At 42.6% G+C, this 72,089-nt stretch overlaps 1 protein-coding gene across 1 annotated transcript; it reads left to right on the forward strand.

The window, feature by feature from the left end:
• The first annotated feature begins 6,702 nt into the window (after positions 1-6,702).
• Positions 6,703-54,734, forward strand: ASHH1 (SET domain group 26). Its single transcript, XM_086497430.1, has 11 exons — positions 6,703-6,930; positions 27,734-27,795; positions 29,208-29,272; positions 29,378-29,534; positions 29,618-29,704; positions 30,065-30,149; positions 30,250-30,343; positions 30,584-30,782; positions 52,785-52,819; positions 53,000-53,549; positions 54,115-54,734. The coding sequence occupies exons 1-11, from the start codon at positions 6,855-6,857 to the stop codon at positions 54,331-54,333; spliced, it is 1,629 nt and encodes a 542-aa protein (XP_086353556.1). The 5' UTR covers positions 6,703-6,854; the 3' UTR covers positions 54,334-54,734.
• Positions 54,735-72,089: the final 17,355 nt, after the last annotated feature.

Here is a 72,089-nt window from a genome sequence, read left to right on the forward strand (position 1 = left end):
CTCTTCTTGTTGCAAATGAATGCTTCTTTTGCTCGATAGAATTTCCTCTTTTTGAAGTCTCTTTATGAGACTTCACAAGAGAACCCTCTTTAAGAGTAGGAACAATAAGATTCCTTGTCTACAGCTGTCTTTGGACTACAGCCTACAAAGTAGGATTTTTCCATAGCTTCTTGTAACCTGCAAGCAAGAAATGCAACTGCCCAAATTCAATCAGGGCTTGCAGCGTCATTGTGAAAATCCCAAGTGGTGAAGCTGATTGATCACTCTCTCCTCTTCTTGACCGTGTTCAAACATAGTGATGGTGCTTTGTGAATCAAAAGTTCCTTGTGAGATATAACTATTTTATGTGAACAATCACAACTATTCCCCTTTGTGAATCAAGAGAAAGCTCTTTGGATCTTACACACCCTTGCTTTAAATTCTTTTAATTAATTAAGATAGAGAGCAAGGTCATAACATTGCTCGCTTTGAAGCTAATGAAATCCTTCTGAGCTTTCTATACGCTCAATGGTGGTAAAACCAACGGTAACCCCCATAAGGGTCCACTATTAGTACGAAAACTCTCGGGTGTTTGGGTTGCAAAATACAAAAGTTCATAGATCTAAGTACTCACTTACAATGGTTAATTAAAAGGTAGAACCACCTTTCTTCAAAAGGAAACGAGGATTGCATGGATCTTCAAGAGCCACAAACATATTCCTCTGCCATTGCACATAATTGATCCTTCTACCATTTTTATTTTCTCACTAGGATGGCCAATTCTAGAGAGAGCAAATTCATTTAAGTAGATCAGAAATGAAATTTGGTGACAATACCCCACCCTTGAAATCATAGTTTTCCTTGATTGCTTCTATTCAAGAGAGGTATCTTTGGTCCTTCACACTTTCGAAGGCTTTCAGGATCCATTTTGGACTCTTTAAAACTCATTAATATCCCGTCTTCGCCCCATAAAATCCCAATTAAATCCTTATTGAATTGCGTTGGCACTTTTGAAGAATGCATTCAAATTTTGGAGTTCACGAACACATTCCTCTACCATTGCACATAATTGGCCCTTTTATGATTTTTATTTTCTCTCACTAGAATGACCAATTCTAGAGAGAGAAAATTCATTTAAGTAGACCAAAGATAAAATTCGGTGACACAATAACTAGTGGGATCACATTGGGCTTTCACTTGAGATGCGTAAACTTTAACACCCTCTGTGCATCTCATAGTGGACATATGTAAGAAGACCAAGTCAATGTAAAAGCTACCATAGACACCCCAAAAGCAGCCAACTATTGCATACTCCTTAGATTTAAGAATCCCCATTTTGTGAGTTTTGCACATCATGTCCAAGGTTCACAAGATAATGAACTTTAGAACATACCCTAATCTAGCCAACAAAAATTAATTGTGTGCACATCCATAGTGTTTTGTATACATCATGTTGGCTCCTTGCCAGATGCAATGTGTCCTGAACTCCAACGCATGAGTTCAAACACCAATGACTTGAACTCCAACATATGTGTCCAAATCAAGTATTGGACGCTCCAAGTGCCCCTCTCTACCACTCTCATTCCTCTCTCTAGCTAAATCATGTTGCGGCAAACACCATTGGGCTGGAAATCTAGGATCAAGGAGGTCACTATGTCCACTGCCATGTGTGCCATGCTAGTCACTATCTTTGTCTTCCTCTCTAAGCTTGCCTCTTCCTCAGTCCTTTTCCATGATCTTGCATTTGCCTTTGGCTTCACAAAAGCTAAACGGAGCCTCTTCTCTCTTGAGGACTTCGAGAGTGCCGAGCCCCTAAACGAGTACATGACTAGTCGGTTTCCATATCCAAGAGTTTGTTTTACTAGGGCGGGGATTGCTTTGGTTGAGTGGTTAAGGGGCGTGCTTGTAAGTACATGGGGTAACCACAAGAGATGGAATCTCGTTGATAGATTTTGCCTCTATTGTGGCCAAAGATACCTCAAGCTTCAAGACTCTACACAATGCAAGGCATCCCTCTTGTACCAACAACATTAGTCCAAAAAATTCTAGAGGCCACCTTTGTCTAGCCGCTAGAGATCTCTCTCGATCAATTATGCAATGGTAATGGGCACCTGAAGGTAACTTGGAAGGTGGCAATTGGTGAAGCATGGAGAGAGAGAAGAGAGAGAATCATAACTACTTGGAGTTGTTTCCACGTACCTAGAAATGATAAAAGCTTACCCTTTATGCAGGAAAAACTGCAAAGTAGGAGCTTCATTTAAGGTGACCCCTTGCATAGTTGTGCAACTATACCAATTTTGGAATAATTGCAAACTCAATTGAATAGTTATCAAGCATGACTCAATCATAGTTATCTACCAGAGTTACAGATAACTATGCATTGTGTGACCACCACCTTACCTTCAATATTGACACAATAGCTTCAGTGTCCAGCTCTTTGAAAAGCCTTTGCATATGCTTCCATTAAACATGTAGTGTGCTGACAAAGGGGCCACTATATCTCGAGCATGGTAGAAATGATCAATAACTACATCATCACGATTACTTTGATTTGCCTGTGTGTATAACATATTAGTGGCATCACATATGAAACTAACTTGAAAAAAGTGCAAGTTTGAGGTCACAACTTGGTGGCAATGGTGCGAGAGGTTAAGAGGAGTTTTGCACATAGGCAGGCAAGGTTTTTGCTTGCATCAACAATTTTGTCTGTTTGTTGTTTACTCGCTGCGTGAATGCTCAATTGGGCGGGGGTAGAGAGGACTTAGTCCATTACTAGAATTAAAACACTAGCTGGGAGGGTAGGCTGACGTTACAAGGCGGGGGTAAACTCTGCCTTGTGCGAACTGCCTCTAAGTTGGCACTCTACATAGACTACTCACATACTATCCCCATTTGTGTGATGGATGTAGGTGTTCTATACTCTTATAAGAGTCTCCATGCCTCTCTATGTGATAACAAACTCACTAAATTGATCTAACATACATAGATATTGACATAACATGATTTGAAATAGCTCCTTATTAGCATTAAAGCCAGCCATTGACACCTCAATACAATAATCATGATTAGAAATGCTTTAATTTTTCACGAGGCTAGCCGCCTTGTACTTGATAGTCCTGCCACCTGCAAGAAACAAGGAGGACATCTTAAGGAAATCTATGCCTCGAAATGTAAAGGCCACCTTGCTATGTTGGCACTTTTATATTTAGTACAAGCTTCTTTGTCTAATATGCCTGTTTAGGGTAAATTTACTAGTTTAAAAGGTATACCTAATGGCTTCAAAATAAATATATTCACTACTTACATAGAGTGAAAGGACACTCTAAAGAGAAAATGCTATAAGGAAATTAAGCAAAGAAAAACACAAATGTAATAATGTGCAGTCAATCATCTCTCTTTATATAAACAAAAAAAGTCTTTTGACTTTCCACTTGCATGGGTCTTTTCATTCCTAAACTCACCATTCACTTATGTCCTTGTGATGTTTCGAAAGGCGTTTTAGTTTTCCAAGATTGTAGACCTAATCTCTTCCAACATACTGATAAGTTTTTATTTTTATTAGGTCAATTCTGGATAGATGCAGTCTCACAGCACCCTTCTTCCACGTTCTAGCCTTGCTCTTCTATTGCAAAATGTTGCACAAACTCGAACTTTGCACCTTGCTGATAGATCGAGTCATTCTTAGTAACCACTGTGCCAAGAAGGCTTTGGTGCTTGCTACACGTCCATGAATTTTTAAAAAGAAAGAGTTCATGAACTTTGCACTTGCTGCTTTGCGCACACTCCACCAAGTAGGTGTCCGTCCTTGTGTCCTATTGTTGCCTTGCGACGATTGCCTCCTTGTGACTCTGTGTCAGGTCTCCAAGTGGCTTGTTGTCCGCACCTCTTCAACTCCTCCACGCTCACTCCCTAACATTTCCTCTTTTCCACAACGGAGATACTCATGTACCACGATTTTTTGAGAATCCTGGGCAAATACTTGAAAAATCGTGGGCACATACCGGTTGAAAATAAAAATCTCTCATAAAATTCCCTCATTACTAATTTCATTGGACAAAGGTCATACATACCCAAACACGACCTTAATAGGCTAGATAACTACCAAGCATGACTAGTAGACGGGCGACCCTACTAATTACTTGGTGAGTCCAAGGCTCTTTTTGCAATATCTCAACACAGAAGCCACCACGTGGCATTAGATTTAAATTTAAAAAAATAAAATAAAGCATCGCTGCCATGAAAAGCTTTAAAAAAAACTGCGTCGTGAAAAGCTACCAAGTGAATAAAATAAGAAAAACACTCTGCACGATCTTTTGTTCCCAGATCATCAAGTTGGAGGGTACATTGGATGCTTGTCGATGTGATGAGCAATCTCAATAAAAAAAATCAGATATTTCATGCGATCAACCCATGGCAGAGGTCTGTTCTAGTGTTACTGAAATCAGAAGATATCAGATTTCAATCGATGATTAGTTGGCCTGATCTGGAGTCGAATCACGAAACTCGTTCCTTTCACAGGCCCGCTCATCACATTTTTCTGCTGATGCTATCAGGCTCTTGGCAATGTAGATAGTAGAGGGCAAAGAAATGGAACGAGGGCAGAAAAGCTTAGGATCGATCACACCGAAGCTTATGATGGTTATCCTCAAGTAATTAAGCCAGCAACTTCACTACAACTAGCTGCTTGCGCTTTTAGCAGAGTGTGTGAGGGGATTAGTGGCATGTCGAGGGAAAGACATTGGGCAATATTGCCACTAGTGCAAGTCATGGTCTATTGAGTCATTGGCTCAGTCGTACTCCTCGTCCAACTCTGTTGATAGCCTATCTAAAAATTTGATGAGGCAAGCATTTTGAAATGATCTGTAGACAAACAGAAACATCTCTCATGACCAATTCAACGTAGAATATGATGTCTGTGGTAGTTGCTTAATGTGTAGCTCCAAGGAAATGCAACAACATTGCAACGATAGAGGATGGCGTCAAGACGAGGGTGACCAAGAGGTGTTGCGCGACCACCAAAGACCAAGCAGCATGAGTAGGAGGCGCGTGAGTAGCTCCAAAAGTTGACAGGACAGTTGGTTGAGTTGTAGAAGGGTAGCATTGGCTTTTGGAGGTAGCAGAGTAGTGATTGGAGGATCCCCGATGAGCAGTCCACGAGCTGTTAATAAGGGAGAAGCCGTTAAGAAAAATAAATGGCAAGCACTGTGCAAGGAAAATTAGTGTGCAATTGCACATATCTGGGGAGGAAAAGAGGTTGATGAGCTGCACAATCATATTGGGGATAGCGACCAAAAAAGGGGATTTGAAAGAGTGCCATCTACAGAGGATCCACAATGTGCATGTAATAGAGGAGGGCAGCGTAAAACAGTATCCGACACACGAACGTTATGGCAAAGGCGTAGATAAGGAAGGAGATCGATAACTGAGGCAACTAGTCATCCAAGAGAGAGAGAGGCCCATCAAGAGCGAAAATCCCATTTTGACAATGAGGGGACTGTTGTTGCAGAGCATGAGAATAGGGTTGAGTCGCAACCAAAAGATAGTTGTCTAGTTGAATTGAAGAAGGGCGTCAATACCAGATCGAAAGTATTGATTGAAAAATCTATCGAAAAGCACCCATAACTCTTTATGTAGCGAACCTTCGACATAGAATATAAAATTAGATCTGCTTCTCTTTAAGTTTAATCAATATACCACATCTCTTGTATTTGTCTATTGCGTGTTTTGTGTCTGGCAGGGAGGACATATATTCACAACACTGGATGTTTCAACTGCACAAGCGCGACTCCACCTCGACATCATTACAAGGTTTGTTATCTGTATCCAGCACCCCATGACTATGTGTTTGCTTGGTGCAACACATAAACGCTACGAGGCAGGGCACGACTTCCATTTTTATGATTTTTGGAGTGACCACAATGCCAGCTCTCCACCATACTTTTGTATGGCACCTCTGCATGACGTGCACTGTATACTTTGTAGTTTTAGTCTGTGGCGTTTCATTTCAAGATGATATGTTTAACTTTTCACATTGCTTTTTGTAGCTTTACTCAAACATTGTTCTCCGGCTTGCACGATTGGATGAAATTTGTAACGATTACCAGGTTGGTAGTGTAGTTAAATATTTATAGTCTGTTTATGGTTTCTGTATTTTTAAGTAAAGCTTCCTTAAGTTTAATTTAGCCATATGTTTTCCTCACCAGTATTGCATGCTCAATGTTCAATTTCGATCATCGTATCTATGTATCAAATAGACATGCATTTCTTTTCTCACAGTTTGGCAATTCAACCTATATATTGAAATAAAGAAAAATTGACTACACTTGATTGAGCATAAGATGGGTGTCTCAAAGATGCTTCCACGGTTTAGAGACTAAATGGTCGATATAACTAGGTTGAATGGTACAATCTGCAAACAACTACCAAGGTAGGTTAAGTTACAACCCTTTTGCTCAATTCAATTACTCTCTTTAGTAGCCATTTGTCATATATGGAGCACTATGGGACACAACTTGCTTCGTCCCAATGCTCATCAAGCTCCAAGCTGAGCTATTATTGCTGCTTATCAATTGGTTCTACTCATTTTCTCATGTCACCACAACAAAATCCAAGCCGATAGCAACAATCACAAGTTTCACAACCAACCAGCCAGCTGCACTCCAAAATCTATCAAATTATGTACGGCAAAGGCCCACCAAGCAAGACTAGTTGAAATTCAATCGTCCTTGAAATTCAAACGTCGACGGTCGAACGAAGAAAAAGCGCAGACCCCGCAGAGAACCGCAGCACATAGGCGATCCGAGCTAGGTGCGATGGAGTCGAAGCACGCGCAGCTGGACCAAGCAAGGTGAGTCCACTGTAAGCAACTCATCAACATGAAGAGGAAATCTGCGCGTGAGGTGCGATCCATTCGAAGACACGCTACGCGCACGAGGAGCTGGACCAAGAAAGGTGAGCACCCGAGAGAGAGAGAGAGAGAGAGAGAGAGAGAGAGAGAGAGAGAGAGAGAGCAGTCCTAGTAATCCCCGTGTCTCCATTTGAAATGGCTGCTGTATCTCCCTCTCTTTCTCTCATGCAGAGAAACAGAGCTGGAATTCTATCCATGTAAACACATGAGGATGGCCTGTCCCCAGGCAGTTAAAAACTGTATACAAGGAGCAGCCAGCCTAGTAAATATTGACACAGCCAAGCCACATGGGCATAAAATCAATTTTGGAAATTGACACAACTGAAGTCACAAGGCTATAAACTGGAAGACTTGAAACCCAGTGTGGATGGCTACTATCTGATGCAGCCATCACCCCCTTCGCCAACCGCTAGCTTCTCTAACATTCCTTTCTTGGAAGTGTTTGCTCAGAGGATTTGAGGTGCTGGAATCTCTCACTTCTCCTTTGTACTTCAGGAGAGACTTTTGCCCATGGCTCTGAACCAAGAGCCTCCAACTAGCATCAATGTTACTCAAAAACAGAGAAATAAACGGCCATTCGAAGATGAGGATAAGCGTGAAGAGGCCATTAGAGAGAATGAGTGGCATTGAAGGTTACTGAGGTGGAGCACACCCTGGAAGAAAGCCCCATAATGAACTTGTACAACTGCTAAAGGTGGCTGCTGAGGAACCACCCAAGGAGAAGCATCACACGGGAGCATAGCAAGAACCAATGAAACTCATGCCAGTGAAGAGGCTACAACAAGGTAGAGGTGAACCACCCCAAAAGAAAAAGAAAAATAGAAGCACAAAAAGAAAAAAGAGTAAGTAAAAAACATATCACGCTACCACACAATAGATCGTAGAGCAGTGACTTCTATTGTGAGGCGTGGCAAATGATAAATGTAACAAAGAGTCAAATATCACACTGATCCAAATACCACTTCTTTGCTAGCTGTGCTACAACTTAGTTCTTTAAGTCTTGGCTTTTTTTGTGGGTGGAGAGAGAGAGAGAGAGAGAGAGAGAGAGAGAGAGAGAGAGAGAGAGAGAGAGAGAGAGAGAGAGAGAGAGAGAGAGAGAGAGAGAGAGAGATGATGAAATGAAATTATTTAATAACGTCTTCAAAAGGCCAAAATAACCTATGAGACCAATTCATTATAAACTGGTGAATCTGATATCATGTTTGGGTACAAAAAGATACTAAAATGAATCTAGAAGTGCTACTAGCCGGAACTGTGTGGGGTATGTGTGATCATTGATACAATGGGTGCCCTATACAAGAGGGTGATATAGTGGGTGATGAATCCATCCTCATCTGTACTCTGGATGTCACAAACGGGTGACGTGGCTGCAGATACACACTCTCTTTCTCTCTCTCTCTCTCTCTCTCTCTCTCTCTCTCTCTTTGGCAGGCAGTCCCAGAAAATGCGCTGAAATTGCTGACGTGGTGCACTGTACGGAAATCCGAGAATTGCGAAGAAGGTGCTGACGTGGCAGGCCTTACGGACCCCGCTTTTTGCACTGAATGTTGTACGGAAATAAAGCAGCAAAATCCTACGCAAGCTGAAAATAAAAGCTTTTTGGGCATTCCTTTATTTTAAGAACTTTTTAAGAGAAGCTTTTGATTTTGAATCTTTTGGGGGCTTTGCTTTTAGCATCCCATGTAACCTTTATAAGAAACCCAAGAGGGCTCCCTCTGTAGAGCATCTGGATGCAGAGTCTGAGAGTGAGCACCCGCGGGAGTTTTACTTTGCTCAAAGATTAATATAAAAAGAAATATCGAAAGGGGCGCCAGTCTTTGGGGCCAATACCTCTTGGCACGGAACTCCGCCGGGCCGTTTTGCATCAATTGTAAATTTGTGAACTGTTTTGAAGTGAATGTCTGCTGTGTTGTGGTAGAATCTTGACTTGGAGTGTCCAAGTTTGTTACACTGGATGTCTAGATAGTACGGCTTGAATCCTCTGTTCTAGTCTCTATCGATGTTGTGAAGCTCCTTTCCTCAGTTGTGGGTGTCTTGATGTTCCTAACTTCCTAGCTCCAATGCTCGGTCAATGAGAGTACCGTGGGTGTGAATATGAGCTGAGCTTTGCACTGGTGGCTGCTCCTATGTCTGTCCAGCGTGTTGTGAGCCAGTATGTGTTCAGAAACAAGTATCTCCTCGCTCTCTTCTACTTCAGGTTGCTCGTCAAGCTCCCTGCGGACTGGCACCTCACCCCTAAAAGGTTTCAAGAGACTCACATGAAAAGCATTGTGAATCTTCCCAAGTATCTGGCAACTTCAGTATGAAGGATACATCGGTCATCTTCTCTTGAATCTAGAAAGGGCCATAGTATCTCATAATTAGCTTTGGAAAAAGCTGCTCCTTTCCCTTTCTTTTCCTGAGGCGTGCCTTCTCAAATTGTAAGAGCACCAATCATCTTCCTTCAACTGCAAGTCACGTCGATGTTTATCAGCTACCTTCTTATGCAAGCTATGCCGTGCTTGAGACTTCTCAAGAGCCTCGTGAACCTTGGCAAAAGCAGTATCCAAATCTCTTGTGTACTAATCCGCTTAAAAAATCTTATCTTTGTTGCTTAGAAATGGAGGAACCTTCTTAGCATCCTCGATTACTTCAAATGGTGCCTTCTTCTTGTTCTTACCGTGTCTTTGAGTCTTTCTTTGTTTCTTGCTCTTCTGTTCCTTATCACTTGAATCAGAGGAGCTATTTGAACTGTCAGAAGAGGATGAGGATGAATTAGAAACACCCTCAAAACGTACGCGCTTGTTTGGCTTTCGTGCATTTGCAAAAGAAGACTGACGACCCAAATAACCAGGGTAGTCTGCTCCTCGGTTGCGTCTCTTTGAATGCTTCGTGGTCCTTAATTTTTGGTTGACTGATCGTTCTATCACATCATCAAGTTCATCTTCAGTGTTCACCGCGGGGCAAGTGGTTTCTTTAATGTCGATTTTAAAGGTGAGTTGATGGTTGTACACCACCGAGTATGCATTTCGTTGATCAGATGCTTGGTCAAAGATTTTGCATACTGGGATCCTTCGAATATTGGAGCATCTGCTTAGCACAAGCATCAACTTGCTGTTGACGCTGCATCTCCATTTGTTCATACTTCGTGGGCCATGGTGGCCCGTACTCTTCTTCTGAATCGTCAGGATCCGGTTGTCGTCCATTAGAAATTTTCGTACTTTCTCCCGATCCGGAGTTGTCGGGTGGGTTCGTCTGATTCTTGCGGGATTCGTCACCTGAATCCATGTGTCGTCGTAAAATGGATCGGATTTTCCCGATGGAATACCATTGTAACAGACTTGGACACCCCAAGTCGGAAATCTGGCACAACACACGAGAGTATCACTTAAAAAAACTTCACAAACTTTATCACAATTCGATAGAGTGTTGGCCCCAAAGTCTGGTGCCCCTTTCGGTATTTATTAATGCTTGAGCAAATTACTAATTTTGCGGGCCCTCTTTGCTTAGTGCTCGTCAACAAAACTGAGTGGAAGAGTGGCCTTAGGTACATTTAAAGGCCCATGGCCTTTCAAAAGCAGTACATGAAAAAGCCTCAAACTCAAAAGCTTTAGGTCCCAAGAGCTGGCATCACAAATCGTGAAAATCCGTACGTTGTGCCACGTTAGCATTCGGTGCGTTTTGCAGCGTCCGAACAGCCTGCCATGTGAGCCGGTCAGCACGATTTGCGGAGGTCGTGCCACGTTAGCAGGTGCGCTTTATTTCTTTAATTTCCTTTGTGTCCCCATGGGCCCCATCGGACGGGACTCCCATAAGACAGGACAACTGTCACAAATGGGTGACATGGCAGCAGACCCCGGACACTGTAGTGACACATAGCATTAGACCCGGACACACTGAAAAGCGCTGATGTGGCAACTAGCGGAAAATTCGCCGCAAAATGCGCTGACATGTGGACGTGGCCGGCGTACGGACAACTGTACGGATTTTCCGCTTTTCAGGCTAGCTGTCGTACGGATTTCTGGAAAGTGTGCTGAGATGCTTTTGGGGCTTGAATGCTTTATTTTCTAAAAGCTTTTGGGCCCAATGCTTTTGAGTAAGAAGCTATTGAGTTAATGCTTTTGGGGCTCTGCTTTTGGGCATCCCTTGTATCAATAAATAAGTGGGTTAGGCCTCACTTCTCTGAGCATCTGGACGCAGAGTTTGAGAGTGAGCACCTACCCACTCTCTTGTACTTTGAACACAGATTAATACAAAATGAAATACCGAAAGGGGCGAGGCATGGAACTACGCCGGGCCGTGTCGACTCAAGTGGGAATTGTGAACTGTTTTGAAGTGAATCTCTGCTGAGTTGCGGTAGAATCTTGACTTGGAGTGTCCAAGTTTGTTACAGTGGTATCAGAGCGCGGCCGATTTCTCTTCTACCGGGAAATCCGATCCTTTTCACGCGGCACTTATGGATTCCAACAACGAACAATCGACTCTCTCTGCATCTGGGGATGCGGGAAGAGATCACGAAGAGGATTCTCACAAAGAGTACGGCTTGCCTCAGCCTACTCAGGCAGAGATATGGAACGTCGACAATTGGTTGACGATACGACAAAGATGATGATCAAACTTGTGAAGGATTCAAAATTTGCAAATTTTTTGACTCAGACATCCTTCGACGAAGTGCACTCCCAGTGGTAGAAGGCCACAGAACCACCCCTCAAAACAGCACTCAAGAAACCTCTCCGAGGATGTTTACAGAGCAAGAATTAAAAAGAGGTGGTTGATACACGAATTACCCAGCTTTTTGACGCGAACAACAAAGCCAAAAAGCACGACAAAAAGCAGAAGAAAGGAACTAACTTCCCAGGTTATTTGGGTCGTCAATCTACTTTTGCCTCGGCAAGAAAGCAGAAGAAGCATGTGAGATTTGAAGGAGTATCCAGTTCTTCTTCTTCTTCTTCTTCTGACAGTTCTTCTAGCTCTTCTGACTCGAGCGAAGAAGACAGGAAAGGGAAAAAGAGAAGCAAAAAGCAAAGCTTTGGAAAGGGCAAGAAAAAGGCAAAGAAGCCTAAGTTTCACCCAATTTCTGACAGTTCTATAGAGGACTCGTCTCTAAATAGTTCGGACTCCGATTATCACAGATTTTACAAAGAAGAAGCAATTTTATAAAGCCAACCAATATGACTTTCTCGAGGATAAAAGCTAGAAAGTTCGAGAGTTTAAAGAAGGTGGACAATCAATTAAATTTGACACTTTTTCTTGAGGGAAATGCTCGAACATGGTGGTCCACTCTTCTATTGAATAAGAAAGCGCCAATTAAATGGCTGAAATTTAAAAGTCTTTTTATTTCTTCTTGGCTGACTTAGGAGTATGAACGAGACATACGAACTGCTTGGAATTATCTTCGGATGACCAAGAAAGATACTTTGGACGCATATTGCGAGAGATTTTGGAGCTCTTTTCTACCCGCTTCTTCATTTAAGAAGATCTTGTTTAAAGAACAGATCGAGCGGTTTAGCTGCGGACTTCCTATAGAGATCCGAGATCACTTCTTAGAACAAAAGTCAGATTCTATTCAAGAACTGATGAGTCATGCGAAACGGGGTTTTGCCATACATTCAGGCAGTCTGACTTACCCCACAGATGAGATCATGACGCAGAGAACCGAACAGACTTCTAACAATGAAAGTAGAAAGAAGAAGAGCCCCCAAGAAAAGAAAGATAAGGATGCACAACCCCGGCTCACTCTTTGAGAGAGAGAGCCAACTACATCAAAGAGGGGAAGTGTTTTGGACGCGGGGAACTTGGGCACATCTCCGTGAAGTGCCCTAAGAAGGCACATAAAGAACAAGGTGAAGAAAGGCAAGAGAGTTCGAAAGAAGCTGAGGAACGTGGACGAAAAGGCAAGATGAAAGCAGGACTGGTTCCAGATTGCATGGGTACTGACCCAAGCACGATCGATGAAAGTACAGAACTTTGCCGAGCTTGGGGCAAAGTGAAAGATCAAGAAGCCCTGATTTTCTCTGATGGAGGAGCCAAGGGCAACTTCATTTCACCTGAATTGGCGGCGCGGCTCTAGATTACACCCGATCGGATGGGACCACAAGCAGAGGCAGTTCTAGCGGCACCCGGCAAGGACGTGGCCATTACACTTGTCATTGGCAAACTTTGGTTGCATTGTCAGGGGTATTTGGAGCACGAGGACTTCTACATAATGCCCTTGGAAGGTTGTGATGTTCTCCTGGGAGTCCCTTGGTACCATAAGAACAATGCCATGGTCGGTTATTGGGCGAAGAAAGCGACAGACTACTGAAAAGGGCCGAACCATTGTACTTGATGTGAAACTTAAGGGCGACTCTGTCCTTACTGTATCGGCTTAGGCCGTTTCGAAATTAATGACCAATCTGTTTGTTTACTCGATCTTTTTCAAAGAGTTGAATGATGAACATAGGACAAATATGTCCGACCTTGATAAAGAACGCCAAGATTTTCTCCACACTCATGCCGGTTGCTTTTCAGAGGGCCTGCTAGGCAAGCTACCATCAGCTCGTCGTGAGGATCATACCATTGATCTGATACCTGGAAGCACACTACCGAAGCGGCCACCTTACCGTGTGAGCCGAGCCCAGAATGAAAAAATTATGAACCAAGTGAAAGACCTCCTGGAAAAGTGTCTTGTCCAGCCGAGTACTTCACCTTACTGTTCTCAGGTGTTGTTCGTTTTGAAGAAAGACGGATCTTGGAGAATGTGCATTGACTATAGAGCTCTCAACAAAATCACCATCAAGAACAGATTCTCGATTCCTTAAATCGATGATATTCTTGACCGACTACAGGGATTCTCTTGTTTCAGCAGGATCGATTTGAAGAGCGGATATCATCAAATCCGAATCACGATGGGAGATGTCTACAAGACAGCTTTTCGGGTGACCTTCAATTTATTCAAGTTTTTGGTGATGCCTTTTGGCCTTAGCAATGCTCCAACGACCTTTAACCGAATGATGGACAAGATTTTCAGAGAGTACAGATCTTTTGTTGGCACTTGCTTTGATGACATTATTGTCTTCCTTAAGGATGAGGCAGAACATAGAGAACATCTGCTACAGGTCTTTCAAGCATTGCAGGATCACAAGTTGGTGATCAATGCAAAGAAGAGTTAATTTTTCCCACCAGAGATACACTTTTTGGGACACATCATCTCAGCAGCAGGAGTGCAGATGGACCCGGTCAAGATTGAGACTATTCGTGCCGGCTAACTGTAATTGGTTCCTAGTCCGAAAAGGACCACTATCCACCTGTATGAAATAACTTGCCGGACTAAGGATAAGGGAAGTAGGTGTGTCTTGTATGGTACAGTCTCCACGGATCAATCTGGAAGACGATGCATATGAACTACTGCTCGGATGCACTGGGAAGAGCAACCGTCACACCGCAAATCAGAAAGACGAGGCAACCACTGAAATGGCTAAAGGAAAACATCCGCCAAGATACTAACTGCATTGTGGGCTAAAGCACACCATCCAAAGCCACAAGGAATGGGCAAGGAAACCAAGAACTGGAAGACACCATGCGTGAATGGAGCACTAGTAGTCGACTGAAAATAATAACATGACTACTGAAAATAATAACATGGAAGCCCCCTCTGAAAGAGAAGTATCCTCAAAAGTATGCCCTGAGGTAGCGAGTAATATATACCTTCATAAGTTTAGAATAGTCTGAACTCACGAATTATAAGAGGGAATAAAGCACTCATAAAACTATAAAAGCAAGGGACACGAGAAGAAAAAAATAAAAATAAAAAAAAACCCTAAATCACTTTATTTGCTATGAAACAAAACTAGATAAAACACAACATTATTAACATAAAAATGTTTTTAGAAAGGGATACGCAAAATAAGTTGATGCAGCTTACTTGGCTAAAACTTAAACAAGTACTCAACTTTAAACAAAAAAGGAAAAGACATCTTAAAACCTTTATCTTGGAAATCAAACTACACACAACTTCTAAAGGAACAAATTCTTTAAGTCCTAACGTAAGCTAAATATGAAATCGGAAAATGTATACTACTACAAACCTACGAAGAAGAGGTTGCAAATAACCAAAGGAGTACAAAGATCCAAACTTGACAATATATGACTCAACCCGAGCAAACATTGTCACTGAAAGCTCAAGGGCTGAAGTTGAGAACTCCCCAAGATAGGAAGTCCTTGCTCAATCCTGGGAAAAGAGAAATCAATGTTGAGGATACCGTGTACTGCAGGAGTTACTGAGAGACCGCACGTACCACCCCGGATGGTGTCCTGGCAGGAGGTAACTTTATTCTTTGTTTGAAAAACACAAGCCATGTGGCTGCTGTCCACCCAAAAACGCAAATGCGAGGTGATGAAAACGCTGTTGTCCAGCGATTTTCAGCGTGCTCGTACACTCTCAGTATGGGTTCGGAGCGGTGCAAAGGGTGTAGGGAAGGTTATTCTCTGTGTGCACAGCCGTCGGAGGGCTGAAAACAGAGAAAACAGCAGGGGGTAATGGCTGAAATCTGATGAAGACGGAGAGGATACTCGCAAGCAATGCACCAGATGCAAAGCCGGGTAGGTGGTGGCGAGATCCGGGACCCAGAAGCTGAGCTCTGCCCTCCTGCTGCATCGCCCACTTTTGCTGCACTTTTTGGCACCAAAAACCTTCTGTTTACTGAAAAAACAAAGGCTTGATATCAAGGGTACCCTAGGTGCCGAGCAACTTGTGCAAGGTGTCAACGACACAAAGTGACCAATAAAACTATCGAAAATGGGTTGAAAACCCAAAAACGCAGGTCTGGCTGAAAAACGCAGATTGAGCAGAGGAGGTTTTCGGCGATGAATTGATCCCATAAATGAAGTGCTAGCATCTTGATGCAAAACGCAGGTAGAGGGGGATCCTCTGCGACGAAAAAGGCAGATCTCATCGTGCGCTTGGTTGTTTGCAAAACGCTGGCAGAATTTGCATGAAAACGCTGGTCTTGCTGATCTTGGGAGGAGAACCTGATGAGGAATGCGCTGTCCCAGGCCATGGAAAGCCTAAGCTGCTGATACCATTTGAGAGTGCGCGTGTGTGTATATATATATATATATATATATATATAGAGAGAGAGAGAGAGAGAGAGAGAGAGAGAGAGAGAGAGAGAGAGAGAGAGGATATGGTGAAGAGGGGGCAATCAGTTCCCCATGACTACCATGAGCAGAAGACCCAAATAATCACATGTGTATGGAAGTGGGTACCCCTGTGGCCCCATAAATAGGTACCCAAGGGGAGGTAGGGCAAGGCCTGATAAAAATCCCCACGATTCAACAGAAAAATGATATATGGAAATATATGTGGGCGCCCGGATAAAAGTGGGCGGCCGGCCCCAAACTCGAACGGTCGGACCAGGTACAACCTAGACTATGGGTGGCCAGCCCGGAGACATACTAGCCGTGCAAGTATGTCCTATGTGACGATTAGTGGTGCTAATCCTATAATTAAGACTTAAAACTTCATACTTAAGATCAAACTGAGACTCAAGAGACTGATTGTGTGTTTGATTGTTTGAATGATTGCTTGAAAACTGAGTACAATAGGCTCCTTATATAGGAGACGAAGAGACACAAATGAAAACACACATCTCATGGTGAAAAGACGCGACTTTAGACGTAAAGAGACATCCTTTCAGCGAAGAGTTGCAACCATTGGACGAAGAGTTGCAACCGTAGAGCGAAGGGGTGTGACCTGTCGTCGAAGGAGTGTGGCTTTTGGCGAAGAGGCACATCTCTTGAGCGCAGGGTCGTGACCATCCAAGCGTAGGGGTTCTTGGCATGGCACTTTGCCTATCTGCAGCTGGGAGTAGGTGTAATACTGTAACATAGTCACAATCGTGACATTCCCTCCCATTTAAAATGAGAGCCTCGGTCAAAGAAATGACTTTTGATGTTGATAGAATTATGGAAAAGCATTGAATCGCCGAAAATCTTCAGTTTTTGAGGTATCGGAAACCTTTGTCTTGAAGCTTTGCTTCTTTCAAAATCTTTTCGCTTTGACTGCTAAATCCCTGTTCATTGCATTATGCAAAGACTTTTTTGAGGAATTTGGCATAATCAGGTTGACTGCAACAAGAGATTGATCTTTAAATTCCTTCATGTGATATAAGAATTCTGGTTCAAAATCTTCCAATAATGTGAAATATTTGGTGAAGAGGAAATCTTCTTAAGGCACTCTTCATATGAGGTAACTTCAACTTTGTGAATCAATGAAGAGGATTTTGGATTGAGACTGTAATCATCTTCCAATAACGAATCTCAAAATTCTTCGGAATCGTCTTTAGAAACTGCCACTTCATGACTTGCAATTGGCATATCATCATCCAGCAAAGAATCAAAGAAAGCATAATCATCTCTTGACTCAGAATCTGCAACCAGTGTCCTATCTTTGTATGGTAATGAAGTATCACTTGGAAAAACTTCTTGCTTGAAATCACCTTTTTCTTCCTCAATTGATTCAAGAGAAGTTAATGAATTCAAAAATTCATCAATTATAATTTTTGCATCCGCATTGGAGATCATATTTTCTTCATAATACACTGTATCATGTTGTTTGACTTGTACACGTGAGGCTTGAATCACTCGTTCCGCATGATAAAGCCTATGTAAAATCAGTTCACGTCCATCTTTGAACAAGTTGATAGTACGTCCTCGAAAGTTAATTGTTGGATCATATCGGAATAACCAATGCTGACCAAGAATCATGTCGTAATAAGATAGAGGCATGACTTCAAAATCCAGTTGATCTGTATAATTTTGAATACCGAACTGCAACTGTCAAACTGTCTCATCACAAGTTAAAATTGATCCATTTGCTAATTCCACATCATATAAATGAGATGTCTTATGAGTTGGCAAACCAAGCTGTCGGACTATCTGAGTGTTGGCGAAATTATTCGTGCATCCGCCGTCTACCAAAATATTGATAGAGCGACCATTGAGAGTTCCAAGAAGGCTTAATTGCTTTGAAAGAGGCTTCAAAACTAAAGAATTGCACTGAGCATGCTTCATAAGAATAGCCGTATCTTCTGAGACATGAATTGTATTGACCATAGATTTTCCTTTATCTTTAGCAGAATCTGGTTGTTCACAATTCGATGATGTTTCCGCGTTGGAATTTCTTTTCAAATTAGACGGATTTGGTCTCTTTGGACATTGATACCATCTATGGTCACCACCGCAAATTATACATAATCCTTCCTTCCTTTGAATTTGAAGAAGCATTTGACGAAGAGCCTTGCTGAGTATTGGAATGCCGTCTTGAGAAAAATGACGTCCTTTACCACGATCAAGTGGAGGAACATTTGAGGAAGGTCTGCTTTGAGATTGTCGATCTTGAGAATAGAACCTTGAAGTTGAATAAGGCGCTGTGGCTTGCTGTTTGAACTGAGATTGTGGCTGTGACTTTGGCTATAGCTTTCTCTATGATTGCGCTGTGAAAAGTGAGTGTTGTTTGAAGATCTGTCACCAGGGAGAAAATTCAGTGTAGGGCGCCGATTATCGCCAAGACGCTCCACATAGGCAATTGCAACATCCAAGGTGGTAGGGTTGTATTTGTGCACATCGTACTTTAGGTTGGGTTCGAGTCCATCAATAAAGTTGTGAAGTTTATTAGAGGGACTAAGGGTCTCTATCTCCAGAGTTAGCCTTTGGAACTATGTGATGTAGGTGGCCAAGGAACCTGTCTGGCTCAGGCAGCCAAGAGAGGACCGGGCATGAAAATCTGCATTGGCAGGTTCAAACGCCTCGCGAATAGCACGCTGGAATTTATCCCAAGAAGGTGTGTGTTTACCATCAGCAACCCGTCGTTGCCGCCAAAGAAAGCTGTGTCCTTGAGTAGAGAACTAGCAAGTGCAACTTTTTTACTCTCGACCAAATCTGTGTTTGATAAGTAAACCTCCGGTTTGAACAGCCATTGGTCCAGCACGCGCTTGTCCCGGCAACCTTTATAGGGCTCATGCAGTTTAACATCGAGTTTCTTCTTCTGTGCAACATTAAAATTTTTATAAAGTAATTGAAGTTTGCGATTGTCTACCTCATCGGTTGGATCTGGTTCGTTTGGTTCGTCCACTGAAGCTTTGGAAGAAGGTGGTGGAGAAACAACATTAATTGTCTGAGACCCAGTAGGACGACTTCGAGAAGTGTTTTGCGTGTGCATATGATTCAAGCGAGTGTGAAGTGATGCGAGGCTTGTGGAAAGTGTGGCCATCTACTCCTTGATAAGAGTAAGGGCATCATTAGATTGACCACCTCCGTCCTGAGAATTCGGCATGGTTACTCCTCAAAGGGAACTCTCGAATAGGTGCAGGAGCAGGTTCTGGGACAGGTACTCCAGGAGCGGAGACTATGTTCGGAAACGGGTTCCAGCTTTGAAGTTCGGGAATTAGGAATACTTATCACTTCGAGTGCAAGGGAGGTTTTCCGGGAGAGCACCTTCGGGAATCTTGTCTACGGACAAGAGAAATGGGACCGGAATATGAAAGTCGCCGCCGGCTATGATGGCAAAAGTCTCGCGCACGCAAAGTGAACACAAGGCCAGGGCAGGAGAGTGGGACAAAGGTGACGCTGGCCGTAAACGAATGCTTGAATTCATTTTGATTTGGTGGGCTCTTTTTAAATTATAAAGTTAGTTTAATTTTTGGGGTTTTAATCGATCAAGTGAGTGAGTTCACATGGGATTTAAAATAAGGGGTTCTGTGCCCGGTCAATAGCATTATAGCGGCATACAAAGTGGGTTCAATATGTAATTCAGTGCTGCTGAGATTTAACGTAAAATAAAGGCCAGCGAAGGGGAACCCAGCCAACGTGAAACTGAATGCGTTAAAAAAAAAAAGGGCCAGCGAAGGGGAATCCAGCCAGCGAAATGTTAGCAAGGCTGCTATTTCAGCCCACAAAGGGGTGCGCAAAGGGGCACGTCTCCTTGGGGAAAGGATGCGAGCATGGGAGAAGGTGTGGCTGCCTGCCGGGTCCGTGCCCTTTCACATGCTTGGGTGGGAGTGTGGGTTCAAGAGGTATCACCCGAGGGAAGGGACACGCGAAGAGTCACAACCAGACATTCACCGGGTACGCCATACAAACATATTTGTGTTCTGTTCTTTTATATATAGAATTGGAGTGATAAAATTCAAGTTACCTCATATGGTCGTATGTACCATCTTTCTTCTGCTTCCATGCAACTCAAGGAAGGGGATAGAGTGTAGCAGTGAGGGTGAGAGGCTCACAACCTTCGGGTCCTAGAAAAATTTTGCTCTGATACCACTGTGAGGATTAGTGGTGCTAATCCTATAATTAAGACTCAAAACTTCATACTTAAGATCAAAGTGAGACTCAAGAGATTGATTGTGTGTTTGATTGTTTGAATGATTGCTTGAAAACTAAGTACAATAGGCTCCTTATATAAGAGACGGAGAGACACAAATGAAAAGACACATCTCATGGTGAAGAGACGCGACTTTAGACGTAAAGACCCATCCTTTCGGCGAAAGATGCAACCATTGGATGAAGAGTCCCAACTGTAGAGCGAAGCGGTGTGACCATCGTCGAAGGAGTGTGGCTTTTGGCGAAGAGGCACGTCTCTTGAGCGAAGGGTCATGACCATCCAAGCGTAGGGGTTCTCCTTGGCATGGCACTTTGCGTATCTGCAACTAAGAGTAGACGTAATACTGTAACATAGTCACAATTGTGACACCCTAGACCTGTGAAGCAGCAGAGTGGTATAAGTCTTACAATTTTAGAAACTCGAAAGAGTTTATAAATCCACGTGGCCTCGAGAGTTGTTTTGGATGAGAACTTTGCATACCTTTTTCCCTAGAGGTTTCAACTCGGAAGGAAAGTCATGTAGAATAAGACAATTTACCACAAGAAACCTATGCCTTGGAGAAGGCATCCCAAACCTGAGTTAGTTCTTCCTTCAAGTCAATCTAAAAGAAGTGGATTTCTAAAGGTTCTTGTTCAGATTCACCTTCTATCCCTCGAATCAATTCGTTTGTCTTGCACAACACTTATTCTTATGGAGTACAAGGTCTCCCTAGGTCTTCAATCTCTAGAATTGAGAGTGATGGCCCTTCTAACCATAGAGTTTTTGCATATAGGGATTACAAACGGAGATCGATTTACCTATCTAGATGCATGGAGCCGGGTGTTCTTTTTCTTATAAAATTATTTGAGAGGTATAATATACGGATCCTTTTTTTTTTTCGTTTTCTTGTGTCCCTTGCTTTTGTAGTTTTATGAGTGTTTTATCTCCTCTTATAATTCGTGAGTTCATACTATTCTGAACTTATGAAGGTTTATATTGTTTCATGGACGAGGATATCTGCTACAGACTCCGAGCTCGAACAATACATGGCCGTTATACCATCCAATCACTACCCCCGAAAAGACGTCCGAGAAGTAAAATGCTGTCCGCTGAAAGTAAATCCAACTCTAACAAGAATCTCCTCAACTAAACTGTCTCACAAGTTGCACAACCAGCATTTGTAGAAGGTACTTCTGTTGAACGCTCAAAGAGAATGCATCAAAACTGAGGGTAAAGGCATAGACTACTTGTATCAGATTATGTCCCAACTCTCAAGTGCTCCATCCGCGAGGAAAGACTCGGAAACCTGCACCTCCCGTCACATATCACATGCCAGAATCTCCAAGCAGCTACAGGAAGTCCAAAGGGTGCGGACAAGAGAGGCTAATGAGAATTCAATTTTCCAATGATGAAGAACCAAAGGACTGCACCAATTACCATATATCATGATGAACCACAAACTGTATCTGAAGGAACTTAATTTGAATTGAGAGTGAAAATTGCTATTGATCTTTATCTATCTGGAACACATCCCAAGAGAATATCACAACCCTCACAAAGTGAATCGAGAACCTACCTCCAAAAGAAAGGAACACACAAAAGAAAGGAACACACATCGATATTGAGGTTGCAGCTAATACGACAAGATCTAGAGACCTTGCACCCAAGCTCTGCAAGAGGAGATTAAGGTGCTCTAGAAAGCCACCAAAAAGACTGTAAATCCTGTCCGTTGCTCGTGGAACTACTATAACTAAAAGGAAGTTTCCATGGAAACTGACTCCCAAGCTGGCTCCACATCCCTCTCCCAAAGGTAGAACATCCGGACCATGGATAACTGCCACAAATCTCCTCAACACTATCAACGTGTGTAAGTGGATCACCCATACCTTTGGAGCCTGGAACGGTGAAATCAAATCTAGGAGAATCGAGAAGACCTTCTCCCCATTGTGAAGAATGCTTGAGCTAATTGTAATTGGTTCCTAGTCCAAGGACCACTATCCACCTGTATGAAACGATATGCCAGGTTAAGGATAAGGGAAGTAGGTGTATCCTGAATGGTAGTCTCTAGGGCCCAATCCGGAAGACAAGGCACATGAACTACTACTCGGATGCACTGGGAAGAGCAACCCTCACAACACAAATCCGAAAGACGAAGCAACCACCAAAGTGGCTCTACAAAACATCCGCTAAGATACTAACTGCACTGTGGGCTAAAGCACACCCTCCAAAGCCACAAGAATTGAGCAAGGAAACCAAGGACTAGAAGACATCGTGCATGGCAACCGGTAGTCAATTGAAGATAATAACCTGGAAGCCCCCTCTGAAAGAGAAGTATCCTCAAAAGTACGCTCTGAGGTAACAAGTGAATCAATCCCATGTCGGAATAGAGCAAACACTGTTACTAAAAGCTCAAGGGCTAAAGCCGAGAGCTGCCCTCAAGATGGGAAGCCCCCTTCTTGCTCAATCGTGGAAAAAGAGAATAAGTACCACCATAAAGAAATCTGAGACAACCCTTAGTAAAACTCCTTCCTTTGTAACTAAATAGCAAATCTGAATCTCATAGAACTCTAGACTCAAAGAGAATCAGACCATTGGTCACTCTGGCATTTTACTCTGTCGGAGATGCGGAGCAGAGCCACAAGAGCAAGTGTCACGTGACATATCCAACCCTATGTGTCTGTGGACAAGCTACAGCATAACAGGGTTCAATCAGTCCAGTCAGTCTAGATTAGTAGTGATCTGGCACTTTTGTGAGTCTATTCGTAGACCGTGCATGCCCAGTCACTTGGCATAGATGCACATCCTCTGGTTGCACACAGCATGATCATCAGTATTCCCTTCAGAATCCATCAGATTCATTAAGGGAGTTTTCTAGTGCATTTAGCCTATTTTTCCTATTTTTGGTTATTTTCACTTTTTATTTTTAAGCGACTTTCCAACTAAAGTAGGTAGGGCAATTTTGCTAAGTTAATATATAAGCAAACCCAAGTTTACACAATTGGGCAGATGAGCAAGGAGCATAGCAGGCTTTTCAAGCAACAGGTGTTCCCTCCCTCTCTCAGCAAGATCCCAGACCTAGCGCCATCCCATCTCCATCCTTGGCGTTTTTCCCCCCAGCAAGACCATCACCATCAATTCCCCTGCTTGGCGTTTCCCTCTACCCAAAGGCAGCCTTTCCCTAGCGTTTACTAACGCTAGCAACCTCTGCAAGGGATCAACGTTTTCAGCCACAAAAACGCCAGCAATGACCTGCAACTCTCAGCGTTTTCAGCCAGTGACATCAGCCCTAAAAACACAGATCTGCAGCAGTCAAAAACGCAGATCTTCAGCAGATGAAATAGTAGCAGATCAGCCCTAATTGGTAGCAGAAGAACCCCCAATTTCAGCCCATAAAAACGCAGCCAAAACAGTCATTTTCAGCCACCGAAACAGTCCCGAAAATCAGCAGTTAGAAGACCACAGATTTCAGCCATCAAGTAGTCGTCGTCACCACCGTCGTCGTCATCGGCATAGTCCCAGATTGCATCAGTCCATTGCTGGTCATTGTACCACTTTGTGCAATCATAAGTAGACGACTCGCCGACGAGAGTGGGGCCTTCGGAGGAGGGTTTTACAACGTCTCTGGTGTCGTATCTCTCTTCTCTCTCTATCTCTCAGTCTCATACACTTGCACGCACATTGTCCATTCACCTTGTTGTGATCATAGCACTTTCCATTAAGAACGGAAGGCTCTACCTTCCATAAGAACAAAAAGGAACCTTGAGCACAGTTCGGAGCACTCATCTTGAGCAAAGCGCAAACATTCATCCCGCTGCACCTGACATTGGTATTAGAGCTTTGGCAGTGTTCTGTATCACTCAAGGAAAGAATCACAAGAATCACAAGAATTTTTTTTGCTTGTTGCGGTCGCACGAACCCAAGTTCGCTTGGGCGTGTCGATTCCTAATCGTGTTTTGTTGAAGAGTGACAGGAATCTCAAGAAAGAAGGGCTTGTCCAGCCTCCCCTTGCGTCTCTTTTCACTCATTGAGAACGGACTGTGCACTTAGCGGCCGGCCAATCGACGTGAGGTGGGAAAAAGCAACCTTGGTGTGAGCGCAAGGCCGCCAAGGGATGCGCCCGCGGAAAAGAGTAGAACTCGGGTGAAGAGAAGATCCTTCTCAAACGCGGTTTGCAAGTGAAAGAAAACCTCAAGAACCCAAGAACCAAGACCCGCAAGAACCCAAGTTCCTCGTAAACTTAAGAACCCAAGACCCCCAAGAACCCAAGTTCCTCGTGAACTTAAGAACCCAAGACCCACAAGAACCCACAAGAACCCACGATTGCGGAATGGTCATCACTCGAAGCGAAATGGATACTTCGCTTGGAGGTGATGAGCATGAGAGAGGCGAAGAAGAATTTTCCCCACCAAGAGGTTTTTCCGACCCTTCCCCATCTACGACGCCGATTGCACTAACTCCTATGGAGGCTTTTGACAAGAGGATGATGGACAAGAAGTTAGAAGACAAAGCAAGAGATGCCGAACGAGAAGCAAAAAGAAAAGCCTACGAAGAAGACATGGCAGCCATAGAGCGCCAGTACCAAGAAAGAATGGCAGCCATAGCGCGTGAGAGCGAGCAAGCACGCTTGGAAGCCAAAGCAAGACAAGCAGAATATGACCGCGAGACCACAGCAAGAATGCAAGGGATGTTTCGACTCTTTGCTCAAATGCAGGCACAGATTCAACAAGATCGGGAAAAGGAGACTCTCTCAGTCTCTTCTTCTCCAAAGCAAGACACACAGGATTTGCATGATTATAAGAAGCATGATGAATTGAATGATAATGATTTGCATGATGATTTGAATGACAATGATAAGCATGATGATTTGGATGCCAATGATTTGCATAATGATTTGGATGACAATGACAAGCATGATGATTTGCATCATCAAGATGTGATTTCTCACGAGCATGATGATTTGCATGAAGATGATGTGATTGTTCACAAGGATGATGTGTTAGTGGATGCTTTTTCTAGCGAAGCTAACCTCGTCGTAGATTCTATCAATCACGAAGAATCGATCTTGGCTTTCGAGTCGAGGTCCAAAGAACTCCCACAGGACGATTCGATCATTCAGGAAGAATTGATCTTGGCTCTCGAGCCTAGGTCTAAAGAACCTTCACAGGCTCACAGGAAGTATTATGTGTTCGCATGATTGATACGCACGCATTGTTCGAGTGTTTCATTCGTGATCGTTTCCTGTATTTTAGTCAGCATCATTATGTGATCCTTTTACTAGGCATGACATATTGTATGTTGAGCACGTTTCTCTCATGGATGAGCACGAATGTATGCGGATTTTTCATGAAAAGCTGAAAAGTATGTATGTCAAGAAGTCACATTCCATGTCTCTTCCTTGGCATGACACAGTTTCCGAACGAGCACATGGAAGTATGCGCACGAAGCATGGGCATTTCCGTTGTGAATTGCCAAAGTTGATTGATTTAGATCATAAGAGAAAGATTCGATCTCATTGTTTGCGTGTGTGTGGTGAACGGTTTGGCACTCCGTCTATTTGTTCATCTACATTGCATGCACAGTCTTTTAGGAAGACAAGATTTTTTCCACGCACTTACATGTAATGGGTATGTTCATGTTTTTGTGTTGGAAATGGTTTCAGGAATTTTCAGCCATGGAGATTCTTGAAGACGAAAGAAGCATGACAATTGACGAAGTTGAAGCATTAAAGGAGCCACAAAAGACTTTGTGTCGCTTTCGGCGTGGCCCAAAGAAGCAAGCATTGCAGACCTTTATGAAGTTCAAGTACTGCCCGACCCTCACATCATAGTGGGTCGGCGAAGAGTCCCTTCCAGGATTCCGGATGCTATCGGCGATCTCCCTCGACGCCATACAGTTCGGTACCAGTACCTCACTTTGAAAAGGAGGGGATGTTACGTGACACATCCAACCCTATGTGTCCGTGGACAAGCTATAGCATAACAAAGTTCAGTCAGTCCAGTCAGTCTAGATTAGCAGTGATCTGGCACTTTTGTGAGTCTATTCGTAGACCGTGCATACCCAGTCACTTGGCATAGATGCATATCCTTTGGTTGCACATAGCATGATCATCAGTATTCCCTTCAGAATCCATCAGATTCAGTTAAGGGAATTTTCCAGTGCATTTAGCCTATTTTTCCTATTTTTGGTTATTTTCACTTATTATGTTTAAGTGACTTTCCAACAAAAGTAGGTAGGGCAATTTTGCTAAGTTAATATATAAGCAGACCCAAGTTAACACAATTGGGCAGATGAGCAAGGAGCACAGCAGGCTTTTCAAGCAACAGGTGTTCCCTCCCTCTCTCAGCAAGATCCCAGACCTAGCGCCATCCCATCTCCATCCTTGGCGTTTTCCCCCCAGCAAGACCATCGCCATCAATTCCCCTGCTTGGCGTTTCCCTCCACCCAAAGGCAGCCTTTCCCTAGCGTTTACTACACTAGCAACCTCTGCAAGGGATCAGCGTTTTCAGCCACAAAAATGCCAGCAATGACCTGCAACTCTCAGCGTTTTCAGCCAGCAACATTAGCCCTAAAAACGCAGATCTGCAGCAGTCAAAAACACAGATTTTCAGCAGATGAAATAGCAGCAGATCAGCCCTAATTGGTAGCAGAAGAACCCCCAATTTCAGCCCATAAAAACGCAGCCAAAACAGTCATTTTCAGCCACTGAAACAGTCTCAAAAATCAGCAGTTAGAAGACCACAGATTTCAGCCATCAAGTCGTCGTCGTCACCACCGTCGTCGTCATCGGCATAGTCCGAGATTGCATCAGTCCATTGCATCGTCATTGTACCACTTTGAGCAATCATAAGTAGACCACTCTCGCCGACGAGAGTGGGGCCTTCGGAGGAGGGTTTTACAACGTCTCTGGTGTCGTATCTCTCTTCTCTCTCTATCTCTCAATCTCATACACTTGCACGCACATTGTCCATTCACTTTGTTGTGATCATAGCACTTTCCATTAAGAACGGAAGGCTCTACCTTCCATAAGAACAAAAAGGAACCTTGAGCACAAGTCGGAGCACTCATCTTGAGCAAAGCGCAAATAATCATTCCGCTGCACTTAATAGCAAGATAAAGAAATACCGAAAGGGGCGCCAAGTTTGGGGCTAGTGCAGTCTGGGGGTGGAACTATGTCAGTCCGTGTCTCGTGTGGATTCTCCCATCTTCTGTTCAATTGTTTGAAGTGGTAAACGTCCCCCTTAGTCTGTTCTTTTTAGTTGGCACGTGGTGCCCGTTCCATTACAATAAGTCTTTCTGTATATGCTATTTTAATTCAAAAGGTTATGAAGGATAGGCTGATAGGTTATTTGCAGCCCCAGATTCACGCATATTATTGAGCGTCATTTAAGTTTGTTAACAGCTCAAAGCTGGTAGCTGTTGTAGTGATACAAAATGTATGCTTGATTGATTTAATCATGATTTCATAATGGAACAGCAAGCACACATGCTTGAAAGAACGTGAATTTGAATTTCTCTCATGATATCTGTAGGTTTACGCTCAAAGCGAGTTGCAAAGATAAAGGGAAATATTGTTTCCTCGCCATCAGAGCAGGTTTAGCCTTCTGCCTTGTAGGTTTCCTGATTGGTATTATGATTTCCTTTATTTTTGGTGATTCAAAACTCTCTCTCTCTCTCTCTCTCTCTCTCTCTGAATATCCTTGATTCATGGACTTCTTAAGGGGAAAACCCCCAAGGTTGAATACAAAGAGCATAGGCGGTTACAAACAGAGGGGTAACCACAAAATACGTGCGTGCGCACTCTCTCTCTCTCTCTCTCTCTCTCTCTCACTCAAAAGAAAAGAAAAGAAAAAGGGGTACAAAGTATTACAAAACAAGTAGACGGGGGCCAATTATGATATAGCTAAAAGCCATGTAACAAGATACAACTGTAGGTGAAAAACCCTCAAGATCTCCAGATACACAAAGATGAGGTGAAACACCAATGGATCAGTAAAAGTATAAACACGTGCAAACAGTGAAAATAGGAAGGTGAAGAGGCCAAGACGTCATCCTCTTCTAAGGCGTCATTCTCTAATAGCCTTTTGGACTAACCAGCGGCAAATACCACCAGGACAGCATAAAGTTGGACCACCTTCCATACTAATAGCAACAGCCAATAAAAACAAGCAAGAAACAGGCAGACATGCAAACAAACACTCACACACACTCCATATACAGGCAACCGTGCAGAACACACGCACAGGGAACAAACCTGCAATTTGGGGGGGGGGGGGTTCCGAAGACTGCAGTGGTCCAGAACTGCGAACCACCTTGGAGGAAAGGGCAGCACACATGCACATGGCGAGGGTGGTGCAGAATGGACTTTTCATTTTCTAGAGGTCAACTAGAGAAAGAGAATCTTAAATGTTTCTTGAAAAAATGTTTTAAGGGAAGATTTTGTATTATTATTAGATTCCAGACATGTTTTCTGGGATGGATTATTATGTTTGCAATCTGATACTTTGCACATTATGACTACAACCCTTTTCGGCAATTTGTGAGATCCAACCATGTTTAATTTTCTGTACGTGCTTCAAAATCTTTATTAAGGCTGTCACAGTGGAAGATGTTGAATCAGTGAAATGTTAATGGCTCACCGTGAGAGTTTGGACAGTCTCGTTCAGTAGACGTTGATGATTAATTCGATGATGGCCATGATTACAGACTGGGTACAAGGCAAAATATTGTGTTCTTGAGTTTTTGGTTGAAGCAAATCATTGCATTGTGATTTTGTTAGACGTCCTTCAACCCCCCGTAAGATGAGTCTTTCTGGTCTTCTTTAGTTTGAGCATACCAATCTTCCTTGCTTCACTTTACAGAACCTGGGATCCTCTACGTTAGGGTCAGATTTTTCTAGTTTCTGCTTGTCTGAGCTTTACTGGTGCAGGTAATTGGAGGGTGCGTGCTCTTTTCAATTTGTGATTTTCAGCTGGTTGCGTATAACTGAATTTGGGCTTTTCGCAGGTGTCTGCATCAGATTCTCAATTGCTTTATACACACATTGAATGCAATGAATTTATTCATCGTGGGTAAGCTAGCTTGTGGATCTTAAACATTCAACATATCATTCGACAGCCTGTTTGTTTGGCACTGCCTTTCCTCACATCGGGCAACTCGTGCTAGCTCAATAATAGGCATAAGCAGCTGGTGGATGATGACATACCTGTATGCTCGTGCAAATTGGTCAAAGGTGACTCAGAATCTGCTTGTGGAGACCGGTGTTTAAATTTTCTGACAAGTAACGAATGCACACCAGGATTCTGTCCATGCGGAGAAACATGCAAAAACCAGGTGTTTTTCCTTGTAATTACACCCAAGTGTTGTTTTTAAAAGTGCTTTATTTTCTTAGCTTGGTTTCCTCTCTGTACCTGCAGCGCTTTCAGCAAAGAAGATATATCAACTCAAAGCTGGTGAAAACGGAGGAAAGGGGCTGGGGTTTATTAGCTGCTCAAGATGTGAAGGTTAGTCTTCTTGAACTTTAAACTCACGGCCTTTTGGTAAGTGAAGCTTATCATTAAACATGTGATGAAAGTGGCCAAATGAAAAACATGCCAATCAGTCGTCAATTTTTGGCTATTGCATCTTTTGTCAGCTGCTGGCCATAGCAGATTTTAGGGATTTGAGTTATCTCTAAGCTCTAAATCCTTGATTCTAGGTTCAGTGATCTATTATGTCAGGGCCAGCTTTTGCCAAGTAAAAGTTTAATGTCCACTAGCACCTGGCTGTTGCTTGGTTGCCTTTTATTGTTTTTGCTTCCTGATAAAGGATGCGCTGTTAATGCTTATCAACTTCAAAATGATTGGAGTCTTTCTGCAACACAGATGGGAGAATTTGTGATAGAGTACTGTGGTGAGGTCATCTCATGTGAGGAAGCAAGGACGCGCTCTCAGACGTATGAAGTTGAAGGTAAGTTGGTAACCACTGATTGAAGTTTTGGCTTTTATTTTCTCATTTTCCGTCTCTTAAATTTTGCCCGTGTGTATTAATTTACGTTATGATTATGCAGGATTGCAAGATGCTTATATCATTTCGTTGAGTGGCTCTGAATTCATAGATGCGACTAGGAAGGGAAGTTTGGGACGCTTTATCAACCACTCTTGGTGAGTCTCTGCAAGGATGCCCCTTGTTCTCTCCCATGCAGACCTGTTTTTGATCGCTTCCCACATCCATATTGTGCCTTTTATCGCATTGCCTTGCTACATGTTTTCCTGAGGGCCACTCCAAAGTTTTGTGATTTATACAATGCAATGTCGTGTTCACCTTCAGTTGAAATTGTAAGAGGAAACTTCTACTATCTCTTTGATATCTCACTTAACAATTGCTTTCCTGCGATATTGCAGTGATCCCAACTGTGAAACTCGCAAGTGGACTGTGCTTGGAGAAGTTAGAGTTGGAATTTTTGCCAAGAAGGACATAAAGGCTGGGACAGAATTGACATATAATTACAATTTTGAATGGTATGGGGGTGCAAAGGTTAGGTGTCGTTGTGGAGCTACATCATGTGTAGGATTTCTCGGAGCCAAGTCGAGAGGATTTCAGGTTTTGCCTTTGCAAACTTACTTGTGATAACTATTTTCTCAATTTGGGTGCTGTTTTCTGGTAATAACTTGTGAGCAATGTAGAGAAGTGTCAAAGTCGACGATGTGGAAGCGAAGAGCTAGGGAGAGAATGCACGAGAGAGAGAGTTTGTGAAAACACCCAACTTGGCAATGAATTAGATGATTATACAATGAGGACAGAGGTGCCTTGTATATTTATATACTAACTTGGGGGACTTCATGTATCCCCCTCAACAAATTGCCCTACCCAGACTACAATCAAATAAGTGAAATAACCACCTAAAAGTTAAAGTAACTAATGGGACCACATTGGGCATTCACTTGAGATGCATAAACTTTAACACCCTCTCTGCAGCTCATATTGGACATATGTAGGAAGACCAAGTCAATAAAAAAGCTACCGTGGACACCCCAAGATCCTTCTATTGGATACTCCTCAGATTTGCAACCACCAACCTGTCACTGAACTTTGGAACATACCCTGTTCATAATCTGGCCAGCAACAATGGTATGTCTGCAACACATCCATAATGTTTTATATATGTCGCATTGGTTCCTTGCTAGATGCAATGTGCCTTGAACTCAAACACACGGGTTCAAACACCAATGAACTGAACTCTGACACACGGGCTCAAATCAAGTATTGGGAGCTCCATTGCCCCTCTTTGCCGCTCACATGCCTCTCTGTGGCCGAAGCATGTTGCAGGATACACCACCGGGCTAGAAATCGTGGATAGAGAGGCCACTGTGGCAACCGCCACGTGTGCCATGCTGATTTCTTGGACGCACTACCTCTGTGGTCCTCGTCAAGCTTGCCTTTGCCTTTGTCCTGGTGTGAGACTCGAACCTTGCCTTGGGAGACTAGGATAGCTTGCTCCTCTCCTCGAGATCCGTCTTCTCCGTCGCGATTTGCAATCGTAATACCTTGCCCACCATCTTGTACTCCTCTGGCAACTTCGTAAGTACCAAGGCAGCCAACTAGGTACTAGTTGATGTACTTTCCATAGTTGAGATTTGAATCAAACCGATGACGGAGGCCACCACGGGAACAAACACTAAAGGGGAAGAACTGTCTAAGGCCAAATGCCATTGCAGCATATCAAAACGCACTTATCAGATCCAATGCATGCCGGGATGCCATGTCAAGACGCCAGGCCGGAATGCTTTGCTATGCAAATAGTGCTTTAAACGCTTTCGAAATGGGCTGAGAGACACATGTCGCCACCGGGAGATAAAGCCGGGCAAATGCTCCCATGTTTCAAGACACAGTAGGAGCACCTCTTCTTTGCCGTTGTCTCAAAAGAGCACAGGTTCTGCTGCCCCTGGACCCCTTCCAGTGCCAAGCGTTTCAAAACACTGGGCTCAAAGCTACCCCTTTGTTGAACAGTGTTTCAAAACTTACTGGATGGAGGCTTAAAATGCTGCGAGCCCACCAAGAGAATTTCAAAACGCAGTGAAGAAGCACTGTCAAGGTTGTCCCCAATCCACACTTATCTCAAAAAGCTACAATTCCTGCAAAATTTACTGACAAGGAGCCGGTCAAGTAGAGGCTCCCTTTTGGAGTGCCTGTGTGAGTTTATACATGAGGTAAAGGGCCTTGGCCCTTTACACCCAACAACCTCCCACTTAAAGGCCCAAAGAGGTACCTTTAAGCTAACCAACTCCCACTAACCGTATGCAATGCTCATGCTGAGCCTTTGCAAGACTCTTAGTGAGAACATCTGCAGGGTTATCTTGGGTTTTGATCTTAGACAGTGTGACAAGACCATCATCCAAGCTGTATAAAATGGTACTGAACATCTATGTGTTTGGTACGAGCATGGGACATGGCATTCTTAGCTAGGCATACTGCACTCTGGCTATCACAACCAAGCAATGGAGCACGTGCAACGAGACCAAAATCTCTAAATAGATGGTCAAGCCAAACATCTTCTTTGGAGGCCTTTGTGGCTAAAATATATATTTAGCCTTTGTAGAACTCTGTCACAAGGCTGTGACAACCACTAACCTTAGTTGTCGGGTTTTTTTCCTTGATTTTTATTTGATTTTTGGGACCCTCCTTTTGAAGTCACAAATGGTCGGACATTGTATGGAAAGTGTGATCGGCCGATGTGTGAGAGTTTCACCCGCAACAGTAGGCCAAGTCGCCACGAGTTGGTCAGGCTTTTCAGCATTGAAATCTGAGCAGTAAAGTTGAAGTGTAATTTCCAATCACATGCTTATTCGTGAAGTTCCTCTGTGTCATAAGGTTTAACAGTGTAAATATTGGGTGAAAGCTAAAGTCTACCGCCCTCTAGTGAGTCTACGGACTGGTTTCATGGTTTCGTTGCCGGGACAGAATCACTTGTTCCTTAAGACGTGAGCCTTGGTTGGTTTTTCAGCGAGGGCACAGAGCACAAGAACTTGGAATTACACTATGGCTGATAGAATGAATGACACTAGGGAAGAGGGCTCCTCTTCACATGATAGACATGCTATTTCTTCTCTAGTGTTCGAGGTTGAGGGTTCACGGCCACCCTTGTCTGTATGCTCCACAAGGTCAAGGATTTATGACTGGGCAACTAGACGAGGATGCGTTTAGGACATAGTTGGTTGCTGTTGTGAATGTGTTTTCTCGGTTGGTGCAGAATCCTTGGTTTATGGAATTTTTGCAAGCGCCACCCGCAGCAGAGCAGACAATACAACTTTCTCATGCAGGAGAGCCCATTGAGGCTCAAGCCCAGGTCCCTTATGCATCTCAGCAGGGCAGGGAGCACTTGCATGTTGCGGAGTCAGTTGGGGCTCGAAGACAAATTCATTCTGTCCATGAACAGGTGGTTTGGATGCCTATTCCACAGGCTTTACCAGTTCAGTCAGCCACCTTTCAGAGTCCTAATGTTGCATTAAATGGACAGGAAACCAATTTCTAGGCTATGCAACAAGTCCTTTCACCACCCATGGTACATACTAGGTATTTCGGGGGTGGATCTGTGTTTTAGAGCATGGCTGGTTATGTGCCTAGAAACCAGCAATATATGCCAGGAACAGTCTTTGGGGCTATGCAAGGCATGATGCCAAACCCCATGTATGGTAATATTGGCATGCAGCAAGGGTTTCAATGCGATCAAGGCTAGTTTGGGGTGCTGCAAGGCAATTTTGGCACGGTTGGTTTTCCCAACCAGCAGGCAAATATGCACCAGTGACTCAGAATATTAATGGCCAAGGGGCGCCAATGATCCCTATTACAGTGCCCATGTTGCATACACTTTCCTATGATAATTTGGGAGCATTGGAAAAGCCAAAACCATACAAAGAAGGTGGTGCACCTGTGAAGTTTGATACTTTCGGCGGGTTCGAGGACAAGACAAAAGCTCTTACTTTCCTCCAATAGTCTTATAGTGTCTATGCAAGGGGGAATTTTACAAAAGTCTCGGTCAGGAAAGTTGCCACTTTCTTGAAAGGTGATGCGCGTACATGGTGGACGACACTATTGATGCAAGGATAGACACCCGCCACACGGGTATTACTTCAAGCAAACGTTTGCATGTGCGTGGTTGTCAAATGAAGTTGAAGCCGATGTCATGACAGATTGGCACCAACTCACTACGGCTACTTGCTAGAGGAGTACATTCGGAGGTTTTGTAAAGCGTTGCTCTCAGTAACTTCCTACAGGTTTGTGCCACTGACAGAGTAGATTGAGAAGTATCGTTGTGTGTTGCCTAAAGGGCTTAGAAACCACTGTACAAAGAACAGAGTGGTCACCCTTACTCAACTTATGGAAGTAGCCAACATTGGTCATGCCTTGTTGAAGGGAGAAGACAGTGGGTTCCAGGGCAACGTGAAAAGGGGCCAGGCAAAGAAAAATTCGGCAAAGAAGCCCTTGGCAAAAGCGGCTCCTAAAGCGACACAGGGGTCAAAAAAGACAAACAAAGGCAAGGACTCAGCCAAGATGTCTGAAGGACAAACTAAGAAAAAGAAAAGGAAGCCTTTAACTATGATGCGAGTAGCCTGGTCATTTACTGTAGATTGTCCCCAGAGGAGGAGGTCAGTTGCCTCAGAGGACAAAGAGGACAAGAAAGGGAAGAAGCCCAAACCCACGGCCGCAGATATGGTGGGCGATAGGCCAAACTCAGCTGCTAGTGAGTTATGCAGAGCGTGGGGTAAAGTCAATGATCAAACAACACTTTTCTTCTTTGATCCAGGTGCTAAAGCAAGCTTTATCTCATAGAGTTGGCCATCAAGTTGGGCATCAAAGTTGAAGAGATGGGATACAGAGCAGAGGCAGGGTTGGCATGTCTTGGCTACTCAAAGTGTGTTACTCCTATGATTGGAAAGCTGCGTTTGCATATTGAGTCATATGTGGACACAAAGGAATTTTATATTATGCCACTGGGTGCAATGCGCTGTTGGGAATTTCATGGATGAGATCACCCTTCAGCATAGGGGCAAAACTCACATCCTTAATGTAAAGCTTAAAGGGGAGTGTGTCCCTATTGTATCTTCCTTCGACTATCACTTTTGTAATGAAGAATCATCTTTCTACGCACTTGATTATTGCATGTGATGTTTCAGATAATTGTCAAATGAAATTTATCTGTGTTAGATAAAGAAAGGTCATCATTTTTGCGAGAGTTAAGTGACTGTTTTTTTGATTCTTTACCGTCCCGGTTGTCACCGGAGAGGCATGAGGATCATGTGATAGATTTGGTGCCAGGTTGTAGCCGACCAAACAGGCCTCCGTACAAGGTTAGCGCGGCCCAACAAAAAGAGTTTGGAGCTGTTAGAAAAAGGGACGATTCAACCTAGTTCTTCACCCTTTTGCTCCCCAATGCTTTTTGTGCAGAAGAAGGATGGCTCTTGGCGCATGTGTATTGACTATTGTGCGTTGAATAAGAATACCATCAAGAACATGTTTCTTATTTCAAGGATTGATGATATTCTTGACCGACTAGAGGGTGCGGCAATTTTCAGCAGGATAGATCTTAAAAGTGGGTACTATCAGATTTGTATTAGGCCAGAGGATGTGCATTAGGACGACATTTGGTCTTTACGAGTTTCTAGTCATGCCATTTGGCCTTACAAGCTCTTGCTATGTTCAATAGGATGATGGATCGAATTTTCTGTCCACATCAAAAGTTTGTTGGCACATTCCTTAATGACATGATAGTCTATTCGAAGAATGAAAGAGGAGCATAGACGTCACTTGACCATTGTGTTCGAAGAGCTATGCAGTCACAAGTTGCTAGTCAATCCTAAGAAAAGTGAATTCTTCTTGGAAGAGATCCACTTTCTTGGCCACATAGTGTCAAAGGATGGTGTCTGAATGAATCCTGCCAAGGTTGAAGCAATTAAGACATGACCAGACTTGAAGACTGTGCACGATGTCCATAGATTATGTTCCTACTACAGAAGGTTTAACAGGAAGTTTGCCGAGGTTGCTTCACCCCTACATGCTTTGCAAAAGAAAGAGGTCACTTTCAAGTGGGCACAACAATAGATTTCAGCTTTTAATCCCTTGAAGGAAAAGATGACTACGGATCCAGTAGCTGTTTTACCAAATCTGAGGAAGAATTTGTGGTCTAGTATGATGCATGTGGCAATAGTATTGGGGCAGTGTTAATGCAAGATGGTCAGGTAGTAGCTTATGAAAGTAGAATCTTGCAAGGGCCAGAGAAGACTATGCAAATCTATGAGAAAGAGTTATTGGCTATGATTCATGCTCTTTCAAGTTGGAAACATTACCTGCTAGGTGCTGATTTTGTTGTCCAGACGGACCATTAAACCTTGCGATACTTGTTGACAAAGTCAAAGTTGTCTGAAAAGCATATGCGATGGGCAAACATTCTTTCTATGTTCCACTTTCAGATTGTGCATGTGGAAGGCAAGAAGAATGTTGTGGCTGATGCATTATGAAGAAAGCCACAAATTTCAGCTATGTCACCAGGCCATTGCAACAAAAGGTTATGGTAGAAAGCCATATCCCACCGGATGCAGGGCATCGTGGTATAGATTGTTGGGGCACGTCTATGGAGGATACCACGTACAGCAAGCCATGGCGAGAGAGAAGGTGCAGAAGCAAGATTCAACGAGTGAGAGAGAGAGAGACGACACTGCAAGAGCAACAAGACACGCTTTTTTATTGATTAAAGCCTTTTACATATATAAGGCAAACTTGCCATGCAAAACTTACCTTAACTGAATCTTACCTGCATGCCTGTAAGAGGCGTTTCCCACGGGTACCGAAAAGGGCTTGAACCCAACAATCCCCCCCTCAAGCCCGAACTAGACAGGCCACTCTCATGATACCTCGAGTTTTTGGTATACTCGACAACCGTGAGTTTTAGGTTCTCGCACAACCAAGGATTTCTGGTGTATCCATAACTTGGTGCTATGATAGTAGAACCCCCCCTTAAACAAATAGGGTGTAGGTCAAAAATTAGCTACCAACAATAAATGCAGTTTTTGGTTCACTGCCAAACCTTGGGTTTAAGGTGTTCCTTATAACCTCATGAGAAGTGGTAAAAACACGCTGAGAACTGACAAAAAATTGGGAGGTCTTACCATTTATGGATGGTAGTGTCTATACCCTGTACAAATTTTGACATGGTTGTGATTGATAATTTGATAGGCTAAAAACAAAGCTTTTGACAAAATATAGCTGATAGTTGATAAGATTGACTGACAACTAAGAAAATATGACATAGAACAGGGTAACAAACTTTTGAATTTCTTTTTGATGTATCGAGTACTCGAATCAAATCGTTGCATGAATCTTCACTTACTTTCTGTCTCCATGAGCTTTGAATTTAAAGTCGTATACCATGTGAAGCTGTATACCACATTGTTGAAGCGAATATTCATGTATGATAGCCGGTGCTTCACAGTGAGCTATGTCCGATTGACAAGAAAAGCCACAAAATTGACATATATGGCATATGTATCCGAATTGAAACACAAAACTTGAAGCTTTGTAGAGTTGATGAAGAATTGATACATGCGGGTCCACATAATTCGGAGCAACCAAAACCAAGCATGTGCCTTTGCAAGGCTTATCTCCATCATCAAACCCGGACACCACTCTATTGATGTAGTTGCTTACAGACGTTTTGATATGGAGCACCGATTGCTCACCTACTAACTGCAGGCAGCAGCATTTTGATATGCTCAAAAAACTGCCCATGATCCTTCAATGCCTTTTGAGGTGCGGTCGAGGTGGTGGCAACTGCCAATGGCAGTTTTGAGGGCGTTTTGAGAAGCCTAATACAAAACTGCCTATAAAGGCCACTCACAAAGCATTTTGAGATGCTCTCGAAATCACATTGTTGAAGACACACTGCTGAAGACAGCGTTTTGAGAGGGAGGTCAACTGCTACAACTGGGCAGCTTTTCAAAAAGCACCTCCTTGATGGCGTTTTGAGAAGCAAGTGAGATGCAGCCCTGCCCGCAGCCCCTTGAGCGTGTTGAGATGCTGCCTTTGCCTGCAGACAGCATGTCGAGATGCAACTACCACAATTGCCAAGCGCCTTTATTATGCCTGCGTTTTGAGATGTGCCGTCTGTGCCTATGGCCTCTGCCCGCCTAGGAACGCCCTAAGGCTTTGATACGAGTTGTTGGGGCACGTCTATGGAGGATACCACCTACAGCAAGCCATGACGAGAGAGAGGTGCAGAAGCAAGATTCAACGAGTCAGAGAGAGAGAGACGACACGGCAAGAGCAACAAGACACGCTTTTTTATTGATTTTAAAGCCTTTTACATATATAAGGCAGACTTGCCATGCAAAACTTACCTTAACTGAATCTTACTTGCATGCCTGTAAGTGGCGTTTCCCACGGGTACCGGAAAAGGGCTTGAACCCAACATAGATGCGACAGTGAAAGCGGTCGAGACATTCTTTTATTGGCCTACTTTGAGGAGAGATGTGGATGCCTTTGTGCGAGCTTGTTTTGGAGAGGCTTGTTTGAAAACATGGGCACTACGCTCAAGTTTGCTTCCTCATTTCATCCACAAACTGATGGACAGTCAGAAGAGGCTAATTCTACTGTCTTAGATCTGCTGAAATGCTATGTGTCAGATAATAAGGGCAAGTGGGAACAATATCTACCCATGCTTGAGTATGCATACAACTATACGGTGCATTCGTCAACAGGCAAGGCACCTTTTGAAATTGTTGAGGGTGGCAAAAGGTTCCTCCCATTTTGCACACGAAGGGCAAGATTTGTGAAGCAGATCGATATATTGAGAACATGGATGAAATGTATAAGAAAACCAAGTTTGCCTTGGAGAAGACTCGAGCAAAGCAGATTAGGGCTGCTAATTGTCACCGTCGTGAATTATTGCTTTCACCTGGTGATTGGGTTCTTTTGTGGTTTGAAAAGGCAAGGTTAAAGAAGATGAAGGGCAAGAAACGGTTGTTTCCTAAGCTCAACATGCGTTACTATGGGCCTTTTCGAGTACTTGACAAGATCAACGATGCTGCTTATAAACTGAAATTGCGGACACTTGGAAGATTCATAATGCGTTTCGCGTAGGTCTTCTAAGACCCTTTGTGGGAGATGTGCCAGAAGATATGCCAGATGAAGATCAACCAGAAGTTGAGGAACTTGATGAGATCTTGATACCTGAGTAGATTTTGGCACACAAGGAAAGAAAAGTTAAGAGAAAAGTTGCACGACATTATTTGGTGAAGTTTAAGAACTATCCACCTATGGATGCAAAGTGGATGGAAGAGAATGAACTACTAGAGTCACCGACTGTATTGCAGCTTTACCTAGAATCCTTTGGGTTACAACCTACGTATGCCCCAACTCAAGGTGTTCAAAGGAGGGGTAATGATGGAGCTGGCACATCATATATATATACGGATTCAGTGCAATAGATGGGTACATCGCTCTACAAGTGTTAAAAGTACAATGCTCACTTCTATGGTAGATGGAAATGACAAAGTATGAAGGTTTCATTAAGTCATTTGTATCTATATTTCACGACCTTTCCTGCAGATACATGTGATGATAAAAGGGTGCTGATCACACTAAATCACCTATGGCATGTATATTTGGTATGCAATTGAGGACGTTTGTGATTTCAAGAGGGGGGTATGTCATGAGGCTGTAACAACCACTAACCCTTAGTTGTCTGTTTCTTTTCCTTGATTTCTATTTGATTTTTGGGACCCTCTTTTTGAAGTCACAAATGACCGAACATTGTATGGCCAGTGTGAAACGGTCGATAGCTGAGAGTTTCACCCGCAACAGTGAAGGCCAGGTCGCCACGAGTTGGTCGAGCGAGTCAGTAGTGAAATCTGAGCAGTAAATGGGTGGCTAGGCTCAACTCAAAGTAAACTTAGGCCCCACGCGACACTTATAATATGATGGGTACTAGGCAATTAACTCAAAAGAGGCAAACTGGACACATGGCGGAATAGAGCTCTCCTGTAAGCCACATCATCTGGGGACGCCCAAAATTGAGAGATAAGGACTGCTTCTTCTTCATTAAGTGCCTACAGTGTGTGTGAGTAGTGGGTGCAGGTTTCACAGCTTTAATGGAAAGCTTGCCTTCTCCCTTGTCTTATGTAGCACGATGATTCCGCTCTCGTGCACCTCTCTCCCCTTTTGAATACAAAACGGTGATGCCCAACGCAAGGGCTTTTCATCTATATGTACATCACTGTCGGTTCATACGCAATTGCCCAGGCAAAAGCCTCTTGCACCGGTCCTAGGTTGGGTTAGCTAATTGCTAATCCCCTGCAGGTATAGGTGAACTCGGAGAGATTTCATGTGAGAAATCTCGTCCGATTCAAAGGGCAAGTAGCCCTACAGGTGTGAGAGCTCGAGGGCTTGCTACAGACGCGACCGGTGTGCGAAATGGAGCCCGAAACAGTAAATTACAGCCTGCTGTGTATTTTTGCAGGTCTAGGGTTTTGACCCTTTTTGATCCCTAATATCCCTAGGAGCTTCGGGGAGGCTAGGGGATCATTGTACAGGTGTTCTGGTGCATTTTCGGGGCAGAAAACAGAGAATTGAGCGTGTTGCAATTTCTCGCCAGGTTTGGGAAAGTGCTCAAATGCGCCGGGAAAGTCACCTTCTGCGTGGGGATTTTGTTTGTGAAGCCCCCTATTGCGGTTATACTACCAAAATTGGGCTACAGTATGTCATTTTCAGCCCGATAAAAGTGGGACAGCTCGTAGGAATGTACAGGTTTTCTCCAAAGTTTGCATTGAATAAAGAAATACTGAGAGGAGCACCAACCTTTGGCCGTCACTGTTTGCTTGGAAGCACTCTAGCTCCTAGGCTGTGTTTTGTTTGAAGTGTAATTTCCAGTCACACGCTTATTCGTGAAGTTCCTCTGTGTCAAGGTTTAACAGTGCAAAGATCGGGTGGAAGCTACCCTCTAGTGAGTCTACGGCCCGTTTCATACTCAGTGCCACAATTTTCTTTAATCTCGTACTAGCGTGAGCCATATTAAACCTTTCAAGTACTTTGAAGTTTGCCAATGGAGAGAGAAATAACAAGTGCTTCTCTCTATCTCTTCTAATCTGCATGCCCAAAATGTGTTTAGTTGCCCCCAAATCCTTCACAGAGAAGGCTGAACTGAACTGCCTTTTAAGAGCATTTACAATACTCTTATGCTTGCGTGGAATGAGCATATCATCCACATATAAGGCTAGCGCAATAAGGCTTCCATTGTCAGCCTTTAAGGCTTCCATTGTCAGCCTTTTTCATGTACAAGCAGTGATCAAAATGACTGCATTTAAATCCATGGTTGAGCATAAATGTGCCAATTTTTTTGTACCACTTTCTTGGAGCTTGTTTGAGCCCATATAAGCTGCGTTTTAGTTTGCATACCAAATGCTCTTTTCTTGGAATGACAAAACCTTGTGGTTGTTCCATGTACAGCTCCTCGTCCAAGTCACCTCGAAGAAAAGCAGTATTTACATCCATTTGATCCAACTCTAAATCGAAGAGAGCAGCGAGAGCAAACAATACATGGAGGGTAGTCATATTCACCACCGGTGAGAAGACTTCTTGGAAGTCTACGCCTTCCTTATGTTTATAACCCTTGGCAACCAACCATGCTTTTTACTTGGGCTTCACGTCAACACATTTCACTTTGTAAACCCAGTTGTTAGGGATAGATTTTCTAGCCTACCTTTAGGCAAAGGTACAAGCTTCCATGTATCATTTTCATATAGGGAATTCATCTCGTTTTGCATAGCAAGCTCCTACTTACTCTTGTTTTCACATGATTGTGCCTCTTTATATGTCAGAGGCTCAATTTCACATGTCAACAAAATGCAATCCAAAGATGGCTAAAACCTTCGTGGTTGCCTTCTTACATGTGTAGATCTTCCGTATTTTGAGGTAATGGGCCTACATCCTCAGGAATGTGCACACCATCATTAGGTGGGTCATTTTCAACATATCCTTGGTACTGTAATCTGTTTTCAGCATGTTCTTTGTCTTGTCCTATCCCATCTTGTGCATCTATTTGCTATCCATTATCTCTTGGCTGTAGCACAATGGGTTGTTGCTCATTTTAAACATTAATAGGGCTGATTGTTCATGCTGAAATTTGACCTTCTTTTTATCAAGATCACCCGGTGTAGCATTGTTCAACAACTTTGTCTCATCAAACACTACATCTCGGCTACGTACTATTTTCTTGTTCTAAGGTATTCAAATTCTATAACCTATCGCTCCCTCATCTCCATATCCCATGAAGATGCCCTTGATGGGTTAATATCAAGTTTGGTCTGCAGTTTAGAGGTGCATGCACAAAGGCATCACAGTCAAAGACACAAATGGTCATATGAAGCAGGTTTGCCAGACCAAACCTCTCTAGGAATGCCATTCTTCAAAGCATGATTTGGAGAGCGATTGCATACATGAACTGCAGTTTTAAGAGCCTCTTCTCAAAATTCGTCTGGGAGATTAGCTGTGGACAACATGCATCTGACTCTCTCACAAAGTGTGACATTCTATCTTTTAGCCACGCCATTTGATGCAGGGTTATAAGGAGACGTCAATTCTTTCTTAATACCGTGCATCTCACAAAATTTATTGAGCTCACTAGAGACATACTCTCCCCCATTATTTATTCTAATTACTTTCAATTTAAGCCCTTTCTGTGCAGTAACAAAAGCGTGAAACCGTTTGAAAGCATTCAACACTTCATTTTTGCTTTTTAACACATACACCCATGACTTTCTATTGAAATCATTAACAAAAGTAACAAAGTACCATGCTCCCCCATATGGATTAACAGACATAATGTATACATCATAGTGTAAACCAAGAGCATTTGGAACAAGAAACTGTCGCTCGCTGTTGCTGCTACACCTCGCGCATGCCATCGCTGCCTCTCTTTGCTTCCCCTCGTGCACACCTGGACCCTGCTAGCCCGCCTCATCCCCCCCCTCGCGCGTTGCCCTGTGCTGCCCGCTGCCCTGAATTGCCCGCTTAGCCTGCCGCCTGCTCGCCCGCCCTTTACACGCTCCCTCCTTGCGCTGTCCGCAGCCTACCCCCCCATCCCCCCCCCCCCCCCCCCAAAACTCCATCCGCGTGTCTCCTTCGGTGTTGCTTCACAGCAGCATCGGCTCACTATCGCTTCACCTCGCCCTCATCGACGCCCTCAACTCCCTTTCGCTCACCTCTGTAGCAACAGACACAGATGGAGGATTCTGCTTCGCCACAGAGGGACTCCACTGCAGCCCCCTCGCCCGACCCCGCCGAACCCAGCATCCGACTTACTCTCTCACCGACAGAGCAAGCGAGCTTAGAGGCGGAGGTGGCGCCCCTTCAGGCCACCTTTGTTATTTGCAAGATTCTCGGCACCAGACCCAGCAGAGGGGAAGTGCGCAATCTCCTTCTAGCCCGCCTTCTCGCAGAGGTGGGCAAGATTCTTGATGTTCAGCTTCTTGGACATGGCTACTACCAGATAGATTTTGAGACTCCGGAGATGGCGTCCAAGGTCATTGGGATGAGCCCCCTGGCTAGCCGAGCAGTTCAAGCACACTTTCAACAGTTGACCCAGCTACCAACGTTCTTGTCAAGGAGGCAGACCTGCCCATTTCAGTATGCTTCCCCGGCCTGAGAAGGGAGTATCTTCCGCGATAGGTTCAGCGATTGGAACTGTCCCGGAGACACCTCGCACGGCAGCCTCTGTAGCTGCCAAGACGGCCGGCATCCCCACAGTACGCGTTCTGGTTTGGGACACCCACACTCTCCCAAAGGTCATCCTACCACCTTGGGTGAGTGGAGGTTGGTTCCATCAGAGCGTGGAGTACTTGGGCCTCCCGAATCAGTGTTTTTTTTGTCGTTAGATGGGCCATCTTGCGAAGGCCTGTCCACGGAGGAGACCCAACCTACACCATAGGCTTAGCCCCAGCCTTCAAGGGTTGGCCAGCAGCAACAGACAGAGTCATAGTGTAAGTAGGCAGAGCCACCCTCCGAGCTTGGGGCTCTAGCAGAGGAGGGCTGGCAGCATGTTCGTGGTCGACGTCGACAGGGGCCACCACGCCAGCCTGGCACTCAGAGTGGTCTACAGGTACCAAGACTCTAGACTCAGTGTTGGAGTGGTTGCAGGCACAGGCCCTCGAGTTCTCTCATCACATGGGAGACCTAGGGGTTACAGACTTGGTTCAAACTTTGTGGCCGTTGGTCAAGTTTTCAGTGACACCTCCAGACTCAGCAGGATGTAGACACATTGTGGTTCATTTCTTTGTTGACAAGCAGAGCCCGCCATGTTATGTACACATACATGAGGATTCGTGGACAGAGGAGGTTGCTTTGGACACGGCTCGCTCTACTTGGGCTTGGGCTAGACACTCTTTGCAGTCACGCCTATCTCGGGGACTCTCGGATGCGGATTACTCCCCATCCAAGCGTGCCTTGAAGATAGCACGGTTAGCTGCTGCTGCAGCATCAGTTCTCTCTCGCTCCCCATGAGGATCGTCTCATGGAACGTGCAGGGATTAGGTAGGCCCCAGTTTCAACCCAGAGAGGCTGAGTGCGTCAGGAGCTTCAGCGATGCCTTGTGGGAGGAGAGATTGACCTTCTTATGCTACAGGAGCATCATCTGTGTGTGTCACAAACTGATGATGTGGTAGTACCCACACACACACACACACAGACGCATGCTGACGTTACAGCCAGTACGAACGTCCTGGTAATGCACTGACAGTTGTTGACGTGGCAGGCTGTACGAAAATCCCGCTTTTTGCGCTGACTTACTGACGTGGTAGAGCGTACGGATCTCCGCAGATTACGCTAACTTTTGTTGGTAGATTTTTATTAAGTTAATTGTGGGACAATTGCTTTTTGTTTTAAAAGCTTTTGGGGCTCTGCTTTTAGCATCCCTTGTAAATTCTTTATAAGTGATAAGTTTGCCAAAATGGAGTACAAAGGTTAATTGTAGATTGGCATATGCGTGAACAAATTGATTAAGTACTCCAGGGACCTGAGATTGGTGAGACACCTGAAGAATTACCCGACTGATAAGATTTACTCGAGATGGCATGTAGCCATTGCTTCTCCTCTCAGGTAGGGAGGAAAGCCGAAAGGACAGACGCGTGCAGAAAAGCGGAACCTGTACACGTAGACAGAGATGGACCAGGACTCAAAGGACCACCAGAAGATGAACTTGAGAGTTACAAGCAGCAATCGAGTGCGGAAGAAAAGGAAAGATGAAAGCAGAATTGGTACCACATTGAGTGGAGGATCTGGTGATTCTTCTTCTCGATTTTGAGAAGGTCTACAATAGAGTTAACTGAGACTTTTTGGAGGGCACTCTACGCAGGATGGGCTTCTCCGATGCCTCGATCAGAGGTGTGTCAGCTCTTTACAGACGGGCACACAATCAGGAACTTTTGTCAGGTGGTAGAGGTGATCGTTTCATGCTCACACGTTCCGTCAGACAGGGCTGCCCTCTTGCCCCCTTCCTCTTTCTGTTCTATGCTGAGGCAATGAGCAAATTCTTGGTGTCACAGCAGATTGGTCTACGTGGCTTAGCGCTCCCTATTCGGCGAGACGAGCTACTGGATGTTGAGTTTGCAGACAACTCAGCTTTGTACTTGGAGGGCCAGGAGGCCAACCTTCACAAGTGTGAGCAGGCTCTTGAGACCTTTTTGTTGTGCATCACGCGCATTGATCAACTGGAGAAAGACAGTGGCTTTCTCGGCTGGTAGTGCCCCTACACCTAATTGGCTACCAAGTGAGGGTTTTAGATGGATTTCCCCAGGGAATGCAGTTCGATACTTGGACTGTTAGGTTGGCTTGGACTTGTCTCTTGAGCAGCAGATTGGGCCCCTCCTTCTATCCATCAAGAGGAAGTTGTTACATTGGAGCTCTGCACGACTTTCGTTGGCAGACAGAGTTGTAGTGGCCAACCAGGTGTTGTTGGCTACTATGTGGTACATCGCTTCTTGTTGGATCTTTTCGAGTTCTTGCATCAACCAGGTAGAGAGGCTGATCAGGAATTTCCTTTTGGTCAGGGCGCGACACTCGGATAGCCCGGGCCAAAGTGGCCTGGCAGGTCATCACTCTACCTTGTTCTCAGGGAGGGTTGGGGATCATAGACCCAACACAGCAGAGCAGAGTCCTTCTTGAGAAGTTTTTTGTCAGAGGATTGCTTCTAGGGGAGGAGCCCTAGAAGGAGTTTTTGCTTCAACGGCTTAGTGCTAGAGTGCCTCAGGCTGGAGGCTCCTGGAGACCTTCGATCAGATGGATTCACAAAGATGCGCAGAGTTGGTTTGAGCAAGAGACTGGAGGAGGGTGTGGGCTTGGGAGAGCTATCCACTGGCATGAGTGTAGTGGGATCCTGGAGAGTGCTTTAAGGCTCGCCCATTACCTGTCACAAGACGGGCACCACATGCCAATAGAAAAGAACAGACTGAACAACTTTAAGCACTTCAAATAACACTGAACTGAAATAGAGAGAGACGACACGCGACACGGAGTGGCGGAATGCCACCCCAGAGAGTATTGGCCCCAAACCTTGGCGCCCCTTTCGGTATTTCTTTATATTGCATCAACACAGTACAAGCCGGTACTCCAGACTCTGCACCTTCTCTAGGAAGCATGCTAGAGAATGAGCCCTAACCTCATATTAAAGGCCCTTGGCCTAAAAAGCAATTACAGTGAAAAGCCTTCAAAACTCAAAAGCTCTTGGTCCAAAAGCAATGTCAAAAGCTGCTAGCTTTTCATAAATCGTGCTGGTGTCCGTACAACAGGCCACATGTCAGCCCGCCACGTCAGCAAATCAGGGTTAGGGTTTCAGCAGAATTAGGGTTTTGGGCAGAATTAGGGTTTTTGATTTTAGGGTTAGGGTTTCAGCAGAATTAGGGTTTCGACACGTCAGCAGTTTGTTACATCTCCCCTTCTTGAAAGACAGTAATCGTCCGCGATTACAGCATATCTGCAAAACAACTCAAGTCAGCTCAAAAATTTCCGAGGGTCATTCTGAGGGACATTCCCAGGGACAATCAGTTTGCTCTTTTTATTAAGGAGTTAGCTTCTCCTTTCTGCTCTTTTGATCAAGGAGTTGGCTTCTCCTTTCGGCTGTTTTGATCAAGGAGTTAGCTTCTCCTTTCGGTTGTTTTGATCAAGGAGTTAGCTTCTTCTTTCGTCCAGATCGGAACTCTTGATATTCCGGCGCAGTAAACTTAGCCGTCACACCCAGACCGTACTGATCTTCCACAGGTGTCTTGATGCACTAAAATTACATACCCAGGCAATCTCATCCAATTAGGAATATTCAGTGATTGGCACATCACAATGCAACACAAATGCTTACATATGCATGTTACAAGACATAGAAACATAAAGCCGCCGATGAATACTCCTCCCGCATAACCTAACAAGGTTCGGGTCGGGAGATATTCATCGACTCCCTCATCACTCCTCCCGCATAACCTAAAAAGGTCTGGGCCGAGAGATATAGAGGCCTTTTACAACCAAACGCCCCCCAGACTGCAGCCTGTGTCGTTTGGAGGTGCTGAGAGTAACCATTGCTCAGACTTCTTAACAGTCCTCCCGCATAACCATCAGGTCCGAGCTGGGAGTCACAACAACAATTATTTTACAAGCATACAACCAAACGCTCTCCAAGCATCGGCCTGCGTCGTTCGGAGGTTTTCAAACATACAACAAAACGTTCCCCAAGCATCGGCTTGCGTCGTTCTGAGGTTCAAACAATACCAAAACAGTATTTCTCACTTCTCCACCCGGGAGTAAAATCACCAATCATTGAAACCAGTATCAAACTAGAGTCAAACAATTCAAATCGGCACCAAAAAAGGTTCAAAATAGATACCATCCATTTCAAACAAATTCCAAACAGGATCACCAAACAAGATCAATCAGAACTCAAACTTAAAAAGCAATCTCGACATTAGTCAAGCTCGAAAAGTCGACTGACTTTCCATCTTGAAACCTGCACCAAAAATTACGGTTAGGTTCCTTCCATGAGATCGTAGCTGAGCACGGCATGGTCCGTCAGCTCTTGGACAAATAGTGTTGCTTTGGCGACGATGGTAGTCCCAAGATAGCAATCGTACTAAACCTCCAAGGTCATCTGCTCGTGAAGAGACATCTACTGAGAGATGTCGATATATTTCAAGATATAATTTTCTAGGGTTTCCATGGCAAGCATTTCAGGATACCCCACTGCCAGAAGTTGCACTCCGAAGGAAGATGTCAGAAACCATATAACTTCGGGCAATTTTTTTTTTTCTTGAAAGCCTGCCAAGTACTTGGAGTATGCTGCTTGGTAGCTGTAGACATCAACATCTGCATGGCACTGCTTCTGAGAAAAACAGTGACTTGAAACAAATCTGGATCCTTCTCTTGCAAGTGATCTTAATTGGCTTATGCCCTGTAAGACATGAGCGGTGAAGACGGGAGCGCGCCCGATGCGGGATGAAGTAAGGGTGGGAGTCGTTAATAGGTCCGGATTGAAGGGCGAACATCTCTCAAATAAAATTCCATCAATAGCTCTGTCTGCTCTTTTGTAGGACTGGTATGCTTTCAGAAAAGCACACGCCTGATGCTTTGATACCACTGTCACAAGACGGGCACCACGTGCCAATAGAAAAGAACAGATTGAACAACTTTAAGCACTTCAAATAACAACTGAACTGAAATAGAGAGAGACGACACGCGACACGGAGTGGCGGAATTCCACCATAGAGAGTATTGGCCCCAAACCTTGGCGCCCCTTTCGGTATTTCTTCATATTGCATCAACACAGTACAAGCCGATACTCTAGACTCTGCACCTTCTCCAGGAAGCATGCCAGAGAACGAGTCCTAACCTCATATTTAAAGGCCCTTGGCCTAAAAAGAAATTACAGTGAAAAGCCTTTAAAACTCAAAAGCTCCTGGTCCAAAAAGCAATGCCAAAAGCTGCCAGCTTTTCGTAAATCGCGTTGGTGTCTGTACAGCAGGCCACATGTCAACCTGCCATGTCAGCAAATCAGGGTTAGGGTTTTTGATTTTAGGGTTAAGGTTTCAACAGAATGGTTTCGACACGTCAGCAGCTTGTTACAGTACCACCAACAGAGACAATTCGAGATCTTTGGCTAGAGTTGATCCATACTCTCAGAGGACGGTTTGAGAGACTCCAAGGAAGCTCCGACCGCATGCGGGAGTGTAGAGAGGCTATCCTTCGACTCTGGCGCCCTGGGCCTTTCTTCACCATGGTTTAGGGTGTGCTCAGATGGCACTACAGTCCACCTGTGTGGCTTTTCCCTCCTCCCATCTCTTGATTTAGCCTCATTGTACATATGTTGTTTCTTCATTGGGAGAGTCTCCCCCTTATGATTGTTGTAGCCCTCTATAGTAGAGGTGGTTGTAGCCCTATTGGCAGTTTCATTAACTAATAGAAGGATCTTTTTCTCGGGAAAAAAAAATCAAGAGCATTAGACTCCTTAGCGACACTGGAGTAATAAGGAGACTTCACATGTTTTCCATATATACAATCATTACAAATGTCGAGATCAGGGCCTTTTAGTATTTACATCAAATCTCCCTAAAGAGGAGAGAACTTGAAGAACCTTTTTGCTCATATGGTCAAGTCTTTTGTGCCAAAAGCTCCATTTGAGAATGGGCTTCAGCTACAACCAAAAACTTGCCAGGTAGTGCTTTGCAATACAAACAATATAAAGTCCCCTTCTTGCTGCCTTTTATAATCGGCATAGAACCCTTGTGTACTTTCCAAGACCCACCACCAAAAGTAGTGAAATAACCTTTAGCATCTAGCTGCCCCACAGATAGCAAACTTTTTTTAATGCGAGGGAAATATCTCACGTCCTGCAAAACCAGCTCTTGGCCATTTTCAAGAGCCAAGTGAATGGTGCCACACCCTCTTTCTCACATGAATAGTTGTTACCCAAATAAACCTTGTCTAGGCAACCTGCATTGTAGGAAGAAAACGACTTCAAAGAGGGAATCACGTGAAAAGAGGCAACGCTGTCCACCATCCAAGATTGGGACCACCCATCAACCATCATGAGATGAAAGTAAAGCATCAATCACTTCCCTTTTGGTGATATGCATATCACGCATATGCTGTTGCCATAACATCTCTAATGCATGAGGCTGCCACAGGCACTTCTTCAGTGTCAGGAAGCTCTTCAATGATCACACTAGATGCAACATTTGCTTTTGCAACTTCTTTTGAGGAAGAACTGTCATCATCTTTCTTGTCATCCTTTGTTTTCTTTCCTTGGTGTTTCTTTCTTTCCTTCTCTTTCTTGTAGTATCGACAATTGGGCTTTTTGTGCCCTTTACGCCCACATTGATAGTAAGTAACATCCTGTTGTTTGTCCTTGCTTCTACTTCTGCTTTTGCCTTTACTTGCTGCATTCCCCCTCTTTTCGGATCTGCCTCTAACTTGATAAGCTGAGCCACTGCTTTCACCACTAGACTCCCTCTTGATTTCTTCATTCTTGATAGAACCTTAACACCATCAAAGGTTAAAGCAGGGTTGTTTCTAAGTGAAACAACCAAAGATTCCCAGCTATCGGATAAAGTCATCAAAGAAAAAAAAAGCCTTCAATTTATCATCAAAGACTGACATACGTGACGTGAATCTTGCAATTGACTCAAAATACTTGTGAAAGCGCTCAAATGCTTATATGTTGGCTTGGACTCATCCAACTCTATGTTCACAAGTTTAATGATAAGGTGCACTTGACTTACAGGGGTTGTATTTTCACAAGTGTCCTTTAGCTTATTCCATATAGCATAAGTCGTATCAAGACGCTTAATGTCTGTAAGTACATCATTAGACATGCATTTTAATGTATGCAATGGCCTTCTTGATGAGTCTAGCCCAATCCTCATCTTCTGACATGGTTGCAGGCTTAGTTTCCAAGAGCGCATCATCGTAGTCCTTGAGGAACAAAATGCCTTCCATTCTGTCCTTCCATAAATTGTCCTTCCATAAATTAAAGCGAGTGCCATCAAACCTCTTGATTTCAAGGAGGGGTTTAGTGTCACTGCTACTGGAAGCATTAGTAGCCATATTTTAGCAACGCACAAAAGATACAAATGCTGCAATTTTGACAGTAAATAATCAGCTGAATATTCAGCCCAATTAGTCTAATTTCCGAGCAAGATAAAGAGCAAGGATCACCACCAGTATGCCCCAAACACATTTACAACAGTAAAAGTGATGATTTTCAGCAGAGAAGCTGAAATTTCAGCATACATAACACGCATACATCACTTTCGAGCGACTCCCACTTCACCAATATCACCAAAAATACATTTGCAACAATCTTAGATCTGCTAATGATCTCTAGAACAGTTGCAACATGAATATTCAACCATATATTTACTCTATGAGAGTTACTCAACACATGTAGTGCATACATAAGAGTTTGTATCAATTTCTGATACATGAAAGACCAAAGAATCTCTGCAATTTCTCCAAATTCTCACAAATAGGAGGTAAATTCACAGCTTACAACACAAAATTTTCTTCAATAATACCCCCAAAGTGTACTACACACATCAATTTTGCCAAAATCCACACAGCAGAAGCCCCAAATTCCTTGCATGAACTTTGCCGAAATCCACAATTTCAGCAAAACCCCCAAAATTTCATTGACGAATCTGCCCCAATTGCATTAATACATGATCCCAAGATCAAATTACGGGCCAATTTTGCAAAATTTCAACAAATTTTGCAAAAGCTCCAAATTTCTCAGGTTCGAGCGTGCACCAATGTCAATGAAATTTACTCAGCTGAGTGAAATTTCACTGATACACGAAAAGCCCCAAAATTTTGGAAGGTTATGTGCACCAAATCTGCAATTTTTGACGTAGATTTTGCTGTTGTGGAAGAGCAAAACGCGGGCTGTAATTTTACGCATGAGTTGGGTTTTGCCTTGACTTGCGTGAGAAAACTCAGGCTACCTTCGACCCGCAAGCAACCTGCACGTGCAGCCTTTTGATTTCACTGGCTGCTGTGTGCATGGAAGTGCGTGGAACATGGCTCTAATACCAGATTGTTGGTGCGCCAAGGAGGGAGGTGCAGGTGTGGAGTGCTGCAGGTCTGAGAGAGAGAGAGAGAGAGAGAGAGAGAGAGAGAGAGAGAGAGAGAGAGAGAGAGAGAGAGGAAAAAATGTATTTTATATGCTTTAGGGTACTATAAGGGTGTGTTCACATTCACACCCTGTGTGAGTTTATACATGAGGTGAAGGGCCTTTACACTCAACACTATGCACTACAATGCACCTTGTTTTGCCAAGCATTGTTGTTTGTTGCTTCATTCAAATGGTGCAATCTATCTGTATGTGGGATGACATGCAATAACAAGCTGAAAGTTTTCGAGGCTGGTTTATTTCTGTAACACGTTTATTAAGATTCCTTAGGATGTTTACACTGCACTGACACACATTTTCTGTCTATGTGCCCAATTGGACTTTGAAATGAGTAGATTACAACCAACATCTGCTTTTTTTGTTTGTTGATCATGACCTAAGGCAATTGTGGTTTGCAGGAAGATACATATGTTTGGGATGATAATGATGACAGGTAAGAATCCACTATCATGCAATAAGATTCCCTTTACTTTTCTAGCCTCCAACCTCTGGAAAGGAAAACCAGAGTATCTAGAAGGGTTAAGGCAAACGTGAGGGCTACGATGGCTTGTGCTTCATTAATATCCATGGTTAGTTAGTTTGGCTAAGAAAATGCATTATCTGTAACTTACAGATTCTCTGTGGAGAATGTACCTTTGTATGACTCAGAAGATGACGAACCTCTTTCCAGCTTCTTTAAGAAAGCTCAAGGACGTGGGGAACCCAAGAAGACAGCGGGTAGTACACCACCTCAGTCTGGAGTTGAAGATAACGCAGAGTCACTTTTGCTTATGCATGCTATCAAGTTGGAAGTGACAACTGTGGATGTGAAAGATAATGAAACAAGTGACAATGCCATGGCAGAGTTAATTGTGCAACAAGAAGTGGCAATACGGCATGGCGACAAACCTATCAAGGAGGACAGACTGGATGGTATCATTGATTTGGTTGATGAGAAGATTTCAAAGGGAGAGAGAACTGAGGAACGAGATGCCAAAAGGAAAAAACAGGGTGCATTATCACTGAAGCGTGTGAGAGCAGAGAAGCTAGGTCTGTTGCACAAAAGGGCGAGGCTATATACAAACCAGTACTCAAATACTGTTCTTTCTAGTCATGTCAAAGCTCACAGCATCAGCAAGTACGTCTCTTCAGAGAGATCCCTTGAGGCGCTTTTGGCAGCTGAGGTAAAGGCTTGTTTGCATGGGTTTGTAGTTAATAGTCTTGGAGGAAGAGGGAACTTAAGTCCTCCCTTCTCCACATTCTTTACTGTTTGCCTGTCTTAATAATATTAGTAGTTGCTTTCCCATTGAATAAATGTGGTTGAGAACTAAGGTCTGTCTAAACTGGTCAACAAGACCCGCTTACAAAGGTTGCCTGAAGTAAATAACATTAATGGCTGATTGCTTATCAAGTGGAAGGCTTGACCAGTCTGTAATGAAGTGTGAGCCCATGGTATATTGCTTTCCTGCTATTGCTGCTGCTTCCTGCTTGAGAAGCTTCATAGCTGTGTACGTTGGGATTAATAGCTGTGTACGTTGGGATTAATAAGTGGCTCACCCTTATTAATAGTGAATGTGTTTCAAATGAGGTGGCTTTGTCCCCACATTTTGGTTGCTCTCATCTTTGGGATGATGCATGGGTGGAATGGGGCAGTTTCAATGCCAACTGACTTTAGCTTTATGGTGGATCTCAGTGCATGAGAAGCCTACTAGTAAGAAGTCGTTAATTTTTTGAGTTTGTGCTGAGCAGGAGGCAGAGACAGCAGCGTCACTGGAGTTGAGCAGACTACACGATAAACTTCGGCCAACAATGGAAGACCTTGGTAAAGATGGCCCTGACAGTCTTCCTGTAACTGCAGCAGAGGAATGGATTGCCCTCACGTGCAAGCAAATGGCTGCAGTCTTTAATTTTAATTTTACAGCAATAAGAAGTCTACCTTGCTTTTCACCAGACACACAACAAACTTAGCAGTGCTGGGTTACTGGTTCTTCGGCCTTTAATTCTTTCTCATTGACAGGGTACAACTACCTTTTTTGCAGTGAGGCCATTCTTTTTTGGAGACATTATAAACAAGTGAACCCCATATATGGTCGAATAGGACTAGAGGTTGGTTATACATGTGAATCCACCGGGGCACGATCTGCTGTAAACTCGAAAGAAGATGCATGTTGTTGTGTACTGACTGACAATTTTGAGCTTCAAGTGGAGCAATTTTGTTGTACTGCTGCATGACATACGGTATTTTGACGGAATTTTCATGAGATTATTGTACTGTATTTGTGATGTACTTTGACTTACCAGTGGAACATACCAAATAGTTGACTATCAAAGTTTGCAATTGGATAATTGGCCTTTGGTGTTCATGACAATCAATTTCTCCTAGAGTGAGTGAAGAATTTGTTAAATTGTGGGAAAGTCTCAACTTCTACTTGGAGATACTGTGATGTGCAGAAGTAAGACAGACCGGAAAAAATAGCACGCTTCTCATTGGAAGGGCCCATGGTCTTCTTCTATGCAAGCTTTCTCAATAATCAACCCTTCTTAAGAATGGCTGATGGCCATTTGAGGGTCTACCTCTCCAAAAAGCTTGATCCTGTTACTATTGTAATGACAAATAAACTTCATTACTCAAATATGAGCTCAGTCCCGATTGTTGGAAACAAGCTTGTTTGCAGTAGGCAAAGGCACTACCTTTGATTGAGTACTCTCCTCGTCAGCTAGATCTTTAAGGTCTCTTTCGATAGTTCCCTACGATGTTAAAACTCTCTTCTTCTTCTTCTTCTCTCTCTCTCTCTCTCTGTTACATCCAGTTTACCGGGTACCTATTGTATCAGCTGCTACACCCACGTAGTTTTAGATTGTAGTAGTAGTAGTAGTATTTTGTTCCACTTCTAGTTCTTTTGTACCCAGACATGGTATTAGATTCACTATTTTGTAACTGATTGGTCTCATAGGTCATTTTGGCCTTTTGAAGACGTTAATATAACATTTCATTTCATTTCATTTCTCTCTCTCTCTCTCTCTCTCTCTCTCTCTCTCACACACACACACACACACACACACACACACACACACACACACACACACACACACACACACACACACACACACACAACAACAACAACAACAAGTACTATTGCATGGTATTGATCAAGACTCTCCCTAGAGATATTAAAGAGGAACCTCCACATCCTTCGTGGGATGTTATCCCTAAATTAGTAGTTTGCCTTGGGATTTTGGCCTCATGAAAATCCCCTCCTACGGTGGGCATGAGTCATTTCTCCTCCTTGGGAAGTAGGCTGTGCAATAAGTCCCTTTTTTCCCACTCTGTGCAGCGCTTGTTACTCCTACTCCTCTGTGTCGTTGCACTTTGCTCTCGCTCACTCCTAACTCATAAAAACACCCCCCCCCCCCCCCCGGATTAAGGTTGGCGGTTGTCATTGGATTGTACTCTCATGATAACAAATCGTTCACGATTCGCCTTGAATATGGCTCCTCAGAACATGTATCAAATCCAGTATTTAAAACCAGGTGAAGGATAATCTTTATCCCTCACTTAGCCTTGGCTCTTGCGTTTTTCTGTGTACGTACATAAAAAGTGAGCTTTTGAGTGTCTTAACGCCCACTTATTGTGTTGCAATGGAGATGGTGGAACACAAGAAGGCATTGTAGGTTGGTTGTATTTTTTTTTTCCTTTTTGCAGTACTTTGCACCACTTCAAAGCATGCTAAGCTTTTGGGATTCCTTGGATTTGATAGCTAATGGTGATTACATCCGTATGTTTTGGCTTAACAGTTTTTTGTATGTTTGCATCTTTTCTCCTCTGACGTAGGTTGTGTCACCGATTATTAATTGGCTCTGGATTACTGTGTTGATTTGTTTCACTTTGCAACTTTCGGATAAAACCATTTTACACCTTTGGCTTGGTGGAACTCCTGCATAAATGATGTTCTGGCTCCCAAGGCTATTGTCTGACAAGCCAATATTGCGCACTAGTCTTCTGGGTTCTGTCGTAGAATCTCTGTCCGAGCTTTATGCTGCTTGAAAATTGGTTTTTTAGGGTGGTATAATATACCCTTGAAAGGTAAGTGTGGATTTGGTACTACTAGCACCAAGGGGCCACTGGTATATGCACTTGGTGGTCCGTTGATTGCATACAGTGAAGTAACTCTTGTTCCATCTTATACCGAGCTCGTAGCAAGCTACCAGCGTATTAATGGGTGCTACCTTTAATGTTATATACTAGGATGTGATAGTGTTTTAAACTTTGATAAGGCCAACTTGACTCGTTTTAGTAGGTCTTCATCTCATTTGGCATGTTAATTGTGGTATGTTAAATTTTTGTATGGGATTTGGTTTTGCTTAGCCAAGATGGTTACCTTGAAACTATCAATGGAATTTTTTCTAAAGTTGTGGATTCAGAGACTTTTATGATTTATGGTACTTGAAAAAGCTAGACGATTTTGAGCTTGATAAATTTGGCAATATAATTTGAAAATTGGAAAAAACTGACCTATGGGGTGATAGGGGGATTATGACACTTGGATCAGAAGGGGTGGTGGCCTTCTGATCAAGAATCATATGTATGTTATTATCTATTTGAAGTCTAAAAAAATGGGTCTATATAGAAACCATATTTGTATGTACTTTCATAAATATTTGGGATTAAAAACTTTTTTTAAAACAATAAAGAATTGGAATACATAAACACTTTGGACAGTAGTTTTAAGTTGAAAAAGTTGTAAGTTAAACATGGATAACAATTGATATAGTCCATTGACACCTGTAAAACACATCCAAGGCTAACGTATCTGTTATTTTGTTTAAATTGATGCATGTGAGGACTCTATCCTTTCTTTGAGTTTTTTTGGCTTGAAGCAAATGACTGTTCGTGACATCACTGGCTCTTACTACTGCTTGGGACATACTTTTTTAGATCATCTATTGTATTTTTACACTAGAATGAGATCTCATTCTTATAGCCATGTACATAACTAATTCTAAGACTGACGTGTTTTTGTATTAATCATTGTCATTTTTCTAAAGCCAGCTGTCTTTTGAGCTTAAAGTTCATTTATGTCTTATTATATAGCTACACACACATGCATGAATGCAATTGTCCACATCAACACTACTCACATTCTTTTTTCTGTTGTTTCTATCGTAGACGTGCAAACAGTCACCCACAACACTAGATAATAGCAAAAACGTCGCAAGAAAAAAGATCCACCAAGCAAAAGATCACTATACACTGCCTTCTATTCCTAAGAATGGTAGCTCTATGCTTGCACTCCATAGAGGCTTCATATGCCACTTTCTAGTTGGAGAACCATAAACATGGGCAACATAGTCCTTGCCTTAAAGGCATTGCTAACAATTTTCATTATTCAAAAGCGTACAAGAAGGCCTCTTATAAAGTAGATGCTAGGCATCTCGGGTTGACATTAGCTGATGTTCGGAGTGATTACATTGCAGCAAGCAGGAGTGTGACAACCACACAAAGGCATATGCATAGTTATATGAAAGCTCACGGAGCAATATACATTCATTATACATTGAAAGCTGAGTGTAGTGGGTTGTTCGACGAGGCGCACAAGAGGAGTGTGAGAGCAAGAGATCGCGCCGCACTTTCCTCCTATAATAGTGCTACACATGCACGCAAGAGAGGAGATGAGAGGTGAGGAGAGAGGGCGGGGGGGGGGGAGAGCGGCACAAGATTTGGATCAAAGGCCATAAACATAAAGAGGTGTCTATAAGTAACATGTAGCTTTACCCATATGTGCATCTCTCTCTCTCTCTCTCTCAATACTCATATTTAGTAAATGAACTACAAATATGGTAATAAACATTATGTTGCAAGTCATAGAATGGACCCCGCATGGGAGATGGGATCAAAGGCTCCCATCATTTTTGAGCCCCGATATTACGCGTGCATCGTAGATCTTGTCGCAAAACTAAACTCGGGTATTTTTGTAAACTCGGGTACCCGAGTTTACAAAAATACCCGAGTTTACTTTTGCTCGCCCCGATCCTTTTGCACATCAAAACTCCATGGAAACGTGTACATTCCACAGGTGATGTGCACGGGCGTGATGGATAGGCCACATGGCCCTCAAACCCTAGGTTGTGGGTTCAATCGCGGGGGGCGGGGGGGAGGGCAAAGTAAACTCGGGTACCCGAGTTTACATTGTACCCGAGTTTACATTTTTCCCAAGTTTACATTGTCCACGAAAGCACGGAATCTACGGTCCTCAATCATCCCACCGTAGATCCCATCTCCTCCCATGCCGGTGTGAGATATAGACCAGGGGATGCTCTTTGACTCTAGTGAAATGCATAGATATCAGTTCTACTATACATGGGTTATCATGGGATTCTATGCCACATATGCTCCAATTGGACTAGAGAGGGTACACATAAAAGATAAACATGCTCCAAGTTAAGGTTCTCCTAAGGGACCCAGCAAGGGGTTTTAGACTCTATGAAGAAGACTCTCAGTGCCGCAGAACTTACTATGCCATGCAGGTTGCAAATGCACACATGGACTACAAAGCATGACAGAAAAGCCTTCCCTTAAGCAAAGCAATCATCATAAGACCAAGCTCTCCAAGAACGACTCCCAAGTATACAAGAAATCTATTGCTACAAAATGACACCATCAATGTAGTCAATATCCATGGAGTAAACATGGTTGCTACTCCCTTGTTCCTTCTCTTCTTCTACCCTCGACTCTGCTACATGTGCCACTCTATTTGGTTTGTTTCTGCTGGTAAGAACACTATTCTTCTTGGATTGGTTCTATCAGTGGCACTTGGAAGAAGGATGCCCATTTGTTCCACAATGCATGCAAAACTTGTGTGATGCATTGAAAATTGCCGTGGGTTTCCATACTAATAACATTTCTATGTACTATTGGATGAAAGAGCATGTTTTAGTGATTCAAATAATGCTCCTCCCCTTGAAATTATGCCCCTATTGATTCCATAATAAGAACATTTCTATGTACTATTGGATGAATATGCATGTTTTAGTGATTCAAATAATGCTCCTCCCCTTGAAATCATGCCCCTATTGTGATTCCTCTCTTCCTCTTGTAATGTAATGATTGCATCTTGTATGGGAGGTGCTTGCTCTTTCTTCGAGGATTGTAATGAGGTGGTCAAAAGATTACGTAAGGCACTTAAAAACAAGGCAACTTTGTCATTCTTGGGTACCTCCCACTGAATGTAGGTGAGCTAGGTGACGATGCTCTTTAGCCAATATCAATATCTTCATCTTATCCATGGTGGGCTTACAAAGTTTCTTCTTAATTCTACTTACTTTACTATTTTTTCATCGGCATGAGAGTTTTCTCTAAGACCTCCTTAGCTTAATGTGAACTATCGTACTCATTTATGAATTGTACATAATTAGCATGAAATTCTATGATCATATCCCTAGGGATTTCTCATCCTTCGCTTAGAGTTAGGCACTAATGGTGGAGGATGAAGCTTTAGTTTGTGTCCCACTATATAATTTGTTGATTGTGTGGCACTCTAAACACTACCCACAAGTTCTTCGTATTAGGACGCCTCTCAAAAAAGTTAAGATACAATCACCATTGAGCTTCTCAATGTTATTCTCTCTCGTAGTAGAAAATGAAGGGGTCTTATCACTTGGATTGTCTTCAAGGACTCTCAAAAAATATATAAGCACTTAATCATCCCAAAAAATGATGAATCAGGCATACATTATAATTTTTTTGTGCTTGGATGTGTTAAATTGAGAGAGAGAGAGAGAGAGAGAGAGAGAGAGAGAGAGAGAGAGAGAGAGAGAGAGAGAGAGAGAGAGAGAGAGAGAGAGAGGATAATTGTATCTTTGTAGCTCTTGAATGCGAGGTGTGAACCTCCCCTTGCTTTGCTTTCAACTTGTTGTTGGGAGCGCCCCCCAGTCCACCCCAAATGAAGGGGTTTTTTCACTAGGATAGTCTTCAAGGACTCTAAAAAAAAAAAGCACTTAATCATCCCAAAAAATGATGAATCAGGCATACATTGTAATTTTTTTGTGCTTGGATGTGTTAAATAGATAGATAGATAGATAGAGAGAGAGAGAGAGAGAGAGAGAGAGAGAGAGAGAGAGAGAGAGAGAGAGAGAGAGAGAGAGAGAGAGAGAGAGAGAGAGAGAGAGAGAGAGAGAGGAGAATCGTATTTTTGTAGCTCTTAAATGCGAGGTGTGAACTTCCGCCTGCTTTGCTTTCAACTTGTTGTTGGGAGGCCCCCCCCCCCTCCCTCTCTCGATGAGAGTTATCATTAGTGAGAAAGGTCAGTTGGATGGGATTGACACTTGACACACATTATGTACCCTTCTCTTGAATAAAGTTAGCACCGATTCTATAATTATTTGAGAGCACCTTTGTGCAAAAAGCCATTGGTGGACAGTGTCTTTTTGATAAAGATGTGGCATCAAGATTCAATGCAAAGAGGTAGTTGTCTGTGTGATGCCCATGTATGGACGTGATTAATCAATTTATCTCACTTTATTGCCTCTAAGGGATCCACTCACAAGCCCCTATGAATGTCAGGAATGTGACTCATCAAGAAAAGAATAATCCCACTAACCAAGCAAGCAAGGAGATTTTCTTAATTTGAGAGGTAGATAGTTTACAAAAGCTCTATTTACCTAGGTTTTTGAGAGGCTTAATCCCTAAATCAATTGAAGGTCCAAATGAGGTTCAAATTTTAAGCTTAGGACGCATATAAAAGTTGTGGAAGAAGTCTATGAGCACACCTTCAATGCAAGCAAATGAACACTAGAAAAGGGTAGTAAAAGGAAGTCGAATGAGTAACTTAGGCTAAATCAAGGCTAGATATTGACAATATATGGTGCTAGATATGAAATCTATCTTACACAAGCAACAATTAAACATTGGAATCATTAATTACTCTTTATAGCATATCACATTGATCTTACCAATATGGCAAGGACATGAATATGCTACATGTCTAGTATATATTGATGCTATGTTTTCCTTGCCTAATGGGAAGACACAAGATCTAGTTCCATTAAAAGATGGATAGCTTCTCTATGGAAATAGACTATGTTTGACTTAAGCTATGATTTGAAGATGTTCTTGGTAGCCCAAAACAATCTTGGGATTGGCATATTGAGTATTTTGAGGTGGCATCTATCTATCATGCGAGAGAATGTGACATATGTCAAGCCTGGGGTCAGTGCTTGTTTTATGATGATCACTACTTTTCTCAATATAGTGGCCCCTTGTGATTTGTGGCCAATAATTGTGTACACTAGCGCTAGAGGAAATGTACTTTTGTGGTACATTTATTGTTGATTGCCCTAGTAGCATGCTTTGTCCTTTGAACGATGAAGGTGGTACTAGTGGCAAGAAATTGTACTTCTATTACAACAACATGATCAAACTATTGCATGATATAGATAGTATTTGGCAAGTGGAGCAGTTTGTTGCACATATAGCCAAGTTAATGGTCTCCATAATCATACACTTAGCATCGATTGCAATCTTTTCCAACTCATTAAAAGCCTTATCTTCTAATCAATGCTATAATTCAAGGGCGTTGGTCCTAAGTGCGATGGTACCAAATCCCATATTGGGAATCAATTTTGTATAATCAAGTTGTTTTACTTATAGACATCTCCCCTATGTTTGCATATTCATTAGGAAGAGAATGAGGTTTAGGAGGGCCTCTTTATTCAACAATTGAAGGGCGTCAAACCTTTTGTATTAAGAAAGAAATTAAAGGATAGCTTTTGAATTCAAAGAGTCAAAACAATTACATCCTTTTTCCTTTAGTATTAGTAAAATTATCTAGTTATCTTTCAAGCAATCACATATACTCCTCCAGGCATATCCCTTTCTTTGTCCCAAGAATTGGGTATCCTATCTCCTCCGCCACGTGTGGGAAATGCTTACAAAAACAATCTACTCTAGATTCTTTTTAAATCAATAATTCAAGAATCAGAGCAAAAATTCGGTTGATGAGGACAATTATGGAATAGCCCATTTAGGTTCTTAGTCTTCCAAGGTTCCTTTTTACCAAACAATTAGAAGAGTTCCTTAATTAAACACATCCTCCTCCCTTATCGGGATCTCTTCATGGATGCATTTTTCCTTCCTCCTTTTCTCGTTGACATCGGGCCTACCCAGACTATGCCAATTTCCAGACGCATCCGCGGCCGGGACTCACTCCCATTTAATCCCATTTCTAGGGCAATGAATGAACCCGAACTCAAAACATAGAACAACGGTTATTAATCCTTGGCAAAAAGGACCATCCCCCATTGCATCCCACAGGTAAACACCTGCGCTAGTCTTTTCCAAACATGTAAAACAAGGTTCATACTTGAATCTTCTATGTTATGCTAGGGCTATCCACGTCAAATCTTCTCGGTAAACTCTTTAATCTTAGTTTAAATTTAAATTAATCTCCTTGAGTTATAACCTCTTAGTTTTTAGTTCATTTTAATCTTTAATCAAACAAGATCTTAAGAAATACAACGAATCTCTTGGGAGTTTAAGGTTTTGTCTCGACGTAAGTTTCAAGTTAACGCCATCTTGGGCAATTCCCATTTTGTTTTCTTTGCACCATTTGCCATCCATGGGACATCTCCATGGAAGCGATGGGAGTTTTATATTCAAGCAACATGGTCATCACTTCCGCAAAGCTATCCCCTTACTCCTCCTCATATTGCAATTGCAAAATAAATTTGAAAGATTACGAACTTGAAAATAACAATGCATATGTTCTTTATGATGATCCTTGCTTTAGAGTGGGTCATAAATTGCAAACATAGAACTTTAGAGTACACAAACTTACAATAGGTAACTTTCTTTTGAGTGATTATGCAAGAGTCGATGCTTGATTGTAAGAGTAGAACCCTTCAAAGAATGGTAGTGTAAAAGTGAAAATGTGAATTCCTAAGAGTGGAGATGTTAGTGTAGTGAGAAATACATATGCAATGAAGTATGAATGATCAACAAATTCTACTCAAGATAGGTTTTTAGGCTTACCTCTTGCTTCTGTCATGGAGAGGATTAATCACACAGCTAGGAGAGGCTTAAAGATTTGGGATTTTTCCAATTGGCAAGAGGGAAGGGAGGGAATGACCTTATTTAGAATGGGAATCTTCTTTCTCAAAGAGAAATTCTTTGGTTATAATAAACTTACCCTTCAAAGCTCAACTTCCTTTTGAAAATTAGATATTAACTTAGTACGTCACTAAAACTTTTACACACATAATTTTCTAAAAATAACTCCATTACTTAGTTGCTTTTGATTTATAGTATTTACCTTTATAAGCGTAGTGTAGGTCAGAGAATAAATGTAACTTAAAATCAATAAAAAGGGATAATTAAGGATATAAGTCACCATTCAATCATGCATACTATTTAGGTAATTATGATCTCCAGTCGCCTATGGTTAGAGAGAGTGCTTTCTACTCTCGATATGTCATATTTAACTTGAAATAACAAAACTTGAAATATTTAGATAATTATGACCTCCAGTCACCTATGGTTAAAGAGAGTGTTTTCTACTCTCTCTATACTACTGGCTCTTACTAAAAGAAAATCAATTACGGGCGAATATTCTCTCACCCCGTCTAGATGGCTTTCGTCTTATGCACCTTGCCTTATGCTGCCACGACTTCTCCTGCACCTTTACCTCCTACTTCCCCTCCCTTGTGCTTTGCCTTCCTCCTCCCTTTTACACCCCTAAGTCCTAACATAGGAAAACAAGATCTCTCTCTCTCTCTCTCTCTCTCTCTCTCTCTCTCTCTCTCTCTCTCTCTCTCTCTTGCTTTCCCTACCTTCCTCCTCCCTTTTACACCCCTGAGTCCTAACACAGGAAAACAAGATCTCTCTCTCTCTCTCTCTCTCTCTCTCTCTCTCTCTCTCTCTCTCTCTCTCTCTCTCTCTCGCTTTCCCTACCTTCCGCTTCACCTTCTCCCTTCCCCTCTCTCACCTTTAATGCAACAAAACCAGATTTCTCTCGCTTGCTTTTCCTGCCTTCTATTTCGCCTTTCTCTCCCTCTGCCTTCTGTTTCACCTTTTTCTCCCTCGCCCCTTCTTGGTAAGTCCTATTGGTTGGAGAGAGAGAGAGAGAGAGAGAGAGAGAGAGAGAGAGATAGAGAGAGAGAGAGAGAGAGGCTCATGCATGGACAACAGCTCCACTGGAATTTGATGTAGTCAAACTCCCAAAGCTAGAGATAGAGAATCTTTGAAGATTCTTCTCTTTATTTCCGTTTCAAAAATGTGTAACACCTACTCTCTCTATGTCATATTAGTATGGTAGTCTAAGGAACTTGAAATAACAAAACTTTAGATAATTATGACCTCCAATCACCTATGGTTAAGGAGAGTGCTTTCTACTCTCTCTATGTTATATTTGTTTGGTAGTCTAAGAAACTTGAAATAATGGAACTTGAAATAACATCGTGCGTAGTTGTTAGCAAAGTAATTAGCTATGGTTAGTATTGAACCATAATTTTAAGGAAATAATAAAAGTTAGTTCTTCTTCCCAAGAAAAAGGCTTGCTTATGGAAATGTGAGACCTTAAGCATAAATTTATGTAAGCATGAATGTAAATCACTTTCAAGCAATGCAATAGCATAAAGAGAACAAGAAAACCATTAACTTAGTGTGTGTATGGTCTTGTCTTCTCCTTGCTTTGGATGTAGTCGTCTCTTTCCCTCTTCACTTTGCTACAAGACCACCCATTAGGCCACTTGGAATGATGGAATGGCAAGAGGTAAAAGAGAATTCAAGCTATGGAAACCTTGAGAATTAGGAGAAAGGAGAGGGAGAGGTTAATGTGAAGAAGAAGATCAAGTTTTGACAAACTTGATTAGGGTTTTTGGCCATGGCTTCTCTTGGAGAGATATGTGTGTGTGTGTGTGTGTAGGAGGTGTGAGTGTGTGTGTGTGTGTGTGTGTGTGTGTGTGTGTCTGTGTGCGGATATGGCTTTGTCAAGCTTACTCTCAAGTTTGCACCTTGAGAAAATGAAGGAGGAAGTGTAAAATGAGAAGAGAAGGCCTCTTTTTATGCATATTTACAATAAGTACCTTTACTTATCGTGATAGGTTATCTTCCTTATTGATAAGGTCTTATTAACTTATCTTGCTTCTTCAACAAGCTACTTACTGACCTCATCCTTATTATTATCTTCTCCTTGTTTATTCCTTTCTTTTCCTTTTTCGTTATCTTATTTTTTCCCTTTTCCTTATCTTTTTCTTTATGTTAATTTTCTTAAAATGAAAAGCTAATTTTCCATGCATTGGTTATGCCCCTGGCGTAAGCTGGAAGTGGCTCATGGGTATACTTTGGTGCTTGAATTAAGCCCGAATTTTACTCGAACAAATTTTTCCCCTATTATTTTCTTTTTCTTTTTCATATTATAAGTCGGTGGCTTAGGTGCGTTGGCCTTGTGTAAGGGCTAGGAGAAGGCCCTTATAGGTGGAATGTATCGCTTGTGGAAAATGGTACTTCAAGGATGGAATTTTAACATGATAGTAAACTATTCTTGCCAAGCTTATTGGGGCATGCAGCTGCTACTCTTGTGATGCAGTGAGTATAATGTTTTCATTCTCTCTTACAAAATTTGAGGTCAAGCATATGATGAGGAACTTCTTTCCACACCTTGGCACACCCATTATGATATGCATGCCTTTGTTCTACCTTGACATCTTTTCAAAGATTTTTTGTTGCTACAAAGTGAGAGCTACATTGTTGGTCTCATTGAATTTCTTAAGGATCTTGAGCATTCTAGCACGACTTGGGGAGGCTATTGACTGGAGAGGTTGCTCTGCTGCACATGTAACTGGATTTTCAATGTTGAGAATGAATTTTTGTTTTATCAAATTTAGAGTGTGCTCTAAATGTTCAGACACAAGCATGTTGCATTGCATGTGTTTGTTTATATACATCTCTAGGTCTTTGTCACGGAGAATCAATCCATATATCTTACACTGCATAAAATAATAAGAGATATATCACTTGGTAAAAGAAGCTCTCTCTCGTTCCTAAAGAGAACTTTCTATAATAAAACGTTGAAGAAGAATCCCTTTGTTTTGTGGCTTGGGTCGTACTCTTTGAAATTGATAAGGCATTGATTCATGACAATAGTGTGATGTGATGATTTTAGATACAATGGCCTTGCACAATGTAAATCAGTTGGATGTATGACTATAGTCTAGCTATGAGATATCAACGTTTGTCAAAGTGGTGGTGGAGAGGAGTCAATGTATTCGATGGGTTTGATCCTTGTGAAAACACTACAAGGGGCTTTTCACGCTTGCGATGCCCATATCAACGCAAATAAACTTGGTTTTTCTTGATTGAGGTATCAATATCAATGCCTCAAGCAAAGCATCAATATAGACATTGATATCTATGTCGATATCACAATATAGCAACGTTGATATCAATGACTATATTGATATTGCATTACCATAAATACCAACATGCAAATCAATGCCGATATTGATGTTTCATTACCATAAATACCAACATGAAAATTAATACATGCAACTGCAAAAAATTGGGGGTGACACGACCAAAAGATCCTCCCACCCAATAAACTATTATAAATAATTTTGAACCTTCAAAGATAAGAACAAATTTCCCAACAATAGCATAGCTTGAAAAAATTAAGACGATACGAAGTTTGAAGAGAACTTGTTTCTCATTGATATAAATGCATTAAGTACAAGGGATTTCCAACACCAAATGTGAAAACATTCGCAGATAGTATCAAATGCTGCATTACAAGAAGGGAAAAATGCCTCAAACTAGAATGACATAAAGATGAGAAGTTGAATGCTGTATTTTTTGGTGTTGGGAGATTATAGATGTGCACTTTGTAGGGCTACTTCAATGACATGCCACTAGCTCGATTGTGAAGCCTTGGGATAGAACATCACCTAAAAAAGAGGAATCATATTGAATGACTAATTGAGCAAAAAGATGTCGCAAGAGGCTGCAAAAAGATATGAGCTACTTGTTCACAATGCTCGGGCAGTATGGATGTGTCTCAAAGATTGGCCCATATGTTTGTTGAGTCCACCTCAAGAAAACTCAACTCTCCTCTATGCATGGTAGCAGCATGACCCTTCATATTTATTTTTAACCATTGCACATCAAACAATTTCATTTGAAATCCACCCTCAAATTTTCATGAAGCGTTCCAAAATACATAATTTTTGCTACAATGGAGGACCTGCATCAAATGATCATCGTCGTCTAGATTGCTTGAATTTTTCAATGACCTCGCAATCAAACATGCATTGCTTTCTATCAACCCACTCTACATTGCAGTAGAGACCTTTACACCATGCTATTGTGTACAACTTGTACTATATATGGTTGTTTTTTTGGGCCACCAAACTAGCCTGCAAGGAGGGACTTCCAAAGTAATGAGAGTAAAAGCCGTCTTTAGTTTTGGGCAGTGGTGTAGAGGGTGCCTTGTCCTTAAGGGAGCAATCGAAGGTGGCAGGAAGAACAAGAAGAAGCAGAAGAAGTCAAGTAGCAACAACTGATTCTACTATGTACCTCAAGATTGGTTTAGTAAAGTCTATGGACCTATCTTTAAGTTCAATTCTCACAATGTTACCACCACTTTTGACGACTACAAGAAGCCTAGATGTATTTGGGACTTTGCTCAAGCATATCCGATGGTGGTGAACCCAAGCAAATACTTCTATAAAAATGAAGTCAATGAACAAAACACCCATGTAAATTAATTTTTTGCATTACCTCCAATAGATACTTCTCGAGAGGAAGAGTGATGTACGGAAGAAGATGTAAATCTAAGTGCACACGCAAAAGTTATAAACTTTGAGACTCAAGATGTAAGTAAATATAAGGGTAGAATCTTGATCATAGGAACCGAGAATTGGTTTGTTAGACCTATCTGCAGTGAGTACATGAGAAGACATAGCACAACCAGGTCCATAAGGATTTAAGAGAGTAACACCCTGCAATGCAGGGGCTTCCCCTCTCACGCTTTCTTGTAGGAGCAGACAACCTTATCCCATGCCTCAGTCAAAGAAGTGTTTTCATTACAAGGAAGCTTTTTTTGAACAACATTTTTCAAGGGGGGCATATTATTGCGAGAAGATGCAAGGGGGTGGGCTTTGACAGATTTCTTAGGCACCATCAAAGCCTGAGAGGATGAAGCCTATTCTTTGCCTTCCTCTTTTGCATTTAGAGAAGTGGGAACTGAGGGGAAGGGACAATTGAAGGAGGTGATTACAAATTCTGTTCCGGAAATTTAATTTGCATATGACCAAATTTGCCACAACGAAAACAAGAATTTGCAAATTTCCCCATTTAAGCTTGAAAGGGTGCTTTTCGACCACTGGATCCCCAAAACCATCTTAGGAGGACAAATGACCTTGCCCAATTGAGCAACTAACAAGGGAAGAAAGTGACGCCAAGTCTGGGGAAAATTCACCATCTCAACCCAAAAAATAGGGCACTTATGATGAATAAGACTTTGATAGTCTTTGGTGAGACCCCACGGTAGAACATGACTCATTTGTGTATTGAAGCAAAGAGGAGGCATTTCAAGTAATGCATCTTGAGCATCCATGCGTGTGAGTAGCACCTCATAAAACCCTCTCGCACCAAAGTAAACTCCTCAGACTGCTTGCCTCTTGAGCAGAGAATCAATTCACTGGCCTACATCCTGAGCAGTAGGCATTTTGCTCAAAAAGAAGAGAATCACCGCATTAAGGGCATATTGAGCAACAAGATCCATGAGCTCCTGGATGGGAATACGGACTTCCATGATAGGAGCAATCCCTTCCCATGCTCGGCGTGCATCATTGAAATCCTCATGAAGACAATCTTTGATAAGAGATAAAGCATCCATAGCTGGATTCTCCGACGCTTTTTGACGCTTGTAGATACATTGACCTTCCAAATCCATCCACACCACACACACACACACACTATTTAAAATTTTTATGAGACCTTGTATAAAAAAAACAAAGAAACCTTGCTCCTGTACACACTTTTCTAGAAAAAAGTAAACACTTTCTTTGAAACTAGAATGCCTTTATTGTCAAGTTTTGGAGGAGACAAAGAATATTAGTGAAGGCCGTGAATGGAGCAATGGAGGCAAATGGAAGAGGTGGTCGGTGTTCCTGTTTAGAGGTATCAGAACAAATGGCACAAGAAATCCAAGGATGACAGTGTGTACGCTAGCAAAGTAACAAATTGGAAAAGAAGTAGAAGATTGGAGTGATACAAGAAATTTATCAATGTAGTTTATGAAAGAATCATGATTTGAACAGTGGAGAAGTTATTAAAATGAAGTAGCAAGGAATACTATCAATTTGTCTCAAAGGTAAGCTGCACTACTGCTACATATATAAGTTTGTTGAAAAATGTATAAGTTGCTGCTAAATGGTATGTCTCTTATTTGTTAATTTTTGAATCAAGTATTAGACATAGAAGGTTAGGAGAGGTGAGAAAGGAGCCTAGTGGACATATGACATGAGTAAGCGAGTGAAATGAAAAATGAAATTGAATTCCTCATGAAGCTGGAAGAGGACATGGGAAAATGTGAAGACTAGAAGCTTTTGTTACTCGTAAGTGAAGCTAACGGTTGCCTCAAGTTTGAGCTCATCATAGTTACAATGTCTTTTTACAAATATTGTTAAGTCAATGATTTCTTGAGGATGCGGTTTTTGGAATAGGAATTCGATTTCCTTCACGATGTGCAACTTTGTCAATAACCACACGAACAATAAAAGGTTCCCTTTAAGAGGACAATTTCATAGACGTTCATTTTTAACTGTGTCTTTGCAATGGCTTCACTCCATGTAAAGTAGTATGGGATCCAAAAATTGTAGTGGTAGTATGCTGTGAGCAAATCGCTTTCATCAATTCGCGAGGCCTTTTCCTCAACCCATAAGTACATGTACTTCTTGAGTATTATGACTTGAAAATGTGTTGGTAAATGGTATTGCAGCAACGTAGGTGCTTGTTGGAATGTATCGTCCATTTTTGTTTGATGCTATTGTAAAACCTGCAAGTGATGTCGAAGGACACACATAGTCAAAGTGATATCTTTAAGGGTCTCCTTTTGTAACTTCTTATTAAAGGTGTTTTGTGTGTCAATGTTGATTGCACGGGTGGATTCCCTTCTCAATCTTCCAATAGTTATACCAATATTGTAATTTCTCCAATTGTACGCCCTTTGGCAAGTCGCCTCGTAGGTCCGCGGCACATTTTAGCATGTCTCCAACAATACTAAGGAGAAGGTGTTTCACATTGTCAAGGAGCCCTCAAAGTAATTGAGTGAACCACTTTAGAAAGTAAGGCTTGTAGACGCCGCTCATCTCGCAAGGTTGATGTTATCTTGTCCAACATGAGTGCATCCACTACCCACACTAACTGTGTGCATAACTGCTTCTTCAATCGTAGTGCTTGCTCGGGGGCATTCTACCTACAAGCAATGAAATGACATTACAGTTTGTTGGCAAAAGCATTTAGCACTTCAGAATTCAATTGTATAGATAGATTTTTTATAACGATGACAATTATCATATCAATAGGGAGAAGGGAATAAAATCAAGAAATTAGTATCTATAATCACATTTTTGCAATGGCATAAAACACTTCATATACCAGTGCAATATATTGGGTCTAGATCCATGCTCGTCACTTGGCGGAGGGCCTCTACATATGATCTATCGGGAAGCACAATTGTTTTACATGAGATAGCACGGCAAGTGCAATGACTACTAAGAATTGTGCATCTACAATGCTACCTAGCCAGAAGTGGTTTGGTGGAGCACAAGGACATGGGGGACCAAATTTACGGCCAACGTTGCACTACATGAGGCGATCTTTGCAGTGGGCAAGTCACGCCATGGAATTGTGTATGATGTTGACATTCACAAATGAGAGGATGGTCAAACTGTATATGAATGGGAGTCCATAATATTTTCAATCAAAAAGAGATTGATGCAATCACATTTTTGGAGAGCTATACAATTTACGACAGCAGCAATTTTACACCGCGAGGAGAAAGGCCAAAGTGTGTGCGAATGGGAGACCTTGGTATTTCCAATCAAAAGGACGATTGATGTCAACACGATCAGGTTTTGGGAGCGTTATACAAGCCTCTATATCTACTCTATAACAAAATAAAATCAGTTTTATAATTTAGGACGAGGGCATTTACAAACGAGACGACAACCACATTGTATGTGAATGAGAGACGACGGCATTTCCAATCAAAAAGACGATCAATGTCAAAGTAATCAGGTTTCTAGAGATTCATATAGGCCTTCACATCTACTCAACAACATAATAGTTTTCAATTCAATACCCTTAATTGATATGCATACAACAACGACCACTAATCATGCAACAACAAATTCATAGTACTGAGGAATAGACGAGTAATCAATTGAGCCTTGAGCTTGCAGCAACAATGCCATAATATTGCACAATAGATGAGCACTCTAGACCACCAAATAATAGCAGAGTTTGGAGGAAATATTTTTTGTTCAAAAAGAAGAACCAAACGTTATGAGTTCATTGTAAATAGGGAATTATTTGTTGGCATATACCGCACAATAAGGCACATGCAAAATGCTAGTGTTTCCTACATGAACATTGCACACAGAATGCTTGTGTATTGTGGGGAAAAAAACCATACATAAGTATGTTCTGGAGTTGGCACAGTTCTCCACAT

This window comes from Adiantum capillus-veneris, chromosome 23 (genome assembly GCF_014529385.1).
Source record: "Adiantum capillus-veneris isolate H3 chromosome 23, ASM1452938v2, whole genome shotgun sequence".
In the NCBI taxonomy this organism is placed as follows: Eukaryota; Viridiplantae; Streptophyta; class Polypodiopsida; order Polypodiales; family Pteridaceae; genus Adiantum; species Adiantum capillus-veneris.

Coding starts and splice junctions, on each gene's coding strand:
- ASHH1 (XM_086497430.1), top strand. CDS start 6,855: ATGAAGAGGAAATCTGCGCGTGAGGTGCGATCCATTCGAAGACACGCT. Junction 30,344..30,583: donor CGCTTTATCAACCACTCTTG/GTGAGTCTCTGC, acceptor GCGATATTGCAG/TGATCCCAACTGTGAAACTC. Junction 30,783..52,784: donor CCAAGTCGAGAGGATTTCAG/GTTTTGCCTTTG, acceptor TGTGGTTTGCAG/GAAGATACATATGTTTGGGA.